We start from the raw sequence: 71,333 nt of genomic DNA, 5'->3' as shown, positions 1-71,333 counted from the left end.
AGTCTGAGCCAAGCCAATTAATGCGGGCCAGGGGCCAGCCAACTTTTCCTACAAAGGGCCGGAGAGTAAATACTCTAGATTTTACAGGCCCAAAGCAAAATGAACAAATGTCCTAGCTGACAGCCTAGGCAGTCTTGGTTTGCATTCTGCATTTAAAATGTGAAAACTATTCTTAGCTCTCAAACCACGCAAAACCAGGTGGTAGCTGGATTCTGTCCGTGGGCCAGTTTGCCAAGTGTCAACTTAACCAGGCAGGTACTGAAGGGACATAGAAACCCGAGAGCCTGGTTGCAGCCAGACGGCTTACTAAAGCGCATACCCTGCCGACGTCTCCCTTCCCTCCAACCCTGCTTTCCCTCCACCTCAGGGCAGTGAAACCCCTCACTCCCAGACTGCTTCCTTCACCAGGCATCCTTGCAGAACGGTTAGCTACTCTAGCTGAGAAGAGGCAAGCAGAAGATGCCTTGAGTAGAGACGTAATGCCTACAGCTGCCTTAGCTACATACAGCACAGCAGAAAGCCCAGAGGCCGGTCACCAAGCCACTGAGCCAGATTAGAAAGCCAGGCACGCGGCTCCCATCTTCTTCTCAAGTGAGAAAAACAAACTTCTGTTTGTTTTAGCCGTGGTTGCGCTAGTACCCACCAACACAGTTCCACCACCAGTGCCCACTGCCCTGAGAATAGAATCCAAGCTTCCTGACATGCCCACGAGACTCCGAACCCGGGCTCCACCTGATTCTGCACCTTATGACCTCCCTCCCTCCCTCTTCCTGTGTCACCTGTCACACCTCCTCAGCCCTCACCTGTGGCTTGATGTCAACAGGCTCCTGCTCCGGGCTTCATCTGCTCAGATGTCTCTTGACTTCCAGTCCATGTGGAGCCAACTGTGGCCCATCCGCCCCTCTCATTTTCCTGCCAGCGAGGAACACTCCCAGAACCTCTAGACTTGTTTATTCTTGGATCTGGCCACTGCCTGTCTCCCTGACCTTGGGCTGTTGTCTAGACCCCAGAGCAGAAACCCTGCTGCTCGATGCTCTCTCCCTGGTCCAAAGAAGAGTAGCCAGGGCAGAACACAGGCTCCTTGTGGATCAGTGAGTGAGCTTAAAATAATTGTCTCCTCCTTCACGCGGTTGATTCTGTTCTCTGTGACATAGCCCAGGTCAGAGTATTGAAATCATTCTAACACCAGTGAGCAAAGAGAAGCGTCAGAGGCCACGGGGCAGAATCCAGTCCCAGCCCCCCGCCCAGAGACCCGCTGCCTAACCAAACAAGTTGGCCTTTTTCTTGGTGCGGTGCCCCCTTTTCAACATGGGATTTGTAGTATTTCCTCATACAATTATCGGGGAGCACAAAAGAACCTGTAGACAGCACTCGAATGTCTGGCACTTGGTAAAACGTGGTTATTATCATTACTAATTCCTACTCTTTATTCATTGACATCGGATGAGCACTGCAATATCATGTTACTTAAATATACTCAGCAATAGTTCATTCTAGAGTCAACACTGGCTCTCCTAACCCCAGATCCAGTATGTCAACCAAAACCCCCCACTGTCCCCAGCACAGTCCTTCCTGTCCCTCCCACACCCAGTGCTCACTGAATGAGGGCAGATAAGAGATACCATGGAGAAGATGAGTTGTCCTCCACAGTGACTATGCGAGCCTTGCTGTGTGCTTGGAAGCCAGGAACCCATTTCATTCCAACGGTACGTGACTTCCCCGGCAACAAGCATGTCTAGACAGTGAGCTGCTGGCAGACCCTGAGGAGCCTGATGGTTGGCCTTCTAACCCCCATCCCACCCACCCCACTCCATAGCCTGAGTTGCTCCGAGGAACATTTCCCTTGAGGCTGAGCCACCTTGTCCCTCCAGCTCCCAGAATTAATCCATATGTATAGCGGAAAGCTGAAATCTCCTAGAGTTGGCTGGTATCTGTGTAGGCATCCATGTTGACACTGGGGCGGGTGACAGGGAGGTGGCTCTGAGTTCCCAGCCCATGATGGGCACAGCTGAGGCAGCTCGGGGCTCAGGCATCCTCCTTGAGTGGAGTCCCACTTGACTTTGCTTGCTGCGTGGCTTCAGCTGGGTCATCCTCCAATCCATCCCACTATGTCTTCCTCCCGGGCACTCACAGTCCTCACTCACCAGCCTCACTAAGCTTTCTGAAGTTTTCAGCATGGGAAGCTATTTCCCCTCCGCCATCTCTATCGCTCTCATGGCCTAGAGATCCCAGCTGCTCTGGACAGAGCAACCATCCCAGGCTGTTCCCTTCCCCCCGGCACCCCACTCTTCATCCTGAGGTGGTGAATTGGAACTTTGCTTGCCCATGCTGGCTGGCTGTGGAACCTCAGGCAATCCTCAGAAGCCCTGTACGCCATACTAGATGCACAGACTCTCCAGAGACAAGAAGAGAGAGCAGAGGCCTTACTTCAAATGGTTGATGGCCAGCACTCCCTGAAAGGCAGCATGTGCCAGAACTGTACATCCGGCACTGTTCGTCATAGCCTACCAGTGGTGTCCAATTCACAGCTCACGGTGACCCGTGAAAATGGTCTATTATTATCTCCATTTTGCAGAAGGGCCAGCAAACGAGACAGGAAGGTCAAACAATGTGTCCAATGTTCACACCATTAAGAAGTGTAAGAACCAGTTTTGGATCCGGGCAGTGTGAGCCTCGTGACTTACTATCCTCCCCCGGCTTCATCAACACCCATGGCATAAGCACAGCATGATCCAGCTAACTGCTCCCCACCCTGATAAGGGCTGAGACCTGCAGGGAGAGCTCCTGGGCACTGGCCCAGGTCCTAGGACTTCCTGGTCCCAGCTCTTTGATCAGATCTGCCAGGTAGAGTATCTGCCACCCCAAAGGTCAGGTGGGCCCCACTGATGAGGTCCTGCCAATGGACATGGGAGCCACTAATGAGGGCATCATGACAGATGAAGACCAGGATTGCCAGCTTCCCCCTCCATCCCTCGTACCAAGGGCACAGTGAAGGACCTTGGGGAGGAGCAGGGGGGCTGTGTTAGGACCAGGTGTTCTGAGTTCCTGCCTCCCACCATTTCTTGGAAAACTGTCTTAGCCTCTTTCTTCCTTCTATCCTTTCTCTTTCTGACCACTGGGAGGTCCATTAATGTCCTGTTCTTTGCCTACACAATGATTTCTTCCCCCTCTGGCTCCAGGGAGGACTCATGTAGACATCCGCATTCCCATCCGCTGCCCTACGCTCACCCGTAGGCGACCCAGGCTCCGCAGAATCAAGAGTAGCACAGAATGCCACTGGTGGAAGACTTGAGAATCGTCTTGCCCATAGCTTCTCAGCAGGGAGAAGTACTGTCACCTAAGGGCAGCTAGACAAGAGTGATGTTGTGGCCCCTGGGGTGAGCACAATGCCTACAGATGTGACTATATTTAATGGGCAGAGCCAGGGGTGGCAAGTATCCTACATGGCATAGAACAGTACAGTACTGCACAGTAAAGAAAGCGCCGCTCCAAATGCTAATGGCACCCCTCCACCAATGTCTATAGATAAGCAGCTGAAGTCCAACGAGGAAAGGGATTTCAATCGATTCATTGCCAATGTCCCTTTTCCCTAGAAAAAGAACCCTACAAACTTCCCAGAGATGCCATTCTCAGCTTCCCTGGCAGATCCCGTATAAACATGTGTAAGAGCTGGCCCATGGGGTTAAAGCGGGTGTGTTGTACAGGACTGCTAAAATGTCTCCTTGTGTGGGAGGAGTGACCTTTCCCTTCCTGTCTAAAACACGGGTGCCGCATGGGCAGCATCTGGGATGGGGGAGGGCGTGCACCAAGGATGGGAAAAGCAAGGTGCCGGGACCCTGATAGTCACTACCTAGCCCTGGACTCCTGCTTAGGGGACAGGGAGGGAGGGAGGGAGGGAGACCTCCGCAGCTCCTGTCCCTTGGGGACCTTTCTAATATTCACAACTTCATTGGTAGAGCCATGTGACTGCTTTGGATTGATAGTCATCAAACATTTGTGAGTCTAAATATGTCAGGCCGTGTGATGGGGACTTTTCACAGGCACATTTTAGGAGATAATCATAGGAGAGCACATTCTTCATACCACGTTGTATGTAAACTATTTAAAGATGCAAGGAAGGAACTTCCTCACCCAGGGCGAGGGACACACTAAGACCATACCTCCCACTCCTGGGCTTGTGACAGGAGAGCAGTTAGGAACAACAGAGTGACTATGTAGTGGCAAAGCCTAGGTCAGCTGTAGCAGGAATCTTAAAAGTTCTTCTTAATAAAATCAAACCTGAGGCCAGATATTGGGGTGAATGCTGGAAGATCAGAGAAGCAGAACAAGCCACAGCCACCTCACCTCACCAGTTCCTCAGCTGATCCTGTTTCCTCAGACTGGAAGCTTCTGTGTCCTCATCCCAATGGCTCTCAGCTGAACTGCTGCTTGAAAGCCTAGAAGCTTAACCAGCCAAATGCTTCTAGTTTCTGTTCCTCATGCCTTATATACCTTTCTGCTTTCTGCCATCACTTTATGATATTAAAGGCTCACTTCATGGGATTAAAGGCGTGATGAGTCACCATGCCTGACTGTTTCCAATGTGGTCTTGAACTCACAGAGATCCAGAGGGATTCTGCCTCTGGAATGCTAGGATTAAAGGCATATGCTACCACTGCCTATCCTCTATGTTTAATATTGTAGCTGTCCTGTTCTCTGACCCCAGGTAAGTTTATTAGGTTGCACAATATTTTGGGGAACACAATACCACCACAGTCAGCTTTGTCCTTAGCCAGCATGGACCCATCTGATAAAAAGCAAGCCCTACGCCTTGCGCATGCTATCCATATCAGCAGAGCCAGTGGATCTCTGTGAGTCGAGCCACCTGACTACCAATGAGTCCAGAAAGGCGCAAAGACAAAGAAACTCTGAAAAAAAAAAAAAAAAAAAAAAAAAAAAAAAAGCAAGCCTCCTGCAGCCAATGAGGCTAGGAGGAGAATTTCCTCGTAGTATGGCCACAGTTGCTCATTCTGCCCATAAACACAGACAAGTTAATGCAGGCCAGTTCTCCACTGAGGACAATGAACTACAAGGGAGCAAAAATTAGGCAAACATCGTCTTGAACATGCCAAGCAACTGGGACATTCCTAGACCTATGCAAAGAGCACCAGCTGGAGCGTCATTTTTATTCACCTCAAGGACATTTGCTGATTTTGGAAACAGATATTGGAGCAGGGCTGTGCTGGGTCTTTTCAGGGCTGGAGGGAGAACAGTGAAGCCCCAGAGTTTGTGAAGTAAAGATGCTGCAAATCCAAACCCTGCATGGAGCTGAGACTGCATCTGTGAGTCCAGGACAGAGTGAGCAGGGAGAATGCCGCCCCTAAACCAGCCAGCCGGAGCACAAACCTGCCCTCTGGATTCTTACTCTGAAATATCCAGCCCTGAAACTGAATCACAGCTGAAGAAAATAAAAATATTCTCTGAATGCCCTGAACCCTAGGTATAAGGTATTATTCTGAACTCTGGATAAGAAACAATATATAGGGGCTGGAGAGATGGCTCAGTGGTTAAGAGCACTAGCTGCTCTCCCAGAGGACCTGAGTTCAATTCCCAGCACCTACATGACAGCTCATAACTGTCTATAATTCCAGTTCCAGGGGATATGACACCTTCACATCAATACACATGAAATAAGATTAAATAAATTACTTTTTTAAAAAAAGAAACAATACATAGGACTGAGGATGTAGCTCAGCTGGTAGAATACTTGCCTAGCATGCACACAACAAAGCCCTGGGTTCAATTCCCAACTACATAAGGTGTGTATACCTGTAAATCCCAGCACTCCAGAGGCAGAGGCAGGAAGACCAGAAGGTCAAGGTTATACTCAATTACATAACAAATTGAGGCCAGCCTGGGCTACACGAGACCCTGTCTATGACATAAAATAAAATGCAACAGACAACATAAGCAGACTCAAAGGTAAACAAAACACTGGCGTTCTCAGGTTTAAATTGTACAAGCAACGGCGATTACTGCATTCAAATCACTGTGAGTCCAAGCCTGAAAGAGTTAACAGGACTGGAGACTATCGCGTGTACGGCTTGCTCCCCTGGATCCCACAGTGCCAGGAAAAGACCAGCGCCTGAAGATGCCTCCGACCTCCACACAAGCGCTGTGGTACTCACATGTGAACATAATAATAATAATAATAATAATAATAATAATAATAATAATATAGTGCAATAATAATAAATCGCTTTTTTATTTACTCATTTTTTGAATACAGGTTCTCAATGTGCAGCCCTGGCTCACCTGGAACTTGCTCTATAGACCAGACTTGCTGAGAACTCACAGAGACCCACCTGCCTCTGCCTCCCAAGTTTTGGGATTAAAGTCGTGCACCAATATGCCCAGCCCATAAATAGCCATTTAAAAGGTTACTTGACTGTATGGTTCCAGCAAAATCAACTTCTGAAAAAGGCAAATTCATGGAGAAGACCAGCATTGCCAGGGCTAGGGGCAGATAGTGAACACGAGTGGAACAGGAATTTAAAGACGGTGAGCCTTCTGTATGTTGTCGTGGTGTGGGGCACGTCCTCATGTTTGTCCAAACCCATAGAATGTACAACACTAAGTGACCCTGCATGGACTATGGACTTGGATGCTGATGAGACACCAGCTCAGGTCCTCAGTTGTAACAGATGCACTGCTCTGTCTTGGGACACAGAATGACATGAGGGGGGTGGCATACGGAAGCCTCTGTATTTCCTGTTCAGTTCTAATATGACAAAAAGTACTCTTATTTAAATGATTTGTTTTTAAACCTCTCTCTCTCTCTCTCTCTCTCTCTCTGTGTGTGTGTGTGTGTGTGTGTGTGTGTGTGTGTGTGTGTGTGTGTGTTGCCCACATGGGCCAGAAGGAGGCACCAAATTCCTGGGAGCTAGAGGTGCTGGGAACTAAACTCAGTTCCTCTGCAAGAACTGTATGCACTCTTAATCACTGAGCCATCTCTCCAAAATACATTAAGAAAATCAATTAAAAACTTAATTTTAAAGATGTGAGAAATGTTAGTACACATGAGAAGTACTAACAAGGTCTTGAGAGATGAGCTGCAATGTTCCTTGACCCACTGAGGGAAGATATTGGCAGGAATGGGCCCAGAGCAGCGAAGTGGACCATCATGTACAAACCAACGGGAGAATCCTGGCAGGGCTGGTTTGTTTATATATATGTGTGTGTGTGTTTACCTACATACATGTTCTGTCCCACATGTGCACCTAGTACCCATGGTGTCTAGAAGACAGCATCAGATTCCTTGGGACAAAGTTACAGGCAGTTGTGAGGCAGGCAGTAGGTGGGTGTTGGGAGCTGGACTCAGGTTCTCTGAAAGAGCAGTCAGTGCTTTTAAATGCTGAGCCGTCTCCACCCCCAATTTTCTTTCTTTTTTTGTTGTTTGTTTGTTTGTTTGTTTGTTTTTCGAGATAGGGTTTCTCTCTGTAGCTTTGGTTCCTGTCCTAGATCTCACTCTGTAGACCAGGCTGGCCTCGAACTCACAGAGATCCACCTGGCTCTGCCTCCCGAGTACTGGGATTAAAGGTGTTCTCCACCACCACCCAGCCTACTGGTGAATTTTAAAACATCAGGAAACAACCCAGAAATCCGTCTGGGTTTTCTTGTCGCCACTGAATTACATCACTGTTGAAATGTGCCTGAAGAGCCCTTGGCTGCTCACTCCCTAGACAAGTGCAGCATTTGCGGCTGGGCTTTCACACTAGCGTCCAATTCACACCTTCCCACGGCTCGGCCTTTAATGAGCTCCACAGTCTTCGTGACAGTTAATTCCAAGGCTCCTGGCGTTTCTGGGACAGCCTTTGGCATATAGGGTCTTAGTTACATGTGGCATTTTAAAACAAAAAGATGACTTTGGGAATCTGTGTTTATAGGAAAGTTGAATGTTCCTAGTTGCCCTTATACTAAAATCTTGCTTCAGAGTGGTTATTGTTAGCAATTTATGATCCAGTACCAGTACTTCTCTGAGTGAACTAGAGTGTGTTCAGAACTGGCTTCAGGTGCAGTGTGTGTCCCTAAACTACAGCAAACACAATTCACAATCCAGTGTCAACACACTGTAACTTAACGCTGAAGTTCACAGGGACTCTGCCCTGTAATTTTGTACTGAGTTTTGACAAATACATGGTTTCATGTGTCCACCTTAACAGCAAATGGACAGGTGGACGGATGGACGAATGGACAAATGGACAGATGGACGAATGGATGGATGGATGGATGAATGGATGGATGGATGGATGGATGGATGGATGGATGGATGGATGGATGGATGGACGGATGGATGGTAAAAAGAAAAAATTACCCCACTCCAGCCAGTGTCTGGGCTGTTGGGGTTCCAGAACAGGAGTATCCCAGCTGGGTGCCCTCACCTGGAACCTCCCAGTTCCCAGACACAGCATCTGCTCCCTCTGCTGGCAAAACTGGGGAAGTGCTTGCCCATGCAAGTAACTAACCGTCCTCGGGGAAGGCAGAAGCAGAAGGCTACGGGGAGCTCCTGCAGCTCTTCCTGAGCCCAGAACAGACAAAGTGAGCAGCGCTGAGAGGACAGAAGTCTGGCCTGACCCTGCCCCAGTCAGGCGTCTCTGTCCTGAGACTTTTGGTCCTGGCCAGGGAGTCTTAGTTGAGCAAGGCCTAGATGGGAGACCCCAGATTGAAAAGGGGGCACTGCTTTTACCAAGAAAACACAGTCCTCCAGGGACAGGCAGTCCAACCCTGGCACTGACTAGCCCTGTCCCAATAATAAGAGGTAGCATGCATACCGCCCATGCATACTGTCCTCACCTTACCTTGCAGCCGTCCTGCAGGTAGATGCAGAAAAAGAGGCAGAAAGTTATTGATGGCATCAGAGCAGGCATAGCTCCTTCAAGCCATTTGCCCTTGCCCTGTGCCTCATCTATTATTTCTAATTCCACAACCAAGGGAGACCACGCTTTCTCAGCTAGTCCTGTGTCTTTCAGAGCCAGGATGCCTCAGATGTGGCTCAGCTGGGGTGGGGAGTGGCCTAGAGCAAAAAAGGCAAGCCCTGAGGAACAGACCCTCCCTCAGCCATCCCTGCTGAGTGGCCTGGGGCAGATCGCTCAGCCTCTCTGAACCAAGTCTCGCTGGCAAAAGAAAAGTAGCCCCTGACTCAGCTGTGAGATTAAAGACAAGGTATGCCAGTTCTAGCACAGGGCACCCAGGCACAGAAGGCACCCTGCACTGGAGAGGAGCTGGGCCTAGTGATGGGTCTCTGCCGCTGCTTGGCAACCCCGGAGCAAGCAGAGAAAAGGACCACATTCATCCACACTCATTCCCCCCCCCCCCCCCCCCCGGGCTCTGGAGGATATGAGCTGTTCACATGCCCTCTCATCAATGGCCTCAAAACTGAGCTTGAAATCGGAGGGTCCAGCCTCAAGCAAGCCTTGGGATGACTGCAGTCCAGGTGTACAAGTTGATCTTGACCTCATGAGAGATCTTGAGTCAGAACCACCCCACTAAGCTGCTCCTGAACTCCTGGCCACCACAACTGATGAGGCCATTAGACTAAGTTTTAAAAACAATAGCGACTAATACACTTTAGATTCAGCATCCTCTGGTTGGCAGTTGTTGTTGGGGGGGGCTAGCTGCCCCATTTCCACAGTCCTGGCCCCACAGATTACACACTGAAGGGTGCCCAGGTCCTCTGGACCTTGCCAAGAAGGAAGAAATAATGATAAAAGTGTTTTAAACTACTGTTTCTTGAGCACCCGCCACCTGTGGCCAGCTGCCTGCCAGGCCTGGAGCTGAGGGCTCTGCATTGGTCTTCCTAGTATAACCCGCCAGACCATAGTCTGCCACCCACCATCTTCATGTCATCGTAGACGGGGACACTAAAGGGTCACAGGCTGGGTGACCTACTCAAAGTCTACATGGAAAAGTAGCAGAGGTGGGGCCTTACCAAACTCCATTATCCCAGAGCCTATCCAGGCTGCCACACGACCCCAAAGGGCACAATGACCCACTATTTATTCTCTATTCTGTCACACGGTCACACAGCCTGTGTGGCCACCAACCACCCCCTTCCCATGACAGTAAAATAAACCCCACCCAACCCATTGACCCTTAGCCAAGGCAGGCCCTCCTCTGACACACGCCCTTTGTCCCTATCCCTGCGACAAGTGAGCCCACTGCTCACCACCCAATGCTTAGAGCATCTCAGACTCCAAGGACCGTTCATGCTGTCCCTGCCCCTCCTCCATTTTCTTCACAGGTGGAAACAGAGGCCCAGAGAGGTGCTGTGGTGTATCTAAAGACACAGAGTAGGGACAGCCAGATCTCTGGACTCTCAGCTAACCTGCCTTTCCCAACACGTCACCATCCCAATGCCCATGATGGACTCCACCCCCACCTCCACACACTGGATACTGGAATTCGAGGCCAAACTCCCCAGCAACCTCCACTGGCCCAGCCCTGGGAGCCAATCCAGGAGGGGGCTTATCTGCACCTGTAATGTGCCAGGCTGCCTTGATTAATGGGCTGTGATTATCTTATCTCCCAGGAGAGCAGTTCAGGAGTAGGGGTGGTGGCGGCAGGTGAACACAATCAACCAGACCCGCCTGAGCGCTCCATGGGGGTGGGGGTGGAGCAGAAGCGGAAGGTTAGGGTCCCAAAGGGCTCTGTCCCCCAGTGTCCTCTTGCACTCCCACGTCTACTGGCTGGGCACCCAGGACTGTGTCTGGCACTTAACAAGGGCTCCATCATTGTTACCCATCATCCTTGCTGCCGCTGTTCCTTCTTGGAGAAACCACTTGTGGCTAGCCAAGAGAGTGACCAGGAGCCAGCCTGTTCCCTGCAGCCTCTGGCCTCACCTGCAGACAGAGTTCGGAACCTGGAAGCAGTCTTGTCGAGCTGACTTGCTTTCTGTGTTACTTTACTTAGTAACCTGAGGGCTGGGCTTGAGGGTCTGTCTAGCTGAGGCTGTAGGAAATCCCTTCACACAGGACAACTCCTGTCCTTGGGAGTGTGGGCTCTGGGGTGGCAAAGGGAGACCAGACACCCAACTCTTACCAAGGGCCTGATGTTGAAGCGAGCTCTACTCACTGGGCCCACCCCCAAATCCAGTGTTGGCGTTGGAGAGAGAGGCCGGAGTCACAGACTCACTATGGCTGGGTCCAAGGAAACATGGCTGAACATTCTGCTTTGCCCAGAACATTCTGAGGTCACTCGTGGCCCAGCTGGGTGGGTACTAGGACTGAAGTATCCTGTTTGGACAGTAAGTTATGTGGTCTCTACTCCGAAGGAATAAAGTTTTACCCATCCCCCAGGGCCAGCGAGACTGCCTGACCTTGAGCAAGCGCACATCATGTCTGAGGTCAGACTGTGAACTCCGTCAGGACTATGTAGGTCTCCGTCTCAGAACCCCACGACTGGGCTGGTTGAAGGACCCCCATATTCTCTTCCCTAGAAACCTGTGGTCACTCCGCAGGGGAAGGGAGGATGAAGACGGAGGAAGATGGTGATGATTAACGAAGAAGTGGAGGGCTACAAGGAAAACATGGGCTTTCAGATGAATAAACTGAACACAGAAAGAATCAAGTGACTTAACGAGGAGAAAGAAAAGTGGGTGAATGCCTCAAAGGGGAGAAGAGGTGAGGAGAAAGACACTAAGGTGTTAAAGGGAAGGGAGGAAGAATAGATGAATAAAGGGAGGGATAAAAGATGAGTGTCAGAGTCTTGCTGGCTGTCCTCCCAACCCTCTGACAGGGCATGGCACACGGGAGCCCAGACAGATTTTATTCCCATAAGGACACCCCGAGTGACTCTTTGGGGCCCCGGGAAGCCAGCCTCCCTCCCCCACTCCAGAGCCATTCCCAGGAGCACACTCCCATTCGCTGTCTCTCACCCCTTCCCACCACCCTTCCCCAGAGGGCAAAGGTCAGCACCGCTGAGGGGTTCGCTCCGCTATCAGCCCCATTTCTCCTGGCCCTGTTTATTCTGAGTCAGCAATTAACAGAGCCTCCTTCCCGGATCAATTAATAGTGGGGGCCTCCGAGGGCACAGGCAGGTTACTCACTGATAAACACTGGGAAGGAGATAGAGACTGCTCCCTAGCCCATGGGCCACCCCTGCTATCACTCCGAGAAGCCCGGGTCCCGTCAGAGTACAGAAAGGTTGACAGGACGTGGAGCTGGGAAACCCTGCCTCGAGCTGGGGGGAGGGAACTGAGTCCCTAATCGGCTTCCTTCCCTTGCGGGGTGCACAGCTCTGACGAAGATCACTGGCCCCAGCAAGAACTCGGGTTCATAGGCTGGCCGTGTACCGGCTAAATAAGCTAATGAGTTACTTCAGCACTCTGAGACTCCTGTCTCCTTCCTACGCTGTAAAACAGGGATGAAAAGGAAGCTCTATGCTGAGTGTGTCGGTACACACCTACAGCCCCAGCTGTGACGCTGAGTGTGTCGGTACGCACCTACAGTCCCAGCTCCTAGAAGGAGGAGGGCTGTGGGTTTGAGTCCAGCCTGGGCTACATAGAAAAACACTGTCTGAAAAAGAAATACATATATAATTTTAAAAAATCATGTAGTACCAATAAATACACATAAATAAATGTATTTATTTATTTATTTTTTGGTTTTTCGAGACAGGGTTTCTCTGTGTAGCTTTGGCTTTCCTGAACTCACTTTAGCCAGCTGCTCGAATCATAGAGATCGCTGCTCTGCTCCGATGCTGGATTAAAGTGCACCACCACCGCTAAATTTATTTTAAATGGCTCTGCCAGTATTAAATAGTTACATCATACACGACCCAGTGCTGGGCCTCAGTAAGACTTCCACACATGACAGACGAGCCTGTCATCAGGTAACACTTTGGACTTCTTTGGAGAGACCCCAGGCACCATTTTCAGTCTTCTCATTTCTGAGGTCCTTCTACTGTCCCACGAGTCCCCTAAGGGAACAGCCAGCACATGGAAGCTCTGGTCCCTCGCGTGTCTCAAAGTATATCAGCATTTCTGTTGTGCGTACGGTGATCACCAGCCATCGTTTAAAAAAGAACAGGGGACTAACACCTGCTATAACATAGACGAAATTTGCAGCATCAAGTTAAGAGGAAGAAACCCACCAGGCAAGTCACATCGACAGACATTCGTAGGAAGCGCTCAGAACAGGCAAAGCCATAGATATGGAAGTGTCGTATGGCTGCCAGAGCTGGGTGTGGAGAGGATGGGAAGCGCCTGCTTTAGGGAGCACGGTTTCTTTCAGAGATGACAAATGGTGTGCACCTAAATCGAAGTGATGGTTGGTGGCTGTATAAGCCTGTGAGTGTCCTAAACGCCACTGGGATGCTCGTTTTAAGATGGTTAGGGAGCTAGAGAGATGCCTTTGGGGTTGAAAACATTGGTCGCTCTTCCAGAGGACCTGGATTCAATCCCCAGCACCCACATGGTGACTCACAACTGTAATTCCAGTCCCAGGGGAGCCAACAACACACATGGTGTATAGATGTATATGTAAGCAGAACATCCATTCACATAAAATAAAAATAAAGGTTAAAAAACAGTTTTTAAAAGACGGTTATTTGGTATTCTATGATTCTCATCTCCCTAAAGCATAATTACATTAAAACTCAGTTCCTCAGTAGCCCCAGACCCACGTGGCTGGTGGCCACTGACTTGGAGTGGCAGGAGGGAATATTTTCACCACTGCAGAGATCCCACTCACAATCTCTGCCAAACTTGACCTCCAACTAATCAATTATAGTGATCGATCTCCTCAGACATGCTCTCACCCAAGCCGCTCACCAGGATGGTTTTACATTTGCCTGGAAGGGCTGAGAGACAGACTGGGAGAGGAGATGCAGAGCCCCGACTCCCACCCACCCCACACCCCCCTCACCCACCCCACCCCACCCCCCCACACACACACCCTGCAGTGGCACCGGAAGTGGCTGGTCTTACTCTGGGTCTTAGGTCACGGAAGCCCACGTCCCTTCTGCCTTCCTCAGAAACTTGCTGCCAAACTCTTGGTGACCACTGGCTCCCCTGCCCAACTGACCTCCTAGTCTGCTATCAACCAGCCCTTTAGGAAAGGGTGTGAAAGTGTGCGGTCTAGAAGTACACAGTGCTGGGTTCCTGTACGCCGGAACTGTGAGGAAAAGAACTCATTGCCAAGTCATTTGGAATCCAAACAAAAATTCCAGGAAGTCAAAGGCTGGCTGATGAGTTAAGGGGAAAGAATGCACCTATCCCTGACCCCCAACTGCCTCATCCCTGAGCCTGGTCAGAAGGCACCGACCTCTTGTCTCCTGCAGACCCTGGTCTGATTTCACAAGCCCTCCTTGGTTGGCCGCAGAGGGACCAGTCCAGCCCTTGTAGTTTTCCTGACTTTGGCCCCACTGGATTCATGGGGCAGTGGGAAAAGGACAGAATGTCAGAGCAAAAAGAATCAGGGCTTTGTTCTGGGCCTCGCCATCTCATACTGCCGGGGTGAACCGGAGGAAGCTAACCTCCAGCCTCAGTGTCCTCAAATGCAAAATAGGGAGTGTTCCCATAAGCCTCCCTGGTGCCGTAAGGATGGAACAAGACAGCATCTGTAACTCCCAAACCCTTCATTAAGGTGAGTCATCCTCACCAGGACCCCAATAGCTGTCTCATGGGACTCTCTCCAAAGCAGAAACCCCTGTAATGTCCTCATTAGTGATAGACACTGTTCTCACAGTGCTGGCCAGGCTGGAGGGGGGGTGAGAAGAGGAGCCAGAGGTGTGTGGTAGAGGGCCATCCCTCTGCAGCCTCCCTACTGTGCGACCAGTTCACCTCCTCTTCCCATCTCAGCGAAGGAGGAAGGTGATAACGCCTCCCTACCGAGTGCCCAGTCGCTGAGATGATGGAACACTTCATGCAGGACACACACTGTCCCCTGACACGGTCATCCATCAGAGCACTGAGCTGGGGGCTGGGCGAATAAGAGGGTTGTGAAATCAACTAAACTGCCGAAGACAAGAGACAGGGGACCAGGGCAGAGGAGAAGAGGTCAGGCTGTGTGGAACTTCCACAAAAAATAGTCCTCCCTTTATCCCAAAGGGGCCCATAAGCAGGAGACTGGGGAGAGGCTGTGCCCAGCAGATGAGGTGGTACAGAGCAGAGGACCAGCACACAGTCTTTCCAAGACAGTCATGAGCTGTATGGCTCAGTAGTGGAACATATGCCTATCCGGGGCCCTGGGTTCGACCTCTAGTACCACACATGCATACAAACCACCTCCAAGACCAGTGTTTCTCACCCTGGTCCAAAGTCCACAGCATCCAACTACCTAGGAGTGACATGCACTGAGCTGGGACCTCTGCAGGTGGCCCAGGTATCAAAATGTGTGTTCTGATCAGTTTCTATCTACAGCAGCCACTTTGCTGTGTAGTCTGAGAATCTCTCCCTTCTTCGATGACGTGTGCCCGAATCAGCCATGTTGGAGGGCCAGAAAACCAGCAACAGTTCAGAGCTGCGGGAAGCTCATTCTCACACCTGAGCTGCCCACCGCCTCCCTTAGAATGAACAAACGCCTAAGCCAGGAGTAAGAACTAGGAGCCACTACGGAGCAGACACAGGCCAGTCCCAGCAGCTCTGTCCATCAGAATCAACACTGACGCATCAGAACAGAGATCTAACCAATCAGAGCATCCAGAACTATCAAGTATGCAAGTATCCAGCTGCAAAAGAGCCCCAGGCATCCTCCGGGGCAGGGTCCAGGGTTGGGAGGGACGTTGGGGCTCAGTGCCAGCCCCCATTACCCTGCCCCTCTCTTCTCTGCTGAGCTCTGCCATGTCACCTCTGTCAGTTGGTGAGAAGCACTGGGCTCTGGATACATCTCAGCAGGAGCTCTGTCCGCGTGTGAGAGAGGAAACCTCTGGTCACACAGGTTGTGCAGGATGGTGCCCACTAAGCTCAAGGGGTAGCCCGGCCATCCTGATGACCACACCCCCTCACCTCACCCAGGTGGGAGCACAGCCAGCCCAACCATCTCTTGGCAAGTGGAGCCCTTGGGATCCACCAGCACAGAACAGCAGGATGGAGAGCTACAGAAGCCAGCTAGGCCAGGCCAGACAACCCTAAACAGTACCAGGTTCCCAAGACGTGGGCAGTTAGGAACTGGGAATTCCTTTTCGGGGAGCCTTCTGTGGGGACCCACACCCTGAACTGCCAGGCCCAGCCACCCGCTCTGGGGCCTGAACTCTCAGCAACCAGCAAAAAAGTCATTCTAGGCCAGCAAAGGGGACAGGACCCAAGGGCAACTGTCCAGCCATTCCCAGGCTCAGACCCCATCTCCCTCCTCCCAAGGACAATTGCTCCATTGGCTGGGCCGGCAAGAGGAGGCTCAGTTCTCCACATTCTCTTCCTTGCTGTGGCCATGCCCAGCTCCTGCCTGCCTGCACCCTCTCCTTAATGAGGCCATTGTCTCTGCAGGGTTCCCCCAACAGCTGGTCCCAACCCCAAACACTAATGCCCTGGGTTTGCCCTCCACAGTCCTGCCCCTAGGTCCCTCCCAGGGATGCTGACTTCCTCTCCTGCACCCAGAGCACAAAGTGCCCCCCCAGGGCCTCTGACCTGCTGTCCCCTGAAAAGCCAGTCACTTCCCCCTCCTGCCTCAAGGGCTGCCAGCTGATTTCTATGAGCCTGGGAAGGAGCTGTAGCCCTGAGAGCATGTCATTTAGCTCCAATCACAGAAATCGCTGTTTTATTTACAGGCAAATGAGCCGTTCTGTGTCTGTGTTGATTTGGGGAGTCGTGGAGAATGGCTGATAGCTTTCTGCACTGCCTCCACAGCCGCTGGTGGTCAGGGCAGAATCAAGGATTACTCTCAGCTGCCACAGTCTATAAATGTGGGGCCCCCAGCAACCCACATCACCATGTCTGGAGCTAGAAAAGGGGACCCTGCACTGTACTCTTGTGACTGCACAGAGGTTTTTGCACCTAACACCAGAGCAGTCGTCTACAAACCTGCAGAGAAATTCTCCCCATTCATTTTGCTGATAGGAAAACCAAAGCACAGGGAATTGGGTCTCGTCCGAATTCCCACAGCCTGAAAGCAGTAGAAACAAAGCCTGGGAGGAGAGGGGTCTTTGACTCCACCCACACTTTCTCCCCTTCCCACGGAGGGGGCTCTGAGCATCTTCCTCCAACCAGGAAGTCATCCTCCATAGTGATCGCAAGTTCATGGATTTGCTCAGTGGCCTCCTGCCTTCTAGACGGATCACTGCTGAGATCAGGGAGCCAACCCACCTCAGCCATAGCGACTCGGGTCTCCTTGAAGGGTCTGCTCCCCTCAGACCCCCTTCTGCAAGGCAGCTTGACTCAGTGCCCAACAAGATAGCACGTCCCCCAGCAACTGCTCACATGCAGCCAGGAATCCACAAACCACAAAAGGAAGTCCTGGGTTCGAGTCCTGGTACTCTTTCTAGCTGTGTGACTCTATGTTACTTACCTTCTCTGAGCTTGTTTCCTCATATAAATGGGGACAATGTCTCTCTCACGGTGCTATTGAGATAATTAGATGAGACAATATACAGGGATAGTATAGAGCACAATGCCAGTACCTTGTTGTCTCTAAACTGCATTCCAGAGAGGAAGCAGTGGGCTGCAGGGATGACTCAGTGGTTAAGCGCCCATACTGCTCTGGTAGAGGACCCAAGTTTGATTCCCAGAACCACATCAGGTGGCTCACAACTGCCTGTAACTCCAGCTCCGGGGGATCTAATGACTCCTCTAACCTCCTCAGGCACCAGGCAGGAGGAGGGTGCACATAACACACACACACACACACACACACACACACACACACACACACACACAATCACAAAGCCTTGTGCTCCCAACCACACAGCTTTAAAGTATATAAAGCAGAAAGGATTCAAGTACAAAGGCAGGAAGAACCCGGGCAGTGGTGGCACACGGCTTTAATCCCAGTACTCAGGGGGCAAAGGCAGGTGGATCTCCCTTTGCCACCCCAGAGCCCACACTCCCAAGGACAGGAGTTGTCCTGTGTGAAGGAATTTCCTACAGCCTCAGCTAGACAGACCCTCAAGCCCAGCCCTTAGTAAAGTAACACAGAAAGCAAGTCAGCTCGACAAGACTACTTCCAGGTTCCGAACTCTGTCTGCAGGTGAGGCCAGAGGCTGCAGGGAACAGGCGGGCTCCTGGTCACTCTCCTGGCCAGTCTGGCATCTATGAGTCTATTATCAGTCAGTAAATTAATCAATTTAGAATCCCAAAAAGTGACTTACAGTGTTTGAAATTTAAGATAAGAAACAATTAAATTCATTAATTCTGTCAATAAATCATTGTATGGGCTGGAGAGATGGCTCAGAGGTTAACAACACTGACTGCTCTTCCAGAGGTTCTGAGTTCAGTTCACAGCAACCACACGGGGGCTCACAACCATCTGTAATGAGATCTGGTGCCCTCTTCTGGTGGGCAGGCATACATGCAGGCAAACACTGTATACATAATAAATAAACAAATCTTTACAAAATAAATTTTAAAAATCATTGTATGTTAACATAAACAAACTTCATGAAGATAATTACGCTTTTTTTCTTTTTCTTTTTTTTTTCAAGACAGGGTTTCTCTGTGTAGCTTTGTGCCTTTCCTGGAACTCACTTGGTAGCCCAGGCTGGCCTCGAACTCACAAAGATCTGCCTGCTCTGCCTCCCAAGTGCTGGGATTAAAGGCAGTGCGCCACCCCACCGTCGTAATTATGCTTTTTCAAGTGAGAGAAAAAACGCACAATGCCCTGAGAAGAGTGTCATTATTTTACAGTTTGTAAACCCCCTTAATGTATAGGCTAATAGAGGCCAGCTGGACTCTCCTGGCTGCTTCTGCAGCCAATTTGTTGCCACATGTGTCTTGGCTGAACTATGTGATGAAAATTTGGCCTTATGCAGAAATGTAGTTGGAAAAGGAAGAGTGTTTTAATGGCCTTTGCAGATAATTATGGACATCTTCTTTGATAGCACCCCAAAATGACATATGATCTATATGTTCATTATAATAATATGTAATCTGAAGCCTGTTAATAAACTTTTTTCCATTGCCCTAAAATCCATTGATTTATCTTGTACTTTAAATTGACTTTTAAATTATGTACGATTTTGATTTTATATACCCTCTGAAAAGGCTTGCGATTTTGAGATCCATTGAAATAAACAATAAAAATGTAAAAAACTATATGAGTTTATAAAAAACAATTAGAAGCATCTTGGATGCAAGAGATATCCATACAGAATTTTGCTCTTTTGAACAAGTGGTCCCTCTACTAGCTGAGGTAGCATGAACCTAGACAGACTATATACATCCCAGGACAGACAGATGCCAAGTGTGCCAGGTGCCCGATCCAGCTGCCTAGGCCCTGGGTTCACCTCAGCAAGGAGCAGCACCACATCAGAAAGCAGCCTCGATTGCCCAGCCACAGAGCCAGGGGAAGGGCTAGCCACAGAAAGAGACTGCCTTGAGCAGCCCCACGCACTCTGGCTCCATCCCTTGTAAAGGGCTTCCCCCTTGCCCTCATCCTGCATCCATGTCAGGGAGCCTCAGGCCTCCCCACATCAGAGCTGGCAGGTAAAGAAGGCGCATGATCCTCTTCAAGGAGGCTTCCAGCCCAGTTCCACTGCCCTTTGGAACCTGCCAGGCCCAGACATGCTTGCTTTGTGGCCATGTGTTGGCCTTATATAACCAGCCACAGGAACAATGCCCAGCTCTGTCCAGGTCACCCACAGCAATGCCAAGAACAGCCCAGCCAAACCAGGAGGCCCAGGAGCCAACACCTTACACACCACCTGGGAGGCCCAGGGCCCTTGTAAGTGTCCACAGCCACACCTACCCTACAGTGTACAAGATGGTCACAAGATGGCCAGGCCCAGAGATGAGGCAGGGGGTGGATCACAGAGAGCAACGCCACTCTCAGAGTTCAAATCGGAGCCCTGTCCAAGGCATCTCAGGGGGTGTTCAGAACAACCCAAAGACTCATCTCTGTGAACATCTGACATTCCCAGTTGCTCTTCACATGCGGGGGTTGCATGAGGCCATCCATTTATCTTCCTTGCCCATCACAATAACTTCAATGGAAGTCCCCTTTATAAAGGAGGAGACTGAAGGTCAGATCACTATTATTTGCCTGAGGCCACACAGGTGGTAGTTGCTGAGGAGGGACAGAATTCAAACTTGGCTTTCTGAGGCAGTCAGTGTCCTTCACAGTACTATTCTATATGGCTCGGCTCTGTGGTGACCAGTCCTTCACCCTCCAAATGGTCATCTATAGGGCCTCTTGCACGCAAAGGGGAAGGGGAGGGAAAGCTCTGCCTGGACTCAACTCTGTCATCCAGGACACCAGAGGCATCGTGCCCCACCCGGGGCTCTCTGCCTGATCCGTTCTCGCTTCCTCTGCTCTGCCTGGTGTATTGTTCTCACAGCTACGTCAACGTCAACTGCATTCAGGACCACGCCTTTTGCACCTCACCGATATGTGGCACATAGCGGGTGCTCTGTATGTTTGGGGTGGGTACTAAGGCGTGGTCCCCACCTCTCTCCACTACCACTGCGTGGGTAGATCGGTCAGAAGCTAGAAGCCCTGGAAATGTTGAGGAGCAGAGAGAAAAGGTAAGGATCACTGGGGAGAAGCACCCCTTACAGTAGAACCAGCCCCCACCCCCACCCCCACCCCCACCCCCCCCGCCACTCCACTCCACCCCACCTCACTACCCGGACCAAGGAGTCTCCTCCCCAAAGGGGAAGCCAGAGGTCCAGTGAGACTCACAGTCTCCTCCCACAAGCCACTGCTCCAGTTCTTCTCACAGGAAAGTCAAGGAAGACAGAGCCCAGACTGACAAAAGACACCAAGCGCTGGGGTTCTGGATGTCACCTTTCTGATGTCTGCTTGGATGACAACAACATTTCTCCCTCCACCCATAGTGTTTCCTGCCCCAGACGGGAATCTTATCTTAACCAAGAATAGTGAAGTTCTGCTCTTTGGAGCCCAGGGCTTGGATTCAAATCCTGCCTTCTTTAGCACATGAGCTGAGCAACCCCGGGACAATTATCTCCACTTCTCTGAACTCTCAGAATCCAGGCCTTTTAATTGTTTCTGTGCTCTGACTCTGGAACCAGACTATCCAGATCCAACGGCCAGCTCTAACTAATCCTTACCTAACCTCAGCCTCCGAGTCTTTATCTGTCAAGTGGTTGTAATGATGGTACCTAGCCTCTCTACAGCATCACTGTGAGAATTAAATGAGGTAGTTTGTGTAATGTGCCTAGAACAGTCTCCAAGCACAGTTAGCACCCACTGGATGCGAACTTTCATTAGAAAGAGGCATCGAGAAGGTTCTGCAGTGTGGCACAGTATCCATGGCACTTGGCAGAAGCTCATTAAATAGAAGCTTAAATTCCCTCCAAACCACCCCCTTGACCGCCATCTATGACCCCCAGCAGGCTGCAAGGTGCCTGGCTCTGGGCAGAAGCTCAGTGGATACTTGAAGACCTCCAGGTGAAGCTCTGCCCGCCTGGCCAGGAGGGCATGTATGGTCAAGAGACCCCAGTATCGGAGAAGAGCAAATGAAGGTGTTGGGGAAGAGAAACCAGAGCGGAGCAGGGAAAGGCCGAGGAGGAGAGATAAGCAGGTGAAGTGAGTGAGAAAAGGAACAGGAGAGACTGTGGCGGAGAGAGATAAGAAGGATGGAGAAAAGGCCAAGGGTGAGGAAAATACCGAGCCCCAGGAAGAGACACAAGGAGAGGCCTGGGCTGCCGCAGGGGAGTAGTTGACTGGCCAGGGTCGCACAGTGGGGCGGAGCGGGAACCGGACGGGAAGCGGGCGGGAGGGACTCCGGGGTTCCTCCCAGGTCCGCCAACCCGGGGCGGGCGTGGGGTGGGGGGGACCAACGACTGCAGATTGGCTAGGGCACAGGGAGGCCTGGGCTGGAGCCCTGAGGTGGGAGGCGCCTGGATCACTCCGGCAGCGGAGCAGAGCCGAGGCTGCCACCTACTTGGCCGACCCTAGCAGCTAGGACAGTTGCAGGGAGCATCCCGGCCCGGGCGCACACGGGGCAGCCGGGCCCCGAGCACCGAGCCGTCGGGGCGGGCGGCGACATCCAGTCATGCGGGTGGCGCGGGGTGCGCGGACGGCCGCGCTGGCGCTGCTGCTCGGGGCGCTGCATGCGGCTCCGGCGCGCGGCCAGGAGTACGACTACTATGGCTGGCAGGCCGAGCCTCTACACGGCCGTTCCTACTCCAAACCACCGCAATGCCTCGACATCCCCGCCGATCTGCCGCTCTGCCACACGGTGGGCTACAAGCGCATGCGGCTACCCAACCTGCTGGAGCACGAGAGCCTAGCCGAGGTAAAGCAGCAGGCGAGCAGCTGGCTGCCGCTGCTGGCCAAGCGCTGCCACTCGGACACCCAAGTCTTCCTCTGCTCGCTCTTCGCGCCCGTCTGCCTAGACCGGCCCATCTACCCATGCCGCTCGCTGTGCGAGGCGGTGCGCGCCGGCTGCGCACCGCTCATGGAGGCCTACGGCTTCCCCTGGCCCGAGATGCTGCACTGCCACAAGTTCCCCCTGGACAACGACCTCTGCATCGCGGTGCAGTTCGGGCACCTGCCTGCCACCGCACCTCCAGGTAGCGCCACCAGGGTCCCGCGCGCCCCGATGGCCTCTCCCTAAACCCTTATCTGCACGCTCGGATAGGTGCCAAGTCCCTTACACACACAGTGCGCGCGCGCGCGCACCACACACGCGCGTCCAGCGCCCAATAACTGTCTCCGTTCTCCTTCCCACCTTTATGAACTTGGGGCTCTGGTTATCCCCGCTGGTTCTCTCCCCAATCTGACCTGTGCCTCGAGCAGCTCACAGCACTCTGGCTTTCCCAAGCTGCTGAATCCCTGGGTGCCTGGGGGCATCCCCATAAAATTTTTACTTGCCTTCATCAACTCAGCAATGCTTGGGGTCGCTAGACAGTGTCTTTGACCTGAACTGCAGGCACCCAGACAAGCCCTACTCCTCCCTGACGACGTGGGAAATTTGGGGAAAGGCGAGTGGTTAAGGGAAGAACTAAGGGCCCTTCATTTCTATGCCCGGAACCCTAACTTCTCCAGTTCCTAGAGTGGATATCTTTTGGGTACTTAACTTCTCTGAGCCTTCTTGCCCAGCAGTAAAATCCCAGCTTCTTGAGCTCCCGGGTCCTGCTTCCCACTGGCACCTTGGCACCGTTATTGCCGTCATGTCTGATGTCTGCTTGATCTCAGCTTCTCTTTCACTGTGCCGGTCCTCAAAACTGTCCCAAGGTTGGAGGCCGCACTCCCTCCTCCTTTCTCCAAGAATGCAGGTCCCCTTCAGGCTGGCCTGGGCCCCTAACACCCCACTCAGGGTGACACCCAGCAGGTTGCCTGTGCAGTTAGCATGGGAGAGCAAGAGCTCCCATGAGCCCCCATGGCTGGAACAGGCAAAGCTCCAGTCCCTTTTTGCTCCCTTCCCAACTCCCCAAAAGCAGCTGGGCCCCTCCTTGTACCACCCCACCCCCTCTCTCCAAGCTAATCTTGAACTTAGTCCTAGGAGGCTCTTGCCTTCTCCTTCTCCCTCTCCATGGAGTGCTGGGAGGGGGAAATCCCCATCCTGGAGGCTGAAAGCTGCAGGCAAGCAGGAATAGAGCCAGCTAAGCAAGAAATCCACAGTCCCCAGAAGTCCCTACTGGTTCCTTTTATAGTTTCTTTGGAGCCCAAGCATGAACAGCCTGAGAAAATCAAGAATCTTAGGCTCAGAACCCCGCCTTGCTACACCACGACACCCCACTTCCCAGTGAGGCTTGCTCACCTGGAGTCAGGCACACAAGAGAATCCAAACAAAGGCCAGAAAGGGGGGGAGATGGATGGATGGACAATAGGCGGGTTGTAGAAAGGTCTATGTGTGACCAACAGATGACATTCAGATGTTTCACATAAAAATGAGTCGTTTGGGTTTCTTTGAGAAATTGTAAGTTAACGCTGGCTTTTCTCTGCTGGCTACCCACCTGCCCACCCCTGCAAACATATCTGCCCTGGCCGTGGATAGAGTAGGAGCCGCAATCACGCGCCCTAAGTTTTGCTGCCTTTGGTACCCACATTAGGCCTGGGCTCCTTTACTGGACGTGGAAAAGGCAGCGCTCGCTTCACAAGCAGAGAGAGTATTAGGTGGGCTAAAATTCAGAATGCAACGTGTGTGATGGCTGCAGCCGTCATGGGGAAACAATGCCACACACACACACACACACAACACACACACACACACACCATATTGTCCCTACACTATAGGCTCTCTTGAACTGTCACAGCCACTCAGTTAGTGCCACCATCCCATTTTCTGGTTAGGCATCACAGAGCAGCTTTTGTGAAGAGGGAGGTTACTGGAGGAGCCTGGACGGTCTTGGCGGTTTGGGATTCCAGCCACTCCGCTTTCTTTCTCTCTGCAGTGAGCAGGATCTGTGCCCAGTGTGAGATGGAGCACAGCGCTGATGGCCTCATGGAACAGATGTGCTCTAGCGACTTTGGTGAGTATGGGCTCACAGGATCACAGCCCCGCCTCTGCCCCCAGCAGCCTGGCTCAGAACCAGCCCTACCTGAGGAAGGCTACAACAGCTGTGTCTTGGCACTGGCTGTGGAGAGGCCTCTGTGGCTGGGCTCTTTTTTTAGGGGGTGCAAGCTTAGCCAGAGATGGATGGAGCCTCACAGGACACAGGACTCCAGGATAGAAGTAGAGTCCCCTGTCCCCTGGAATCCCGGCTGAGTACCCAGTGTTCCTCTGGCCAGGGTGGGTTGTGACCGGCTTTCCCCACAGCTTCATCTTGGACTCTTCCCATTCTGGGACAGCTGTACTGAGCCAGTTAGGACCAAGCTTACTGTGGGCCACCGAGTTCTGCATGTGATCTTTGCAAAGTTGGTTCTGTTTTGTGTCCTAGCCTCCTCATCTATAAAAACAGGGGAAAGAGCAATGATGAAATCCTTACTTCAGAGGAATCTTTATGTTGGTAGCCTCTTTGGAAAGAAAATGCTATTATAATTGCAGAGGGCAGAGCAGGGGAGGAAAAAAAGAAGAGGTTTTAGGGCAGTTCCCTTTCTGAGTGGGCAAAGTTATTCTCCGGCTTCTTGAAAGATGGAGGCTGGCTATAGAAGAAGGGTGAAGCTGGCCAGAGGGCCCTCAGCCCAGGATTCCTGTCCCTGGCTGTATTGGGTCCCTATGGCCACTTGTGAGTGATCTAGACGATGACTCAAGCCACAGGCCCGGACTTTACCTCCCTACCCTAAACATTCACTCACACTCCTACACATACCACAACATACTTCCAGCCAGGATGGATATCAGCAAATGCTACATAGGAGGACTCCTCCTCCTCCCAGAACTGGCTATTAAATATCACCAATCCCCACCACTCTACCCACTCATCACACACACACACACACACACACACGCACATGCACACACACACACCTAGAAGACCCATCAGAACCACCCACAAAGGGATAGCAGAAACCAGTATCCCTGCATCACAAAGACATCCTGCAGTTGGGCAGTGGCCACCCCACCCCATTGCCGAAGAACCTACCACCCTGCGTTGGTGTTATGGAGTGCTCTGGATCTAAACCTGGATGACCTTAACGGGATTTGGGCTCCAGAACTCAGGAAGGACACACCCTTCTCATACCCTTACCACCCTACTGTACTTCAAAGCTGAAAGCCTGCCTACCATGCCCATAGGAGCTTCATAAACATTGATGTAACCTCATGAGTCCGGCCATCCAAGCCCCACACCTCAGCAGGCTTCCCAAGAGTGTTCTGGTATCAACTTAGGGCTCCTGCTGTCCTGACAAATGTGACACTTTTCAGACCATCCCTTACCCATCCTCCCACAGTGGTCAAGATGCGCATTAAGGAGATCAAGATAGACAATGGGGACCGGAAGTTGATTGGAGCCCAGAAGAAGAAGAAGCTGCTCAAGGCAGGCCCTTAAAGCGCAAGGGCACCAAGAAGCTGGTCCTACACATGAAGAATGGCGCAGGCTGTCCCTGCCCACAGCTGGACAGCCTGACAGGCAGCTTCCTGGTCATGGGTCGCAAAGTGGAGGGGCAGCTGCTGCTCACGGCCGTCTACCGCTGGGACAAAAAGAATAAGGAAATGAAGTTCGCGGTCAAGTTCATGTTCTCCTACCCCTGTTCTCTCTACTACCCTTTTTTCTATGGGGCAGCTGAACCCCACTGAAGGGCCCTCCTCCTTGCCCAGCCAGCCAGCCGTGCCTTGCCCTCTGTCCCTGCCCACCTGGCCTCACCCCCACTCCCAGGCTGACCCAGCCCCGGGCAGAGGTGGCTCCATGCAGCTACTAACTTGCACGGGCTCCCAAGGCTAGGCCTAGGGCTACCCTCCTTGACTGAATGAAGGGTCCTGGAATCCTGGGGTCTCCCGGGGCTCCCTCTCTCGGAGAGGGACTTCCTCTTCTGGGGGAAGCCCCAGTGTCTGAGAAAGCAGGCAAAGGAGAAAAATGTGAGGAAGGATGCAGGGCCTCCCACAGCCTGGGGAGGGAGTTTCCAGAAGGAAGCGTGGGTCTCTTTTAAGAGGGATTTCAGTGCTTAGAGGACGATTTCTTCCCCGCTGCCTCTTTATGTCATCATAGGCCTCCAAAGAACCAGAGTCAAGGCCTCCATGTCCTCCAGCCACACCCACTTCTCTGGAGCCCTGCTGGACGGAGTACCGGCTCAGCAGCTTCGGCAGACATTGTCACACAGGCTTGCGTCCTGGCTCCAGCCTCAGCCCTCCATACCCTTGTGTCCCAAACCCGACAATAAATTATTGCTACTGCTGTGAGGCCACTGGTTTTAGACAACAGCTTTGGTTCTTAATGTTTTTTAAAGTTTTTAATTAAATAAAGGAAAATAATTGTTGCTTTGGACCAGGTAATTTCTTTATCCAGTGGCACTGAGGAGCTGGGGGCTAGGGAGGTTTAGATGACACTGAGCAAGGACCGAGAGCCTAAGCCAAGGCTTGGTCACTCACCTCCCTGGAAAAGCCTAAGAAAGGCAATGTTCCACAAGAATACAAGGTGAGAGTCACCCTCACCTCCCAACCACTAAGTAAGGGACAGAGACGACCGCCCTTCTGTCCCTGAGGAGGAACAGAGGTGTCAAGTTTCCCAACCTGAGCCGGTAGTCAGGAGACCCCACGCATGCACTGTCCCCTGGAACTTGAGCAGTTCCGGGTCAGAAGGGTCTAAGAAGGCCAGGCCACAGGGATCAATGTCACTTTTCCCCTGGGGTTCCCAGATACTCCTGGGCACTTGTGCTGACATACAGGTGCCAGATACTTTAGACCCCAATACCCTAAGCATGCCCCGGGGGCCAGCAGCAGCTGTGTTACCCAGAAGCTAGTTAGAAACACAGAACCTCAGAGCGCTAGGAATACCTGCCCCTCAAAGAGAAAGTGGTTGCCTGAGAATTTGGACACTTGGGCCCCACCCAAACTTGCTGTAATGGAAACTGCTTTTTTTTTTTTTTTTTTTTTTTTTTAAAGAGTACTGGGGATCAAACCCAAGAATCTAACACATAAACCTTAGCCCATCTACTGAGCTTTTAACAAATTCTGGGCCTCACTCACTCCCATGCATGAAAACAGGACCTCTGCCAAGCACCAAAACCTCACGGTTTTGCCACCTAGTGGCATGCAGGGTCTGGGAGCCATCACCAGGACGAAGAAACCTGAGCAGGGAGAGAGAAGGCTAGGGCCCACGGCCACTTTAAGGTACAGGTGCAGGAATGGAGAAGTCTTGGAGGTGAGAGGCCACTGCCATGCAAATGGCCAGCATGTGGAAAGAGCTCACTGTGGGGACCAGGTGGGGTCCCTCGGCAGATGTGAAAAGATCAGGCAGATGTCCCCAGAGCAGGGGGGCAGGCACCCTGAGAGCCTTTCCTGGCCAGCAGACATAGTCAAGGCCTGCCGTTCCTCTTAATACAGGAGCTGCCCGGGTAAGGAAAACTCTGGCTTCCAGCTCTGGAAGTGTTCTCCCTTGGAAAGATGTCACATGGGCAAAACAGAAGTGGTAGCATGGCCAGAAAGGCCACTGGCAGAGACTAGGTGGGCCAGTTGAACTGCCCTCCATGGGGGCATCACTAACAGGTGGCCTGACCACATGTCCATAAATCATCTCTGGGCAGTCAGGTGGCCTCTGCCCAGGCAGCAGAGGCCTAATTGTTCCTCCTCCGTCAGAGGAGGATGTTGCCACCCACCCTGCCCAAACCCTGCCCAGCATGCCCAGCTCCTCAATCTGCTCTCTGTCTCCTGGCCTCCTGCTCTAACCAAATATTTACAGGCACTTCTCTGGTCCACCAGGCAGAGATTATTTTTCCACCAAGCACACAGGATTCAGGCCACCTCGGGCTAAAGCACAATGCTGAGCTCTGTCAGGTGCTGGCGGCCCAGAGTGGTGGTAGGAGAGGGCTGCCTGAGCCCATTCCATGCAGTCCAGGAAGGCTCTCTCCACCACTCCAAAAAGGGACCTGGCCCTGGGCCCCACCTGCTCTGTTCTCTGCCCACTTAGAATCTCTTCTGGAATAGAAAGACCAGGGGAGGTTCTGCAAGGCCCAGGCCAGTTTTCTTCACCCAGTCCTGCTGGCTGCAATGACTTCCTTCACAGTCACCAGGAGCCCACACCTGGACTCAGGGAACCAGTGAAGGCAAGCCTCTGTTCACATGAACAGAACTGAATCCCTCTGGCACATGGGACCACTCTACACAAAAGTTGTAGAGGTAGGCAGGTATGCGTTGGGGATGTCCGAGGCTCCAGATGTCCGCAGTTCTTACAACACAGTTCTCTTCCCAACTCCCAGCCCCTTCCAGACAGCAAGGCATAAAGCTAAGTGAGAAGCCTCCACCCTTCCTGAGCAGAAAAGTAGTGGGCAAGCGGGCCCACCTGGTAGACTTTCATTCCAGCTCCAGGACAGGATAAGTCACATGACCACCCTCCTACTTGCAAGAGAGCAAAGGAAGTCAAGTTTTCACCTGAATACACAAAATTCTCACACAAAACAGGAGCGACTTGGAGCAGGGGACCACACACTCATGGTGAGGAGGGAAAAGGCAGTCCAGTTCTGGCCTCCAGTCCTATGCATCAGTGACCAGGTGACACTGAGTATACTATACTACCTGATCCCCAGGGTGACAGAGTGTTGTCAAGTACATGACAAGTGCCTGGACATAATGCCCAGATGTAAATAGTTATTAGTGGTTATTAGTACTTTTATTAATCCAACAATGCCTGCACACAGTAGGTGCTCAGTAAAATTCCTAATTGATTCTTTATTCAATAGAGATACATGACTGACAAGATGGCAGGGAGAAGCAGGGGTGTCTTATCTAAAAGCCAGAATTACAGAAACTGCATTTGTAGGTTTGTTTGCTTCAGAAATATATCCCTAGGTGGCACATAAGCCAATATTGGGAAAAGACATCCATGACTGCCAAGGTCATGCTGAGCAGCAGGTACTACTCAAAGTATTTTTGAATTTTTAAGTGTTTTTTTAATTTTTAAAGATTTACTTTATGTGGTACTTTATCTACACACACACATCTGCACACCACAAGAGGGCATCAGATCTCATTATAGATGGTTATGAGCCACCATGTGGTTGCTGGGAATTGAACTCAGGACCTCTGGAAGAGCAGCCAGTGTTCTTAACCACTGAGCCATCTCTCCAGTCCACACTTTTGCATTCTAATTTAAACCCTCCAGCAGCCATTTTGAGATCAAATCTCACAGTGTAGCCCTCACTGGCCTAGAACTCCACTATGTAGAACAACCTGGCCACAAACTCAGAGAGATTCACCTGCCTCTGCCCCCAGTGCTGTGATTAAAGGCGTGTGCCACCACTGTCCAGCAAGAGGTAGCTCATTTTGGTACCAGTGACTACAGCTCAGAGAAGTTGAGGTCCTTGTTTGCGTCTGCACAACATACCTGGTGGAGTTAGGTTGGACCTCAAACTCTTAACCACTGCCCAGGACTTTATTTTATTGTTCAGAAACAGGTTTCTCTGTGTAGCCCTGGCTGGTCCGGAACTTGCTCTGTAGACCAGGCTGGCCTTGAACTCACAGAGATCCGCCTGCCTCTGCCTCCTGAGTGCTGGGATTAAAGGTGTACACCACCATCTGGCTTACCCAGGACTTCTTAAACACTTCCCACCCACAACCTTTCACCCAAGAAATGTTTACTTGCTTCCAAGCATAGTTATGTGAAATGGGTATATAAATCAAACATTTACTGATAATAAGCCATAAATCTATTTCAAAATAATCCTTTGGCATACACACACCACTTCTTAAGGGATGAAAGCAAATTTGCACACTAATGGAACAATGTACTTGCATTTACATAAGGAATTAAATTGTGGCTGTTTGATACTTTAGGATGAATAACACTTTTTTTTAGATAATCAGTTTTGAATTTATAATCACCAACACTGAGAATGCTGTTCTGCATACACACACACACACACACACACACACACACACACAACACACACACACACACACAGTACAAAATGGCAGAAGTATGTTTAGAGACATTTCATAAACTATTTGAAATTCTATCCTGACCCCTGATCCAAATGAAATCATTAAACAATTTTTTATGAAACTAAGGTCAGTAACTTTCTTTTCTTTTTTAAATTTTGTTACTTGTGTATGTACATGTGTGGAGGCCGGGGAATTGGTTCTCTCCTTTAACCTTGTTGAGGCAGGGTCTTGAGTTTAGGTCAGGCTGCTGTGTGTGTGTGTGTGTGCTCCAGGGCAATTCTCCTGTTCCTCCTACTTCACTACAGGAGTGCTGAGATCACAAAGGCACCACACCTGACTTTTGAACATAGGTTCCAGGGATCAAATTCAGGTATCCAGCCTGTGCGGCTAAGGCTTTACCTAGTGAGCCCTCTCACCAGGCCACCAACGTTCATTTCTTAAAATCAAATATTCCAACCTAATGCAATCCAAAGACATACTAATTTGATGATATTTACATGCTGATGGATGAAATATTAAGTCCTTGTTTTCTGTAAACCATTATGTTCCTGTAAGAGCAGGAATGGAACATTCAGTAAAAACTTCGCCATGCACACACGCAATGGTCTCTCATCTGAGCTGGGGTGTCTCAAGCAGCATTCTCAGGCTGTGTGGCATCCGGGGATGCACAGACCACAGGGTGTGTGTTGTGTAGTACAGTGCAGAGGACAGTGCTCTAGAGATGCCTCCCACCTTGAGTTACACGTTTGATTTTCAGTGAATTTTTGGTTATTCAGTGTTCCAAAACCTTTTACTGTTACCAAAATTTTCACAACCCCACATCCAGTTACAGGGCACCACATGGAGTCAGAGCCTACAGTTTAAAAGTCTGAGGACTAAGCCAGATGGTGGCGGCAGACACCTTTAATGCCAGCACTCAGGAGGCAGAGGCAGGAGGATCTCTGTGAGTTCGAGGCCAGCCAGGGCTACACAGAGAAAGCCTGTCTCAAACCTCCCCCATGCACACAAAAAGAGGACCATTTACTATCTTCTACAGAGGGGTCTGAGGTGGGTTCAACAATGGTGAAGACTCTGGAAGTTGCTCTGATGACACTTGCAAGGGCCTGGACAGAGGCCGAGGAGCCATCAAGTCCACACATTCCTCCCCTCACCCCGACCATAATCCAGCCTCAGGTCTCCACAAAGCAAGCTCACATCCCACAGCTGTGCAGCCAGCTGTAATCCTGGCTAAAGTTCACTCCTTGGGAAATCTGGTGTGGGGGTGTTTGTTGCTGGAATGTGTGTGGCCAGAGCCCAGGGTCCCAGCCAGACAGCAGGCTCTGCTGGAGCCCCGAGAAGGCTCACAGCCAAAGGAACCCGGAATCCCCAGCCACCAACAGTGCCAGAGAATGGAATGTGCTGTTGGGGTGTTGCTGGCAGGACCTGGGGTCACGGGGAGCTGGGGAAGGTAGGGGCTCTCGCCACAAGGCCAGCTCTGTTCTGCTAGGGACTGAAGGCGGTGGTGCCCAGTGGGCAGATCCTTCTTGTTGCTCAGTGGCTAGCTCCTTAGAGTGGGGACCAGAATGTGAGGAAGCTGCCCAGAGTGTGACCTTTACCCAAAGCTTCTTAGGCCACGGCTGCTACGAACACCTGCAGCACAGTTCCCATTCCATTTTGGGTGGGTCACTTAACCTCCCTGTGCCTCTATTTACCCATTTAAAATACCCACCAATTAGATGGACCTGTGGTGTTGTGGACATTAAAATGAGCTACTGGCTCAGCATTCAGCCTGGCAAAGTGATCCGTGAACAGGGCCAGCTGTGGACAGACAGACAGACACAGACCTCTGAAAAAGGAACGAAAACAGAGCTTCATTTGGCTCATACAGAAGACCCCCCACCCCAAACCATCGCCTGTTCCAGGTATGCCAAGACTCTCCAAAGGCATCAGCACTCCAGACCACAAAAACCTCAGCAGACTAAGCCCAAGCCGGCTGGAGCCAGGCCTCCAGACCTGCCCTGCCAGGTGCCAGGACTGGACCCTGGCTATCTGTCCCTTCCTCCTGGATGCCCAAGATCAAACTGGCATGTGTCTAATTCCACAAAGGGTAGCTGTCTGTCATGCCACTTTGAATTCTCTGTACCATGAGCTCCATGGTGACAATGTCCCCAGTCCTGGAGAAACCTGGTGGCTCTGCTCTCAATAGAACCTGCATTTAAAGACAGCCTCCCCCACCCATTCTCACAGGGGCCTCCAGGAAACAAAAAGGGCAAAACCCCTTTCCTTACATCTTCGACTACACCCTATAGCAGCCTTCCTGAGCAATGACAGTCTCCTTTCAACAGGATGGCATCACCTGTTTCAGACTATCCCAGGACTCTCCCTGACACTCTCCTCTAAAAAATGATTTTATATTATTCTCTGGCTTAAAGGGGGAAGAAAAAAAAGATGACTGCTGTAAGGACACAGGACAGAGGTGCATGTTTTGTCCCAAGGCTGTAGGATGACACAGAGGAGGTCCATGATAGGTGGGGCTGACCTGGAGCCGGCTTACACAGCTGTGCTGGGCACTGCCGTCTTACTGTGAGAAGAGCAGTGCCCCTTGGGCTTGTCACTGGCACTAACCAATGTGTGCAGTGCCCGGCACCCAGTCCAACCCGCCTCGCTGGGATCACAGGGGCCACCTGCACCTCACCTCTCCAAGCAACCTCTCCAAGCAACCTCTCCCGCCAGCTCTCAGCCTCCCTCCCGTGGGGCCGGGCCTTTCTGGCTTTGCAGGGGAAGGAGAGGGGGTAGCTACGATTTCTCCATTCTAAAGCCTGCATTGTTTAGTATTTAAATTCTGGCCCTCACTCTGGTCACAAGACAAAGCCCGCCCCTCCTGTTCACAGGGCACAGCTCTCCACTGGGTCTGGCTCCCTCGCAGACCGGGCAGCAGCACACGGGCACTGCCACAGAGTGTGCAAAGACCCGCCCCACATCCCACCCTTGGCAAAGTGAAAAATCTGAACAGCACTAGGAAACCTGGGTCTCCCCACGCCCATGGCGAGTGTTGGCACAAGGACAGGACAAAAGCGTAAGCTTGGGCCTTTTATTGACAATTCTCCACACAGTTCCTTTACAGTGCTCTCCAGAATACATAAGCACAGAGGTAATGCTCTCTCCCCAGGACAAAGGGTACACCTCACCTGCTTGGTCCGCACTGCCAAACCCTCACTGCTCTGCATATGGCCAATCAGCAAAGAGGGCTTCAGACGGGAGTCACTCATCCCACACCCAGATGCAAGGTCCTGCAGAAGCCCTCATCTTCACCCCAGCCCTGAGCTGCATGCTCCCAGGAACCATGAAATAAATAAATAAATACTTTGAAAAGACAGGGCAGCTCCAGGGAAAGGGGGCCTGAGCCAGCTCATGGCTTAAGAAGAGGCACAGGGCTCCCTTGGCAGATCAGAGGGAACATAAAACTAATCATGTGACCTTATCCCACAGTGGACACTGTTCTCCAGGAACAGCCCTGGACTCTAAGAGGCAGCCCATCAAGTCCTACCCTTTCACGGACCTCAAAGGCCAAGGGCTTTCAGAATCTCTGCTCCAATCCCCTGGCCTCATGTTCTACAGGGTGAGGGTTAAGGAGAGGTGGCAGTGTGAGAGAAGAGAGGTGGGGTGCCCTAGACCCAGGGCAGGAGCAGGAGTGATGTGAGGGTCCCGCAGCCATCCCAGCAGGGCTGAGGACACCAGAGAGTCATGGGAGATAAGATCCTGTAGACAGAGCTTCCCCATGCTACCATCCACTCGACACTGAGAGACTGGATCAGTACCCTCATGTGCACTCTCCTCTGGGCACCTGGGAACTCCAATCATGTCTAGAAAACAACAGCTCCCGAGGCTTCTCAAAGGGCAGAGTCAGGCCATGGTGTCTAAGTCATCCTGCAGGCTCTCTGGGGCTTAGCCGGCCAGCACTCAACAGGGAAGAACCTCTTTCCCCACCTCAGGTCTCTTAGAGCCTAAGGCCTAGTCAGTCTGGCCTTGACCATCAGAGCTCAGACGAGAGCAGGCTGTGCTCAATTCCGCCCTCTGGTGGACATTCTCTGGCCAGTCCAAAACCAACAGGGCACAGGGTGGTTCAGGGCAAACAGCTCCAGGGACTCTCCCTGTGGGCCTTAGCGGATCACCAGCCCAGCTGGAGGCAGCAGGGGAAGGGCAGGAAGGACCTAACTGTCAGCTACATTTGCCCGGCAAACGCCTCAGAGGACCAGGGTTGGGAGAGGAGGGTCTACTGCTGGCCCCAGGACAAAGGGAGTCTGGCCTCTCTCTTCTCTTCTCACTTGCTCAAGGTCTGATTACAGGAGGCACACACAAACACCGTCTCTCTCTGGGCTTCAGGAGCTGGAAAGGAAGAAGAACGCGGTGAGACGGTTCTTTGTACCCTTTAGGCTCAAGGCGCCAATACTGAACTGACTGGGCCCCAGTCCGTAGACAGACCACCCACGGCCAGCCCACACCTCCCTGATCCAGCACATTCCCTGCCCTCCGTCACGCCGGAGCACTGGGGCTCTGATGCCGACGGCAGGCCTCTCCCAGGTGTTCTGTGCATTGGAAATTCTTCTGGCATCAACAAAACACCTTTTTAAAGCCTTTTTTTTAAAAAAATAAAATACCAGAGGAAATTTTCCCTAAACGTTTTAACGGTGGTTAAAAATCTCTGGGTGGTAAGATTACAGGATCACTTTTCTCTTCCTTTCTTCTTTATAATAATATCCAAATTTTACAGTTAACAAGCATGTGCTACTTGTAAGATCAGAAGGGAAAAAGCTTGCCCAACATCACAACACAGCACAGGGCAGGAAGTGAAATATAACCCCAGTTTTCAAGAACACCAAAGCACATTCATGCCACCTACACGCCAGCGACAGAGAGGCCCACACCCAACCACCCTGCCTGGGACACATGGGAGGATTTTCTTCCTTTTGCTCATCCACAAGTGTTATTCACAACAAGCATGTACAGCTTTTAGGAGAGGAATAGAAATAATTTTGATTTTGTTAAAAATGTTACCGAGGTAATGAAAGTAAGAGTCAACCAGGCGGTCTCCTCCGTGGGGAACGCCCCCACCCCCTCCCCAGGGCGGCCGCCCTGACCCACTGCCTGCCTCACCTGTGGCCCCCATGGAGGACTTGGGCACCTTGAAGGAGCAGCACCGAGAGCAGAAACTGTTCCCGCAGTTGCTGCAGCTCCGCTGTCAACAAGAACGCCAAGGTCAGACGGAGCCCACCCTCGGGCACCCACCCGACAGCCCAGTACCTCCTCCCTCCAATCGTCCCATCGTCCTGTAAGATGGAGAGGGTGGGAACGAGGCCGGACAGCCGCAGGGGCTGGTAAGGGTGTGGGCCTGAAGCAGGGGGGATGCACTGGCCCTGTGACCCGAGACCCAGACTCCACTGATGGCTCTCCCGAGTCCCACATAAGCAGTCACAGCACACTGCCCCAGCACACAGCACCGACTTACCCTCTTCTTCAGCACCGAGAAGGTGGCAGCGCAGCCCGCACAGTTCCCTGAGAAACAAAGGCAGCAGCTCAGCTGTGACCCAGCCCGGGCCACTCACCCCGAACTGCTCCTGACGCTTCTAACTGGGGCACTTAGGACCCCGCCTGGTACAGCCCAGCATCTCAGCTGGGTACAGAGAGGAAGGTCTGGATTCAGAACAAGAAAAGGTGCCCACCCCTAGGAGCAGCTGCCACCAGGCTACCCACAGCTCCGATTCTTGCCCCCTCCCAACACTGAGTGGTCTCGCACCCCGACTCACAAGCTTGGCAGATTACCAAGGAGCACCCAGAGACTCTCCTCCCTGGAATCAGGGACCTGACTCAGGTGTCCTCAGTGAAGCCCACCATATGTGACCCTTTCATAATGCTTCCTTACAAATAAACACAGCTGAGGGACAGATAGGCCTCTAGGAAATGCACACTCCTGCTTTCTGTCATCAGAAGGTTCCAAGAGGAGTGTGAAACCAGGCCCCTTCCACATGACACGGAGGGAGGACAGAATTCCTGGCAAGCAGGACCACCACCTTCCTGAGTCACCAAGGTGACGAGACGGAGGGGCTTCAGACAGCGGCACAATGCCAACAGCAGCTCAGGTGGTGACTGGAGTCAAGGGGTGGATGTCAGGAGAGATGGCAGATGGAGAAAACAGGTTCTGGGGCTATTATGATCCGGAAGGGCAGCAATCAGCAGCAGAGGGCACAGCTGTGACTCGTGGGTAACATGTCTGACCCTAACAGTAAAGCTCCTTTCTAGTCCAGCCAGGATTACCCATGGCTCTTGCTAAAAAGAGACTCCCTGGGGTCAAGGAAGGAAGACTGTGGAGCAGGGGGGGGGGGGGCGGGGGACGGACACGACACGGGACACACACAGGACCATGGCAGAGACGTCTGAGGCAAACATCCCTTTGCTGCTCCTGGGCCCAGAGGATCTGCCTGCCCCACCACATCCACCTGAGAAATGACAGTATGTCTATGGAAGGCCCCTGAGCCTAGAGTGTGTCTGTCAAGGCCAGGAGTCAACACAGATAAAAGGGATCCTCAGTGCTTAGGGATAGTGACACACGAAAGAAACCAGCAGGTCCAGGACAGACACCTAACCTGAAAAGACAACCACACCACGAGTCAGGGGCAGGAAGGCAGGCCCCAGAGGTCCCTCAAACTCCTGAAGATAAATCCAGGGATTTCTCCTCCCTCGATCTCACTAAACACTGGAACACTCAAGTCAAAGGCACAGTGACTCTCAGTCACCGGTTACTCTAGGCTCTCACGAGGACTTTATCCATATCAGAGCCTGGTCCCCAAGCCGTGCTCAAAGTCAGACCCACCCTTCAAACTCTGTCCTTGATCTACCCACAACCCCCCAAAATACAGATTATCCAAACTACAACTTTGGCAGCAAGTGACCTCAGCAAACTACCATACCCAGAAGAAGGTACCCTTTACTGCAGATAGCCAGGTCACAACGACCGAGACAGGCTCTCAGGGACACACAGGCCCAGCCAGCACCTCCCACACAAACAGCACCGTTACTTAGAGCCAGCCTGGCCTTGTGCTAACTCTTGGCATGCACTGGCATGCCATCCACAGCAACCCAACAAGAACTTTCTCTTACAGAAGGGAAAACAGAGGCATAATTTGCCCAAGGACACTGGCTGAGCTAGTATTTGCTGTCAAGTTCTGCTGCCTAGGGATCACAGCTCTCTGTAGCCTGGGCCAAGGGTACCTTCTCTTCCTGTCAGCTAATATTCGACAATGAGAGGTGGGCATGAAGAGACCCACATTCATGCCACACTCACACGTCCTGAGACATTTGCACATTCCCCAAGGTGCCATGGACATCTTTACAAGTGCCCACAATTCTTGGACTCTGCTCCTGTGGCCCAGGTGTCCCACCCGCCCTAGCCACACCCCCCTCCAATCCACTTCTTTGGCCATACCAAAGTTGTTGGTGGGATAGCGCTTGCGGAGCCGTTCTGTAAGCCGTGACACCTTGCTGCGCAACACCTCATTCCTACTGAGGAACCCATTGTCCTGCAGGGCCAGCTCATCCTCTGCTGGGCACGGGGTGCCCTCATCATCCTCCTGTGGGAACAGCTTATTCCAGTCCCGCTCATCACTTACAACAGCCCAGGTCCTGCATGCAGAGGCACCTGGGCATGGTGGCCATGAAGTGTGGCCCAGTTAACCAGCCCTGCCCCTTGCACCCCGCTTCTACTTACCAGCACCACCAGGTGGGTCTCCTGCCTCCCAGGGTGCGGGGAAGAAGAAGAAGAAGAAGAGAAAACAGAGAGCTAGCAGGAAGGGAAGAGCAGGAGAGGCAGGGGAAACTGCTGTGCCATCCCGAGCCCTGAGTACTTCCCGCAGGGTGAACGCAATAGGGGGCTCTCTGGAAGCAGCCCAGACCCATGGAAGCTTAGAGAAAGCTTGGCGCAACTCTATTGCCGCTGGTCATATACAGTTCAAGAGAACAGAGTGGGAAAGGAAATATCCCTCACAACAGTCTTCTGGGCTGTGTTTCACTTAAGTTCCACACATTCTACAGAACTAAGGGTGAACTGGGTCTGGATCTAAAAATGTGTTCCTTACTTGGGTCATGAACAAAAACGCTTGGAAAGCCCTGCCATAGCTATCTCCATCTTCCACAGATCAAGCCTACAGCCATCACCAACTTGAGGAAATCTCTCGCAGTCACAGCTGAAAGGGACTGGGCGGGTCTGAGGGGCAAGCCAGCAGTATAGCGGGGCCCAGTTAAAATCACAAGCCTCTTGCTCTTCCAACCTCTCAGAGGACACTTTCCAGAGTCATGTCTCTCCCTCCACCATGAGGGTTCTGGGGACCAAACTCAGACCATCAGACTTGGCAACAAGCACCTCTCCCAGATGAGCAATCTTGTGACTTGTCCGACAGGAGACAATGGCCCCTCAGCTCTACTGACTGCTGCAGACTCTGAGATGCTAGGAAAGTAACAAGCCTACAGTTCTAACTGAAATCCACCGTTTCAAACACTGGCTCAAAGAACTATTTTAAAAGTTTACAAGCCAAAGAAAACATGTCTTCACACTACCAATCTAAATCACTGTCTAAATCAAGGCTGCTGAACTTCCCCTGAACCAGCACTTGGCCAGGCAACTACTTTCTCCACCCTCCCAAAGGGACATCTATGGAACTCAGTCTACAGACAGGCAGAGGCACAGGGCAGGCGCCTCCTCCAAACACACACACCCCGCCCCCCCACGCCCCCCCCACGCCCCCCAACACCATGACCTCAAGGCCAGGTGACAAACCACCACCCCACAACAGTGGTTTACATAGGCTAGCAGAGCCAGCCCTGCCCTGGGCTCTCGAGACAGATGAGGAGAGGAGGAAGGGACCAGTGGCACTCTTTCAATCAGTGAATTTCCAGCTCAGATCAAGTTCTGGCTTCCCATGTGGATGATAGGGGAAAAAAATAAAAAACAAAAAGTACAGCTCTCAGCCCACCCAACTTGATCTGGCCTGGTCAGTAGAGGGGACCGGGAGAAGGCCACCCACCTCAATTGCATCTTTGAACTCTTCATCTGGCTCAGCTTCCTCAGCCTCTTCCACACTGCCTGGCGTGAGGTCCTAGGAAGAAAAACTCTATGGCAAAAGGGTTGGCAACCCTGGTCCCTAGGGTAGAGAGCCACCTGCTGAGAGCCAGTGGCTAGGCTCCAAAACCCCTGGTCCCCGCCCCAGCAAACTGCACAGCTGCAGGAAAGAGGCAATCACAAGAAGAGCACCCTCTAACCCCACAGGCATGACCACAGAACAAGACTCGCTGGACCTGCAGTAACTCACCGTCAGAGCCTACCCAAGACTCAGCGGTTTACTAGCTGAGAGCCTTGGCAGCCACTCTGTGCCTCGGCCTTCTCTTGTGCCACTGGAAATTATCTCATCCCCATCCCCAAGACACACCCCACGGGGCACTAAACACAGCACTGGGCACGGACCAAGTGCTCACACCCCACAGACACTAAACACAGCACCGGGCACAGACCAAGTGCTCACACCCCACGGGGTACTTAGTGCAGCACCGGGCACAGACCAAGTGCTCAGAAAGGCCCAGGCGGCCATTTCATTGCACTTTTTATTACTAAGCATCCCAGAGACTAGGCAGGAAAGCTCCCCAGCCCCAGCCCAGAAGCTATGCCTTATAAACAAGAGGGAGGAAAAAAAGACAAAAAGGGGAGGAGGACCCACTTGCCAGCGGCAGGACACTCACCTCTGTGGGTGTAGGGTCAGGTGTGCTGTCCAGCAGAGAACTCCTTCCCCCGGCCTCCTGCAGTGCTGAACTCTCACAGGCACACTCTTCCTGCCTGGGGTTCATCCGCCGCTGCAGACAAGCCCTGTACTCAGACACCACTGCAGAGGGAATGGAGAACAGGGTCAGAGGTGACGCAAGACACGGTAAATGGGCGGTGGTGGTGCATACCACACCTTTAACCTCAGCACTCGGGAGGCAGAAGCAGGTAGATCTCTGTGCATTCAAGGCCAGTCTGGTCTACATAAAAAGATTCCAGTGAGCCAGGACTACAACGTGAGACCCTGTCTGAAAAAAAGGAAAAACTCCAGAAAGAACTCTGGAGGGAACTTCCCAGAGACCCAGTAAGTGGCACTCCAGGAGTGTTCTCTATCAGCACTCACCCCTCTGCTCCAGAGTCACTCCAGCAAGTGACCATGAAACTAAGGACAGAAAGCAAGGAGAGCAATCACCAAGCACAGGGCCACTCCAGACTGCCCAGCATCCCGAAGCCAGACAGCAGACTCGGGGTCACAAGGAGATGTGGCAGCCACTCCAGGTGGCCACACGTGCAAGAGTAGGTAGCAATTTAGGGGAAAGACCCCTCTTTTATCTTCTACAAGCCACCATATCCGTAAGCAGTGATGAATCTGCCTTAAAAACGGAAAGGGAAGCCAGGCGGCGGTGGCGCACACCTTTAATCCCAGCACTCAGGAGGCGGAGCCAGGTGGATCTCTGTGAGTTCGAGGCCAGCCTGGTCTACAGAGCGAGATCCAGGACAGGCACCAAAACTACACAGAGAAAACCCCCCCAAAAAAGAGAGGGAACCCTCTAATGGCAGCCACCTTAGAGCACGGTCAGACACCCAACCCCAGCACACTCCCAGAGAACCCCGGTGCAAAGCTGGCCCCTGTGGCAAGCACAGCAAACATACAGAAGCAGGAAGCCTACACAGGTGCTCAGGGTGGGCCTCGGCCCAGCTGTCAGGCTCTCTGGGGCTTACCTCGGAAGAATTCCACGTTTCCCAGAAAGAGCGTGCTGTTTAAAAGGGCAAGGACCCAGCAGAGAGGCAGCAGGTAGAGCATGCAGACCATGCCCAGGAGAGCGCCATAGAACCTGGATGAACACAAAGTCCAAGATCAGGAGGAAGTGACGGGAGCACCAGGTGAGAAACAGCTCTGGGCACAAACTGGCAAGACCTGCCATCAAGCCAGTGTGCAACTGCTGAGGAAGTACTCAGAAGTGCCAAGTTGTTGGTGTCTAGCAAGTGACACCAGTGAAACCACACTGTGTCTCAAGCAGGGAGTCCATGGCGCTGGCTCAGCTGCCATTGCTGGAAGGGTCTAGGCCTGAAGTCTAGACACAGACTGGAGCATGAGACAAACTCTGCCACTGTCTCTGTGACAAGTCCCTTGGTTCTCAAGCATTACTTCATTCACCTATAAAGTACAGGTTAAACAGCATCTACTCCACGGGATCACTAGAAAAAGACAGACAACAAACAGGAACCTCTGAGCATGGGCCTGGCACACAGTGAAGACGAGACAGACATTATAGCCATTATTGATATAGGAAAGCCTCAAAAATATGCATTCCATGTATGCAGCAATTTCATCTTTTAAGTTCACTAAAAAATTTTTCAAAAAATTAAAACTAAGTCCATCAAAATGTTCACTGTAGGGCTAGTAATGAAAAGTAGAACTTATCTAAATATATAACAGAACACTTCCATAAATTACAATCATTCACAGTCCACATTACAAAATAATTCCAAAGACTTTGTTGTAACCACTTATGATGTAATTAATGAAGAGAGAGATCTCATACACACAGGCTAGAGAGGTGGCTCATTGGCCTAGGGCACTTTGGGCTCTTATAGAGGACCATGTTTGATTACCAGCACCCTCAGGGTATGCACACATGCACACATGCAGGCAAAACATTCATATTATATATATAATATATAAAATATATTATATATAATATACATATTACATATATAATTAAATAAACAAATCCAAAAAGCAACATGAAGCTGATAGGCACATGAGCAGCTCCAGAAGGCAGCTGAACATGAGCTCAGCTGTTACAGCAGGGTGGTAGATTACACAGTGAGTTACTTGCCTATTATTCGAGTACTGTTACGGTGTATCTTTTAAAATGGCACCTACACAGAAGCAATCATTTAGGGGCAAAAGCATATGTGCAGACCCACACCCTAGGGCCATGGTGTGCTCCTCTCCTGAGGTGGGTGGGGCAGAAGCCTTTTCAAGGTAGCTGGCTTCACTTGGCGGGGGTGGGGGTGGGGTGGTGTTCAAGCCACAGATTCCTACAGGGCGGCGGGTGGAAAGGAAGGGCCCACTCACTGTGAGGACACCATGGGGTTCTCCCAGTGTAGCACACGGTAGGCTGACTCACAGGTACAGCACAGGCGAGTCAGGAAGGCTTCCAGTTGAATCAAGCTGTGGACACAGGAGCTTCTGTGAGTGGACAAGCCCTGCCCCTCCCAAGCCCACCTACCCATCCAGGAGGATAGAAGCGATGAGGATGCAGAGGCTGGGCTTCACAGGCACAGCTAGCCAGCAGTGGCCACCGTCTGTAAATACTTGTGCTGGGAGATGGTCTGGCAAAGTGTTCCAGTCCATGTCAACCTCCTTTGGGAGGCCCTTGTTGAGGTGAAACAGTTAAGGTCCCTGCTATTTTTTTTTATTATTTTATTTATGGCAATTGGGAGGAACCACTTTGTAGACTCAGTACCCTCCTTCTCCATAGGGCTCATTAGAGACACGGCTGCTTCTAGAGCTGGAACAGGGAAAATTAGACAAATGTGAATATTCTGCTGTGCCACCCAGTAAGGCAGCACTGAAAAATGATGGGGCTATAATGAAAGAAGACAAAAACCAGCTCAAGGGGTCCCACTGGCCAAACCAAGGGCACTCCAAGATGGAAGGAAGAACTGTAATAGATTAGACCCTGCTGAGTGAAATAACCTGTGCATTCATACTGACAATAAATGAGAAGCACACTTCCCCGCCGCAGAATGCCAGAAAATAAATGCAAATGGAATGTTGAGCAGAGAACCACTTCTCAACCACCACGGAACAAACTCATGAAGGTAGGACCCACCAGTGGCTTTTATAGCAGGTGAGTGGAAGCTGATGAGAACAAGATAGTTCAGTCTCAATGTATCTCTCCACAGATTACTAACAACCAAGGCTAAACAATAATTTACATAGAGAAGCCTTAAACAAGTGACCCAGTTAGTATTTCCTGACATCGTGTGGCTCTCACATAGACTATGACACTCCACTTGTCAGCCCTGCTCAAACATGTACCCTGAATCTAACAAGGAATGGTGTAACACAAACTGTTTTATACACATACACACACATACACACAACAACACAGTGAGCTTGTGCTCCATCAAGTACGTTAAGGTCACGTGGAACCGCTCACCCCACGTTAACAGAACACAGAAATTAAGTGTGAGGACTGAGGTGCTTAGTAGCCAAGGTCTTGGATCTAGTCTTAGCAGTACAGGAAAGAAAAAACCTTCAATGTAATGTATGATTCTAAATTGGACCCTGGACCAGGGGAAAGCAATATTAAAAAAACTTCATCAATACAAATGGCAAAATGTGATTATGAACTATGCAGCAAAGAAAGGTACTAATATATCAATATAAATATCCTAATTCCAACTGTTCTACTGGGAATACATAAGACAATGTCCTTGATCTCAGAAAAAAAAATGCTGAAATGTTTGGAGTGAACAGAGGACTGTTTATAATTTTCAAATGGTTAAAGGGAAAATAAAAAAATAGAAAGCTAAAGCCAGTGTGACAATATTAGTAATTGCTCTGTATGAATGGTATATGGAACTGTTTCATTCTTCTGTGCCGCTTGTCAAATATTAAAATATTGTTTCAGTGTCAAGCATACTGGTGCACACCTTTAATCCCAGCACTTGGGAGGCAGGGGCATGAAGATCTCTATGAGTTTCAAGTCAGCCTGGTCTACATTTTGAGTTTCAGGCTAGCCAAGGCTATATCATGAGATCATCTCAGAAAAAAAAAAAAAAAGAAAGAAAGAAAAAGAAATGTGCTGTGGGATGGTCTATTTGTCAAATTGCTCTGATGGTCAATAAATAAAACACTGATTGGCCAGTGGCTAGTCAGGAAGTATAGGTGGGACTAACAGAGAGGAGAAAAGAAAGAACAGGAAGGCGGAGAGAGACACTGCCAGCCGCCGCCATAACAAGCAGCATGTGAAGATGCCGGTAAGCCACGAGCTACATGGCAAGGTATAGATTTATAGAAATGGGTTAATTTAAGATATAAGAACAGTTAGCAAGAAGCCTGCCACGGCCATACAGTTTGTAAGCAATATAGGTCTCTGTGTTTACTTGGTTGGGTCTGAGTGGCTGTGGGACTGGCGAGTGAGAGAGATTTGTCCTAACTGTGGGCAAGGCAGGAAAACTCTAGCTATAGAAATGCATAAAAATAAATTACTTCACATTAAAAAGTGTCGTTTGTTTATTTTCCCATATACCTGGACCTCACTCCTGATGACTCTACTTCTGGGCATGTTAGTTCTGTTATAACCCCTGCTGTATGTCAAAAGCCTACTTGGAGCCTGAATCAAGGAAAAGCTCAGGAAAAGCCAGCTGTCACTGAATTCGACAAGGTTAACATTCCTCAACAGTCTTAAAGCTGCTTCCTCAAAGCACCCGCCATGGCATGTTGAGAATGGTAATGATGACTAACACTGAACACTCAAGCAATCTTCACAACCATCCTCTGCGAAAGCCCAACATCACATCCGGCAGATGAGGGACCAGAGGCACAGAGAAGCAAGAGAGTTGTGGGATGTTGCACAGAGGTGAAGAGGCAGGACCCAAGCCCAGCTGTTGTGGGATATTTATAGCATTCTGATGTTCCCAAAACTGCCAATAAAATTTGCTTTAAATCAGAGGATGGATCTAACTACTAGCTGACCAAAATTAACCACAGAGGTTTTGGAGGACTGTGAACAGACACAGGAAATAGTAGGGCGAGGCTTAGAGAAGGTCTCAGTCCTGTTGTATTAAGGATGGGGGGGGAGGGGTGTCATTTACTGGTTGCTTCTCTGATCATTCAGGTTCTTACTCCAATATCTGACTCCTGAGTTTTTACTGATAAAGGATAATTAGATAAACACTTCACCCAGCAGGGGCTTGTACAAGCGGCACCTAAGCCAGCCCCTTAGAGGTCCCTCTGGGGGAAAGAACGAACACAGTTGTGATGGGAGCTGAATCTGGAGTCTCAGTCACTAGCTCTAAGTGGAGGATAATAATAGTGTCTCCGTTCAGACCCGGTAAAGAGATTAAGTAAATGAAGTCTGTGGCAGCCGGGCAGCAGGCTCACTCCCCAACACTCCTGGCCTCCTTTCAATACTTACAAGCTCTTCACCTCAGCCACAGCCTCCGGTCGGGAAAGGCGAACTCTCTGTAGGTCCTCCTGCCTTATGCTGTGGTATTTCCTCCGCATCAGCTCCGAATCTGGCAGCTGTGGCCGGCAAACCTCCTGAAGGTAGCCCAGCAGGGCAGGCACCGAAATCATCAAGGCACCCATGGAGTACCAGGCCCCTAGGGGATCAGGAACACTGCAGGTGACACAGTAAACGAGCCTGCGCACCGTCCATGTGCTCGCCTCCCACCTCCTCCAGGCCCGGCCTGAGAAGCCAGCCTGACCACACTGCAGGTGACACAGTAAACGAGCCTGCCCTGCGCACCGTCCATGTGCTCGCCTCCCACCTCCTCCAGGCCCTGCCTGAGAAGCCAGCCTGACCACACTGCAGGTAGGACTCCAGATCCCCCACACTACGGCCTGCTCAACCCAGTTTTGTTTTCCCTCACAGATCCCATCACCACACCATGTACTATGGACACGATGTCTCTTCAGCAAAAGTAGGTTCGAAACTGTGAGCCCCAGGCAGGTATGTGGTCATGGATGAACTCCAACCTTGTATAAATTTAAAAAAAAATGCCTCGTGGGTTGAAGAGATGGCTTGGTGGTTGAAAATATGGGCTGCTCTGCCAGAGGACCTGGGCTTGACTTCCAGTACCCACACTGTGGCTCACAAGCATCTGTAACTCCAGTTATAGGTGATCCAACACCTTCTTCTGGCCTCCACAGACACTGCACACACCTAGTACACAGACATACATGCAGGCAAAACACCCACACACTAGGATAAAATAAAAAATGCCACAGCACACAATAGATGGCTCACATCTGCAGTCTGGATGCTGCAGGATGAAAATTTGGCCCTCTCTACCTACTACTAAGGCAGATGGGAAGCCTTTCCTTTGATTTTTAGGATCGAGTAGTAGTCCTGAGGATTGAGGGATAGAGACAAAGTTCAAAGCAGGAATTTCTCCCTTGTAATACAATATCACAATAGCAAACAAAGACAGCAGTGGCCATCACAAATGCTAATTACACACTTGTCACTGAAACTGACGGAATTTAGAACTGTGCTTAGACACACATACACTAACATCCTAGGAGATTGAATTAAAGAAAAACCCAACTAAGGAAAAGAAAGATGGGTATGATGGTGGTTACATTTGTAACCCCAGAATCCAAGAGGCTGAGGCAGGAGAATAAGTAGTTCCAGGCAAACCTGGACTATATGGTGAATTTAAGGCAAGCCAAAGCTACATAGAGAGCTCCTGCCTCAAAAAAGAAAAAGAAAGAAAAAAAAAGCAGTCCAAAATTAGATGATCCTGTGTGAACTGAGACAACTTTCAACCCACTGACTCCACACATCCATAGGAAATACTGAGAACCATGTGTGACGTAAGAACTCACAAAGGACCAGCTCCTCTAAACACTGCCCTGGACCCTTCCCACACTTCCTGACAGTTCCAACCCTGAAAGGACTGGGCCACAGCATGCACAACAGATGTCCTCGGAGGCACTGCCACCCAGGGCTTCTGCAGTCACATGTCTTCCTCATGGCGCGCGCCTCTCCCCAGCACTAGTGGCCATCCAGCCATCAAGGCTCATTTGCTATGAGGGAAAAAGTCTCTCCTCAGATTCCTCCTGATAACCTTACCCCAGGTCATGTTGGCAAATGACCCCTAATCAGATAGGAAAGTAAATGGGAAAAGGGGGGTCATGAGGCAGCGGCCAGGAAGGAAGCAATACAGAAGCAGCAGCAGCTACAGTCTGTGTGAGGCCCTGGGCTGAGCGGCACACACAGCGTTCTTCACAGCGATCTTGAGGAAAGACTGCTGCTATCTTCTGTTCAGAGATGAGGGAAATGGAGTCAACAGACAGGCTCTATCATGTGCCCAAAGTCACAGAGAGGTTGAATCCTAAGGATCGCTCCGGAGCTTGGGTTCCAACACCAAGGAGACATCAAACTGGCAAAGAGGTGGTCCCTCCCACATTGCTCCAACTCAGGGTTCTCCCCCACATTCATTCACAAAAACCCACTGGCCTCCAGAAGTAGTTCTTACCCTCGTTCAAAGTGAGGAACAAGATGTTGAGGCCCAGGCAGGTCATCAAGGAACACAAAGGCATCTGCCACCTACAACAGAGAGAGTTCTGATCAAAAGACAGCCATTCCTCCAGCCTGAAAGAGGCCTGGCAGCACAGCCAGCCAGCCAGATCTGGACACGAGCAGAGGAGGCGCACGAGGGCCATGGAGAAACACGCATGGGCCATCTGTAGGTCCGGAGGCTAGTGGAGGAACCAAGAGGTCACACACTGACCCTGGGGTGACAAACTGGAAGACCCACAGAACCTCCTTCCAGGGGCAAGAGTACCTCTACCATCCGTTGAGAAACTTGGTTCCCATTGCTTCACCATGCTTTATAAGGCTCTGTCCTTCACAAGGGACACTGACAAGGTTCTTCTTTTAGCAACTTCCTTTATCTTATGTCACAATTTCCTAAGACTATTATCAGCTCACTCTCCGGGCCACTTGCTGGACCACGGAAAATAACAGATATGGGGAAAATCAAAACCCTTTCAGCTCACCAGTCCATTTGTCCAAAATTCATCAACAGGGCACCTTTAATCCCAGCACTCAGGAGGCAGAGGCCAGCAAATCCCTGCAAGCTCAAGGCCAGCTGGTCTACATAATGAGTTCCAGTTCTATAGTGAGACTTTGTCTTAAATCGAGAAAAAAACAATACGGACATCTTTTGCCCACATGTTACTTTATCTCTTTGATTCAAAAGGAGAAAAAGATTACCTACTTTACCATACTAAAACTGAAGGGTTGGGGTTTAGCTCAGTGGTAGAGCACTTGCCCAGCAAGCACAGCGCCCTGAGCTCAGACCTCAGGAAAAAAAGAAGAAGAAAAAAAAAAAAAGAACATGCATTGCAGTTGGCGCCCAGGGAACACAACCTGTGTGAACTGAGAAGAGATATAGCCCCTTCCACACACCACCACCAAATGACAATACAGAAGTCCCCAAAGAGGAGAGAGAAGTGTCTCAAATCTCATAGGACAAGACAGTGCTGCTGTGGAATAATCCTCTTGTACACTGTAAAAATTTGTCACTCGAATTGGTTTAATAAAATGCTGATTGGCCAGTAGCCAGGCAGGAAGTATAGGCAGGGAGACCAAACTAAGGATGATGGGAAGGAGAAGGGCTGAGTCAAGTCGCCAGCCAGACACAGAGGGAGCAGGAAATGAGCATGCCATGCTAATAAAGATACTGCCACATGGCAGAACATAAATAAGGAATATGAGTTAAGTTAAAATATAAGAGTTAGTTAGAAATAAGCCTGAGCAATTAGCGGATCATTTATAATTCATGTAAGCCTCTGTGTGCTTATTTGGGACAGACAATGTCAGTTTACACAGTGCTGCTGGCTTAGCTGTGGAAAAAGACATTTAGAACCCAATGTGGGGGAGCACAAGTATAATTCCAGTACTGGGGAGGTAGAGGCAGGAGGATCAGGCATTCAAGATCAGCCTCAGCCACAGTTAGTTGGAGTCAGTATGGGCTACATAAGACTCTATCTCAAAAACAAATAAAATAAGTTAAAATAAAAAAAAGCAAACTAAGACACCCATGTCCTAAGGTCAATATACACAAGGTACACAATATACACATCAGAGGAGAAACAAGTATCAGAAAAAGAATGGATCCGCTGCTGGCAAACAGTGCTTTGTCCTCATCTGGTCATCTGCGCCCCTCTGTTTTGCCCATTTCAGCAAAGCACAAGTTACACACACCCTGTCCTACTTTCCTCTGCTGGTGGTGTAGTGCCTCTTGGCACACCAACTTGTTAGGTTTGGCGGTCTGAGGATCTGGGGAGATCAGCTTGGAGCTGGATGGAGGGGCACCTCCCCAGCTGTAGTCTCTACATGCTGGCAGAAGGACCGCTGGGCTATGAAAGTGGCTGTCGCATTCGTTTATGCTGTTGATAGTGCTTTTTTTAGTAAAGAGGATTGGACTGACAAGAGACCCAATCTTGGAGTTTGGCTACTGTGTCCAAAGCTACAGTAAAATTTTATGATAAGTTGCTCTGCTCTGTGGGTCTCCCAGAATCAAACTGTCAGCAGATCAAAGAGAGTGGCTCTGGAAGGCCAGTGTGACGCGCTGACTCTTCAGACAGGGCTGAGTTTCCAACTATCTTTTCATTTTACTTTTACCATAATGGCAGCCACCAGTGGTTCTGAGACATGTTTAAGACGTCATGTATTTGACGTCATGAAAAGCAAAGAATGGTATTCCTTTCCTCATAATCTATGGGAAACTAAGAGCCCCAGGCTGCAGAGTGGTTTTTAATTATGTTAGGTATGACATTATTTTGATGATGAAATCAAATGCTTTTATTAAAAGACATAAACTAGCTGGGCGGTGGTGACACACACCTTTAATCCCAGCACTTGGGAGGCAGAGGCAGAGGCAGGTGGATCTCTGTGAGTTCGAGGCCATCATAATCTACAGAGCTAGTTTCAGGACAGCCAGGGGCTACACAGAGAAACTGTCTCAAAAAAAAAAAAAAAAGAACAGACAAACTGGAGTATTCAGAAGTGCAGTGCAAAGCCATTTATTTGCAATTTAGGATATCTTTTTGTTTTGTTTTGGGGTTTTTTGGTATGTTTTTTTGAGACAAGGTGTCCTGTAGCCCAAGCTGATCCCAAACTTGCTATGGAGCTAAGAATGATTATTGTGGAATATTCCTTTACACTGTGTGAAGATGTGTCACTGTGATTGGTTTAATAAAAAAGCTAAATGGCCAATAGCTAGGCAGGATGTATAGGCAGGACTTCCAGGCAGAGAGAGAAAGACAGAGAGGAAACCAGAGGTACAAGATGGAAGAGAAGTTATAAAAAAAAAAAAAAAAGACAAAATGTAGATTAATATAAATGGGTTAGTTTAAGTTATAAGAGCTAATGGAACAAGCCTAAGCTATAGGCCAAGCTTTCATAATTAATAATAAGTCTCTGTGTCGGTTTGTGTGTGTGTGTGTGTGTGTGTGTGTGTGTGTGTGTGTGTGTAAAAGAGAGAGAGAGAGCGAGCGCAAGAGAGAGAGAGAGCTGGCAACCCAAAGAAAACTCTGTCTACAGATGATTTTGAGCTTCTGATCCTCCTGTCTCTACCTCCTAAATGCTGGGATTATAGGCATATGTCCAAATAAAAATACTTTTAACACAAATAAACCCAGAGATGTTAACTGGTTAAGATCCAAGCTCAGTTCCTAGCGCCCACATAGCAGCTCACAACCATGTATAACTTAAATCCCAGGGGCCCTGACAGCATCTCCTGGCCTCTGAGGGAAGCAAGCAAACACATGGTGTATATAAATATATATAGACAATACATCATACACATAAATCTAAAAAGTAAATACATCACTTAAGGAAAAAAGAGAGGCTAGGCATGGCAATACATGCTTTTAATCCCAGCACTCCAGAGATAGTGGCAGACAGGCCTCTGTGAGTTCCAGGCAAGCCAGGAATATACAATGAATCAGTTGGTGCTAGCCTGGTGGCAAACACCTGTAGTCCCATTACTTGTGAGTATGAAACAGAAAGATGTGAGTCTGAGAGCAGCCTAAACTACATGAGTTTCAGACCACTATCTCAGACAACAAAAGGAAAGCTAGAAAAAAATTGAGTGGATGAAAAATGAAGCAAATCAGGAAAAAAATTGAGAACCATTATCCTACATAACAAATGAATATGGTGTCCAGTTTTTTCAAAGGTATTTGTATCTGAGGTTTGTTTAAAATTGTAACTTGCTGGTGAGATGGCTTAGCCGCTTGCTGCCAAGCCTGAGTCTGCTCCCTAGAATCCACTGTGGAAGGAGAACCAGCTCCCAAAGGCTGTCCTCTAATCTGCATACAAATGCCACACACAAACAAAAATAACAAAATAAAATCAACATTTTAATATTAATTATGTTAATATTGGGAGAGGGGGGGCGGGAAACTCTAAGCCTGCTCAAGCTTTAGTAGGCCAATGTCCAAGGCTTTCTAGCGGTCCCTGAGAGGAGCTTATCCAGTCACAAAGAATCCTGATGAAGATCAGACAGCTCCCAGTTCCTGCCTTTCCTGCATAGGACTGGAACACAGGTAGACCTGAATAAATCCAGAGCTCAAACGTCTCCAGAACTAGTCATCACTAGAGCAGAAAAGTCAGCCCAATTACTGCCCAACTGGCCAGAGAGGCAGGAGAGACCACAGGAAAAGCAACCCCTAAAGTCTGTACCTTAGCAAGTACCGAACACCATCACCTGCGTCCTTCAGGGGTTCCAGGTAGATCTCCAGCCTCTTGTAGGACAGAACCAGGTTGAAAAGATCAAACGCTGTGGACTTGGTGGGGGCAGGTGGACTCTCAGAGAGAACCTCAGGCATCACGCCGGGGCTCCCCTCTGGCCCACTCAGGTCCCGAGCTGCTGTCTGCATCCTGTAATCATAATTCCCCACACTTACAATGCACTTCAGTCTTCAACGCATTTCCCCTTGCATTATTTCATGTGGTACTTCTAATTAAACCTCCAAGGTAAGAGGGACTACCCATTTCACACAGAAGGAAACTTTGTTCCTGCTGAAGATCAGCGGGGTGAAGTGGACCACTTGGATATAAAGCCTGTTCTTCATGAACCCCTTCAACGCTCTTCCCCCCCACCAAACCTTTGAAGAACATATAACCCATAATAACCAGGTTGTTGAAGGAAGACAGTTGGTAATCCCAAGTGAAAAGATGTCCCGTGATATCTTTCTCCCATCTTTATCTGGTAATCCTATTTATCCTTCAGGTGTCCGCTTAAAGAGTGCCTCTTGGTCTGAGAAGTCTTTGTCAACACCCTCAGTGTAGTCCGGAAGACCCTTGGCAGGGCTCCCAGAGGTTCATGAACTCTTCCTAGCAAAACACTTAACGCGCTCTTAACCCTGGCTCCTCCATTCATCACCTGGAAAGGGGCCGACCGGACACCAAACTCCCTATTGGACAACTAGGAAAAAAGGAACCCGGGGCAGGGGCAAGACAGGCGCTTAGGAAGGAGATTAGCAGGTCAGCGCCTACAGAGGCCTCGACCACCATCACCCCCGAAGCCGCGCAAGGCAGGCCACGCCCAAGGTCGCTGGGCCAGCAGGTGGCGGCCCCCACCGGGTGGGAGCGCCAGACTCAGTAAACACATAGGAGCGGGGGTGTGATGGCCGCCACCTACCCGGACGCTGGCCCAGGGAGAGATGGGCAGGGACGGCCAGCGGGACGGAAGGGCCACCGAGCCCCGGAGCGCTCCCTCAGGACCGCCCCACCCCACGCCGCGCCACCTCCCACCGACGTTCCGAAGTCACAGGTCCCAGAGAGTCGCCAGCCCCCTCCACCGCCGTCGCTTCCGGGACGCGCGACTCGCTCTGCGGTGGCGCGCCCGTGACGTCATCGCGCCGGCCCGCCTTGGGGCGGAGCTCTGCGCTTAGCTCCTCCCACCCAGGCGCAGGTGAGCGGGCTCGTCCATACTGCGCCTGGGCGCGGCGTTTCTCTTCCCTGCTAATTTCTGGTCAACTCAACTCCTGCCACGCAAGAGACGACTCACTTAAAGCTCCGGAACCCTAGGACCTAATGCCTGTGGACCGGCCGAGCTCCGGAACATTACCACAAGGACAATTAGAGAGACTTGCGTGGTGAAGCACGTCTGTTAGGATTCTGAGGCAGGAGTGTTTCTAGTTCAAAGCCAGCCTTGGCTACGGGAATCTCCTGGCTCAAAAAACAAGGGAGAAGAGAAGGATAAAAAAGAAAGAAAACTTGAGTAGAAGCTCCGTGAGCCTAGGAAAGGCAGAAAACACATCTTCTATGTCAGTTGCCTAGTAGAGACAGAATGGCAGTGGGTAGCTGCTGTCTTCAAGGTCCTGTGTAGGCCTTTCCTACCTCAGTCCTCTTTGCATCTTGTGACCCAGTTGGTGTCCCTTAAAACACACATCCCATGAGTTTGCATTAACCAGCAGCCAGGCAGTACACTAAGCTTTTTGTGCACATTCTTATCTGATCCTCCTTCAATAACCCTTTTGGGTTATCATTTCACAGATGAGGAATTTGAGTCATGGTAAGTAACTTCTTTAATGTCACAGCACATAAACCTCTTGGAACTGGGATCTGAGCCAGATATATCACTGGATCCCAGTAACCCCAGCCATAACACCACCCACAGGAGTCTGCATCTACTGGCCTCATTGCCCCTGCGGCTCCCTTTCAAGCTCATCAATCTCAGCCAGCTGAACCCTCTCCTGTTACCTACAAAGGCTCTGGACTCGCGCCAACTCCTCGAATTGCCGCCACACCCGCCTGCCCTGCTTCTTCTTTCCATCCAAGTCCCAACAAGTCATCTTAGCAGGAGTCAGATGTCCGCAGCCTCCCTGGCAGCCTGCTAGCGATAACCACCCTCTCTGAACAGCCTCAAGTTTTATTGCCAACTCCCCCAGCATCTTTTTCAGAAAGACAGGCATGCCTATTGGTGAAATCATTAAGGCCACTCCGTGTAGCTAAAAGGGAGGTTTATTTTGTGGGGTAGCTCACAAGTGAAGAGATAGGTAACAGGGTCTGGGAAAGGTGTTCTCTGGAGAACTCTGCTCGGTCTACCTCCAGTGTCCAGGGTCCAGGAACCAAGAGAGCCGGTGCACCTGGATCTCGGGTCTTCAGGGTCCTATCTTGGCGCCACCTTGTAGGCGTGACAGTTACCGAAGCCTCAAAGGGGTTGGAAATTCCAGATCAAAGCTGGAATGGCTACCCACTACACATGCTTGCTCCTCTAGCCAGGACTCAGCTGTACTGGGAATCCCAACTCTTCTCACTTCCTTAAGGCCTGTCACTGTTCCACAGGCTCCGAAATCCCTCCCTAACACCCCTAATCCTAGATTCAAGATCCACAGGAAATCTTCTTTACCCCTTTTTCTTTGCTCATCTGACTTGCTGCACTCTACTGTACACCGCTCACCAACTGTCACCCTGTCTTCCTGGGTCACCTGTGGTGTTCTGGCTGTTAAACCCAAGGGACACTTCCAGTCTTCCTTGCAGGAGCGCTTGGCAACAGTGGACACTTCACTGCTCTTTCTTTGTCCATCACAGTGCCCAGGATAACACCAGCGTCCAGGATACGACCCTGTCTTGACCTCCTCCAATGTCAATGTCTCCAGGAGCTAGAGCACTGGCGTGTAGTAGGTATGGTGAGAAACAGAGAAGGGATTGCAAGATGCTCACAGGATCTCTTCTGTTTCAGAATATGTGTACAGCGTATGATGAGGTGTTGCTGTGATTGGTGTAATAAAAAGTGGACCAGCCAATAGCTAGATGGGAGAGGATAGGCGGGATTTCTGGGGAGACTGAGGAGGAGGAGGAGGAGGAGAAGGAGGAAGAAGAAGAATAAGAGTGTGTGGAGAGTCACCAGCCAGCCGTGGAGGAAGTAGGGTGGGCAGTACGGAGATGAGGTAACACCACGTGGCAGAATGTAAGTTAATATAAATGGGTTGATTTAAATTATAAGCTCTAGTTGGGGACAAGCCTAGTATTTGCAGGCTGGCGGTCTCAATGACAAAGTACACTCTTACAACTATGTAAGTTTACAGTTCCCTCAAAATGAAGTGCTTAAGAATGGAGGAATTTTGTGAAGTTCTGCTTTGCAGGCCCAACCTGAGTAAGGTGGGAGGATTCCACATTGCAGGAGTTGCTTAGTTGCTTTTTTCAACTATAAAGCAGGGATAATTAGGAGCAATTTCACGGGGTGGAAATAAAACAGGCTAAAATATAAAAATTCCCAGCATGTTTAAAGTGTGGACTGGCAAGATGCCTTGGTGAGTGAGACACTTGCTGTACAAACCCAAGGACAGAGTTCAGTGCCCCAGTCCCATGGTGGAGGAAGAGAGCCAACTTCCCAAGATTGTCCTCTGACCTCCACCCATGAGCTATGACACATAATACACACCTGCACACACATACACACAAACAAAACCACATACACACACAAACACTATGCGCACATTCATAATAATGGTTTTGAAATGTTAGTTGGGGACAGGCACTAAGAGGTGGCTCATCAGTTAATGCACTTGCTGCTCTTGCCAAGGACCTGGGGTTGGTTCCCAGCATTTATATAGCGGCTCACAACCTTCTATAATTCCAGTTCCAGGGGATCTCACGCCCTCTTCTGACTTCCACAGGCATTGCACACATGTGGCCCACATACATACAGACAGACAAAACACTCAAACACATAAAATAAAAATAAATAAATCATTTTAAATGTTAGCAGGGTCTAGAGAGGTAGCTTAGCAGTGAAGAGCACTTACTAAGAAGTTATGAGGACCAGTGTTCAGACTTCAGTACCCACATAGTAAGCTGAAGGTCTCAAACATGCCTCCATCTACGGGTCAACAAAGATCTGGTGCCCTCTTCTAGCCTACACACACACATTACAGTCATTACCGTGTTCACTTTTACCTTAAGTTCTATCTACACCACCCCCAGCCCAGAATCAGACAAGAATCCTTGGAGCCGGGTGGTGCCTTTAATCCCAGCACTCGGGGTGGGGGGCAGAGTCAGGCAGATCTCTGTGAGTTCGAAGCCAGACTGGTCTCCAAAGTGAGTTCCAGGAAAGGCTCCAAAGCTACACAGAGAAACTCTGTCTTGAAAAACCAAAAATAATAATAATAATAATAATAATAGTAATAATAATAAAATAAAGAATCCTTGGAAATCCAGGATTAGAGGATGTAGCTCAGGTGATAGAGTACTATCCTGTCCCTGGGTAGAGTACTATCTGCCCTCCCCCTCCAGGTATGGTGGTACATGCCTATAATCTCAGCACTTGGGGGATGGAGGCAAGAGAATCAGGAGATGGGGGTCATCCTCAGTTATACAACAAGTGCAATGCCAGACTGGGATACATGAGACCTTGTCTAGAAGAGGAAGAGGAAGAAGAGGAGGAGGAGGAGGATCACTATTATCTTTGGAAGTCCAGAAGTCTAGAATGCCAGCAGATCCAAATTCCACACACAGTGTCAGCTATCTGCTGGACTCTAACAGATGGCTCTGTTCCCGGGGCCTCCTTAGTCTCTCACACGCCACCTCTGGAGGCCCCAATTCTCCCTCTCCCAACCCAGCCCATCTCTGATCCCAGAGAGGCCACGGCCACTCCCGCCCCCACCTCTTCCCTCCTGCACACGCACCTTTGACCGTTCTTCTGCTCAGACTTGAGAACTTTTCAGTGGCATGAGTAACCTCCCTGAGGCCCCAGCACATTCGGCTCTTCAGGAACGTCCCCCGGTGTATCACACCTCCCACTGCTCTATGTCCTCGTCCATACAGCTCCTATTGGGCCAGCTCCTACTCTTTCCACAACTTGGCTCGCATCTCACTTCACCCCTTCAGGAAGTCTTCCTTCACACACCCCATCAGCGGGTCAGGTCCCATGGGCATGTCCATCCTAGCACTAGGCACAGGCAAAGTCACTGCCTGTTTGCTTGATGGATCTTCTGCCTAGACAGAGGCCACTGAGGAAACTGGATGGAGAAACTTCTGTTCGTCTAGCTTCTAGCACAAATGTTCCCCAAGTGATTCGAGCCCGTCATTGTCTCCCCCTGGTCTACCCAGTCCTGGATGTTCACATTTCTTCTAATCTAAGACCCAGCAGAATACCTCTTCCCTTACATGAGTGGATTTGAAACTGTCGAGAATAAGCAAGTCTCACATTCTACTCTCCATGGCTTTTAGTTTCACAGGAGACACTAACCTGACTCAGCCATAATACAAAGCAATGACTCCTCCAGTATTAAAGTATTGAGCATAGAGACGGGGTAGATTTACCTGCCTCTGTGCCCAGCCAGGCATGGGAAAGCAGACCTGTAATCCTAAACACCAGCTCTGGGTCAGCCTGGGCTAAATAGCAAAATCTTGTTTCAAAGAGAAAAAAAAAAAAAGCCTATCCTTTCTTAGAGAAAAGTTGCTTAACTACCTGGAATTCTACCATCAGTAACTCACTCCAAAGATAGATCTCATTTTCTTTGCAACTTTTCCTCCTGGGTCTGATCTGAGGCTGGCTGTGGCTGGTTGCAATGTTGATTATTTATTTGTTTGTTTATTTATTTATCTATTTTCTCTAGCTGCGATCAGATCTAGCTAGATCAGCTCTAGCTACGATTCCCAAACTCCTAGACATTATTTGGCACAGCTATTAGAGGGTACAAAAAGGCACTATAGACTGGCTGGGACAACAGGCATGGCCAAGAGCGATGAGCAAAGTCTTGCTCTGATCCTAAGACATTGACCTGCTTGGGGTGGGGTGGGGGCTGATTTTATTTCATTTCAGTACTGGTAATGGAACCCTGGGCCTGGCACGTGCTAGGCAAGTGCTATACCATTTATATACACCCCCAGGCCCAACATTTTAATAATTTAATTCTACTTATCTGCCCCCTCTGGAGCATCATGAACCCTTCGACTCAATCCTTCCAGATACAAACAAGGGGCTAAGAGGGAACAGAAAATGATCAAAGAGGACACCTAATACCTCAACTTCACGTTTTCAGAGGATAGTCTTCAGATTGCTACGAAAATATGTTTATGGCCCACGTTGCTACGAAAATGTGTTTATGGCCCACGTAACTGAGTCAGTCATAAAACTCACTATGACCTTTGGAGGACTGCCGGCTGAGTACAAGCTGGAAAGGGGGATGGCTAAGCGTGGCTTCTGCCACCAGGGGGCTCCCTTGCCCCACTCTTTCTGAGAACGTGGCAGTCAGAAGCATCTCTGCACTTCAAGTTCCTGGCCAGATCTCCCACACCAGCCTCCATGTTTCTCTCGTCACCTTTGGAATATGCCTTATCTTTTTCCTGCTTCTCAATAAAATTGTTCAAATTATTTCAAAACTTAATAACTGAGGACTGGCAGAGTGCTTGCCTGACATGCACCAAGCTCTGGGGTCAATCCCCAGCACCATGGAAACTGGGGGAGGTGCTGCACACCTGTGATCCCAGTGACAGAGAGGCTGAGGTGGAGGTAGTGGCAGAAGGATCAGAAGTTCAAGGTCAGCTGCAGAGTGACTGTGAGGCCAGCCTGTGATACATAAGGCCACACCCCTTCAAAAAGAAACGTTAATTCCTTAACTAGCAATCAACATGCACTGTCTCACTCTCCTAGGGCTCTGGTGTTTGGAGGGGTTTGAGTGGGCAGTCTGTGGGTTTTCTTGACACTGCAGCTGGATGTTAGCTTCACCCGCGTCTGAGGCTGGATGGAGCACCGGCCCTCGTGAGCACTGGCTGCTAACTTGGTGCTGATGAAGTAAGATTGGCCGCTGAAAACAGCAGAGGTCTTCCTGGAGGGTGTGCTGCTGGCCACCTCCCGTTTGCCTTTCACGTCCCTGGTCAATAGCTCGGCCCTTGGTGACATCTTCTCTCATGTAATCCCTCACCTCCTTTTCTATGCTTGCTTGGAACTCTGTTCTACCTCTAGTAGACACCCATCAACCAGCATTTCCCCCATGGTACCCTGGACTTCTGAGAGCCCAGACATTTAATATCGGGCCATCTCTAGCTTGTACCAAGTATAGAGACTTGACATGCTAGGTTGTCAGTGGCCGCTTTAAAAGTGAATGTCTACCTGAACTTGGTGGTCCACACCTGCAATCTGAGAACTGGTGAAAATAATAAGTGTCCGTAAGGCAGTAGAGAAATTGGTACCCTTGTGCATTGTCACTATGGATGTAATTGGGACAGCCAGTGTGGAAAATGGCATAGTAATTTCTGAAAGATTTCAAAATAGAACTGTCATGTAATCTAACAATTCCAATTGTGGTTATATACTATACCTAAAAAGAATAGAACATAGGGTCTAAAAAGGTATTTGTATGCCCCTGTCCATGGCATCATTTTTCACACTAGCATTAAGTGGAAGAACCCAGGTGCCTATCAATAGATGAACGGATACACAAAACCAGAAATCACAGACTGGGATAGTGTTCAGGTTTAAATGAAACCCTGTGTCAAGGAGGTTGGGGAGGGAGTTGGAGCAGGGGGTTGACAGAAGATATAAAGATACAACATGGGTGAACCTGGGCAGCTGTCAGAAAAACTGTTCTGATTCCATTCATGTGAGGTTCCTGGAATGGCCGAATTCACAGGAACAGGAAGTAGAATGGAGTGAGGGGAAATGAGCTGTTAGTGAGAATGTCCAGCCTGCGAGCTGGGAAGAGTGCCACAGACGGACAGTGGGGATGACTGCATGACGTTGTGGACAGACTTCTTATAGAACTAGGCCCAAGCATCGGCTGAGAAGGTAAACTTTATGTCGCCTGTTCTGGCACAACCTTTTAATATTTTTAAGGTAGAGTCTTTAGCCAAGGCTGGCCTTCAACTTGCTCTGTAGCTGAGGATGATCCTCCTGCCTCACTTCCCAGGTGCAATGTGCTAAGACTACAAGTATGTGCCACCATGTCTACTTTGTGTGGTACCCGGGATCTAGTCCAGTACCTTGAACATGCGAGGCAAGCACTCTACCCAATGACTTACATTCTGAGCCCTAACTTAAAAAATGGTTTAAATGGATACATAATGGGTAAACAAAATATACCCTGTCCATTCACAGGAATAGTATTTATTATAAAAATAAGTGAACTACCAATAATACCTACATCATAAACAAACCTCAGAACAAAACTCTTAAACATAGTGGTGTGGTTGATCTTGATGTAAACTTGAAGGAATTGAGAATCACTATGAAAAGCATTGTCTGGGTGTGTCTATGAAGAAGTTTCCAGAAAGGTGTAATGAGAAGAGAATTATCTTGACAGTGAATGATGCCATCACGTGGGCTGGCGTCCCAGACTGAGTAAGAGGCAGTCAGTGAGCTGAGCGCCAACATTCATCTCTCTGCTTCCTACAGGATGTGGATGCCACCTCACTCTCCTGCCATCATGGCGTCACCAGCTGCCACGCCTCCTCCCCTGTGATGAACCACACCCGCAGTGTGTACAATGAAGTAAACCCTTGGCCCTTTAAGTTGTTTCTTGTCAGGGATTTGGTCACAACAATAAGAGAATAAATTACACACTAAGTGGGGGGAAACAGTCTTACAGGAAATAATGCAAGCTCACATTTCCCTGAAAACACCCAGAAGACCTGAAGCCATAGAGACAAAGTCGATGGTGGTGACTAGGGACTGGAGGGAAGATGGATTGGAGTTCTTGACAGGATACCGTTTCTTTTGGGGGTGAAATTGTTCTGGAACTAGGCAGCAGCAATCGCTGCATAGCTCTATGAATATGCAAAAACTCATGAATTGTACATCTTGAAGTGAAAATTGTTCTGTGAAATTCTATGTTATACGAATTGTGTGTCCACTCTTCTGTTGTTGTTGTTGGGTTGTTTGTTTGTTTGTTTGTTTGTTTGTTTTTTGAGACAAGATTTTTCTGTGTAACAGCCCTGATTCCCTCTAAAGACCAGGCTGGCCTCAAACTCACAGAGATCCACCTGCCTCTGCCTCCCAGTGCTAGGATTAAAGGCGTGCGCCACCACTGCCTGGCCATCCACTCTTTTTTTAATGAATGGAAAAATAAAAGGAATATTAGGCATGTGTCTTTCCCTTTGATATTTTCATTTTTGTCTCCTGTATTGAAACTTACTGTTTGACTGGTGTGTCTGTGGAGCAGCAGCCTGCCGCTGTTGTCCTTGGACAGTGCTCCATAAATACATCTCTTTGTTTTTTTTTTTTTTTTTTTTTTTTTTTTTTTTTTTTTTTTTTTTTTTTTTTTTTTTTTTTTTCCATTATTAATACATCTCTGCGTTCTTGTACCTGGGAAAGAAGTACTCGTGAGTAACGAGCTTTCCAGCTGGGAGACAGTGAGCTGTTGGACAAACAGCAGAGAGATGAATGTCTGCAGTCACATTCTTCCTCGGCAGCTCTTGGCAGCCACGAGAACCGTCATTCATCAAACACTGGCACACAGAAATCTCACCGTGGAGAGCAATGAAAGCTTCACTAATAAACCTCATGGCTCTCATGAAAGAGGCAGTTAACCATCCCCCCAAAACCTGGCAGGAGTCAACCCCTCACGTACACTCTCTTCCAGGGAACCACAGGGTTGTTGGGCAGAGGTCACCCATCCTGGGACTGGGTTCTTATGGTTCTCAACCCCTTTGCATAGGCTAGGATGTGTAACTTCCAAGGAAATGAGTGGGAAGGTTGAGTGTTGCTTGTAAACCAAGACATTTAAAGGTCAGAAACTTACCGCTACCTCCTTCAGGGAGTGGCCAGCTCAATGCAGAGGACAGTATCTCAACAAAGTGGATGAAACCTACCTCCAGGAATCATTTCATAGTGGACCATCTCCCACTTCTAGAGACAACCCACAGTGGACAATTATGTGAGAAGAATCTCAATCAACATTGTAGCATGGAGTGGGTTCATGAACCTACCCCTAACTGAGAAACTGCACAGTTGGTGGACTCACAGTAAGGGGGAGTAACGCTTTTTTGTTTTAGTTTAGATTTATTTATTTTATTTTATGTGTGTGTGTGTGTGTGTGTGTGTGTGTGTGTGTGTGTGTCCCACATGTGTGCCTGGTGCCCACAGAGGTCTGAAGAGGGCATCAGATCCCCTGGACTTGGAGTTGCAAATAGTTGTAAGCCACCACGTGGGTGCTGGGACTTGAACCCAGGTCCTCTGCAAGAGCAACAAGAGCTCTAAACTGCTGAGCCATGGCTCTAGCCCAGAGAGTTCGTTTTTTAGGAGTATGACTCATTGTGGGTTGACTATGAGCCAATGGATAGCCCTACACCCAGAAATGTATGGAGTACAAATTGGAGTTTTTAAATGAAGAATCAAAGAAGACAGGAAGTTGGGGTAGATCTGCGAGGAGCTGGGAATTAAATCAAAATACATTGCATGAAATTCTCAAAAAACAAATAAAAATAATTATTTTTAAAAAATAAATGAGGGCCAAGTGGTGGTGTCACACGCCTTTATTCCCAGACTCGGGAGGCAGAGGCAGGTGGATCTCTGTGAGTTCAAAGTCAGCCTGGTCTACAGAGTGAGTTTCAGGACAGCCAGAGCTACACAGAGAAACCCTATCTTGAAATCGCCACCACCCGCCTCCACCCCAGAAAAAATGAGGAAGAAATAAATAAAGAAGGGCTGGAGAGACGGCTCAGTGATTAGGAGCCTATGGTTGCTCTTGCAAAGGACACAGGTTCAATCCCTAATACTCACATGGCAGCTCACAAGCACCTGCATCGCCAGTTCAAGGGCATCTGATGCCCTCTTCTGGCCTTGCAAGCACCAGGAACAAACATGGTTATGGTGATATTTTATTTGTACTGAAATGTGATTTTATTTGTATGTTAATAAATAAAGTTGCCCAGGGGTCAGAGATATTAGAGCCATAGCAAAAGCTAGGTGGTGGTGGTGCACGCCTTTAATCCCAGCACTTGGTAGGCAGAGCTAGGTAAGTCTCTGTGTGTTCAGGGATACAGCCAGCATTGGAGACACACGCCTTTAATCTCAATACCAACCATAGAAGACCTGGAGGTCTGTACAGACAGGAAGTGACGAGGCAGTCATGTGGATGGGTTTACAACCAATGAAAAGGCAGAACAGAAAGTCTATATAAAGACAAACAGACAGGAAGTAGGTCTCTTTTGGAGAGGTTTCTTGGCTGAAGAGGCTAGCTGCAGCAGACGGGTAAGGCTCTTAGCTCTAAACTCTTGGCTTTCTTCTTTGCATTGGTTCTGTGTTTCTTATCTAATAAGACAGTTGGTTACATCTACACATGGTATACAGACATGCATGTAGGCAAAAGAGAACTACACATAAAATAAAAATAAATAAACTATCAAAACAGGTAAGCATATATTAATGTAAATAAGGTTTATTTTTTGTCAGACTCAACAACAGGACAACACCCATTAATTTCCCCAAGGATTCATAGTATATCTTTTGTGCGAATATAGAGGTAAATACCTCAGGATTTTTATTCTGAGACAAGTTCTTACTATCTATAGCCCAGGCTGGTCTCTAATTCTTAAATTCTCAATCTCTTGATTCTCTGCCTCAACCTCCTGAGCTTCCAAGCTTACAAGCATGCCTGCATGCCTGCCTTAATATCCTGTATGTCTTTGGGGGGTGGAAGGAGTCACATTCTGATTCAGGATAGTAAAGCGCTTGCCTAGTATACACAAAGCCCTGAGTCCAGTCTCTAGTACAGGTGTGGTGGTGTATGCCTTTAATATCAGTGCTTAAGAAGGGGAAGCAGAAGCTAGGCATTGTGGTGTATGCCTTTAATGCCAGCACTCGGGAGGCAGAGGCAGGCAGATCCCTGTGAGTATGAGGCCAGCCTGATCTATGTAGGGAATTCCAGGACAGCCAGTGCTACATAACAGAGACCCTGTCTCAAAAAAGCAAAACAAAGAGGTATCCTTCATAATTATTTACTGTGTGTGTTTGTGTATGATTTCAGAGAGTTTGAGACCAACCTAAGCTACATAAAAAAAATCTTGTTTAAAATAAAAAGGTAGCAGGTCTGGAAAGATGGTTCAGAGGTTGGGAGTGAGTACTGTTCTTACAGAAGACTAGGTTCATTTCCCAGCACCCACATCAGGTGGCTCAAACCACCTGCAGCTCTGTTGGTGGACTGGATGAGAATGACATCCATAGACTTATATGTTAGAATACTTGTCTCCAGTTTGTGGAACTGTTTGGCAAGGATTAGGAGGTGTGGCCTTGGAGGAGAGTTGTGGCAGGGACAGGGAAGGGAACACTTGAGGTTTCAAAAGATTCCTGATGAAGTCAAGTATGGTAGTGCATGCCTTTAATCCCAGCACTCAGGAGTCAGGATGGAACAGAGGCAGAGCTCTGTGATTTCAAGGTCAGCCTGTTCTACATAGTGAGTTCTAGGCCAGCCAGAGCTACGTAGTGAGACCCTGTCTCAACCCCTTCCAAACAAACAAAAAAAACTTAAAAACAAAAACACCAACCAACCAACAAGACCCTCCCCCCAAAATACAAACTATTCCAGCATATAGAATAAGACAAAAAAAAATTCCTTAATTTGTCCTGAGTCTAGACTTACCCTGCTTGATACAAATGTCAAGCAAAACCACAACCCACCTCATCTCATTTAGACCATAGCTGATTTAGAAATCAAAATCTACCACATGACTGAACCATTTCACTGAAGAGAAACTGAAGTCTGAGGGAAGACTTGTACAGTTATGTTTCCATAGTGACTGTATTTATACTAACCAAGCCCTGGAAATAATGCAAATGTCCACCAACAGGTAAATAGATAAATACATTACAAATACCTATGCAATGGAATATGCTCAGTGACAAAAAAAAAAAATGAAGGAGTTAGTTGGCCATGGTGGCATGTATCTGTAATCCTAGCACTCAGGATGCAGAGGCAGGAGGATCACTGCAAGTTCCAGACCAGCTTGGTCTATGCAGTGAAATCCAAGCCAGCTAGAAGAGCATGGCAAGAGCCTGATTCAAAAAATAAGGGGGCCAGAGCTGAAGGGATGCTGTGGTCATGGGTTGCAAACAGCAAGGCAGGTTGGAGCTCAGCAATTTGGGTCAGAAAAATAAGTCCTTCTGGTAGGACTTGCTTTCATCCTAGCTGGCATGCACCTGATTTATTTGAAAAAAAAAATCAAAGAATCAGATTCATGTGTTTCCAAATGTAGCCCCCTCTTCAGTCATGTGATCCTAAAATTTTTATCTACTTATGGTTTGCAGGAAAAAACAGGTAGGTTTACTTGGTAAACATGGCAATTATGACTTAACATGGCTGCAGTATGTCAAGCTGATCTCTGTGCACCCTAAGATAAGATCTGTAAGGTGGTTCATTCATTTGAAAAAGATGAAATCCAGAGGCTAGTGAGATGGCTCATCGGGTAAGATCACTGGCTGCTCTTCCAGAGGACCCAGGTTCAATTCTCAGCACACACACAGTGGCTCACAACTGTCTGTCACTCCAATTCCAGGGAATCTGACACCCTCTTCAGTCCTCTGTGGTCACCAGGCTCACAAAAGTCGCGCACAGACATACAGGCAGGCAAAACACCCGTATACATATAAAATTACATTGGTAAGTCAAACCCAGCAAGAATTTTACTAGTTCCCAGGAACCCAGAGAAGAGACAGCAACGAGCAGGTAAGTCTAACCACGATTATCAGAGAAGCAGACAATCTTGTGCAAAGCAAAGATATGCATGATCAAGGTGGCTGAAAACAGCTCCTTTTGCCAAGATAAGTCCTGGGATGAGTACAATCACATGAACAAATGCACGAGAGGAATCTGTGGGCCTTTCACTACTGACAGCTGAGATTAGAGGCCTCTTTACCTCTCCAGAAGTAAGTTCTCCATGAGAACAAGTCCTCTTTGCTGTGTACTGTTGGGACTTCAAGGGAACAAGGAAGAGAAGACAAAGGACCCGAGACTACAAGAAAGCACAGAAGACACCCAGGAGAGCAACACCTATCTACCAATGGGAAGACTGTCATCGCTCAAGTCAGGGAGAGGCACACGCTGCCTTGGGCAGAAGAGAATTCCCACTCCTCATCACTGTGAACTATGGGGCATGGTGTGGGCTCTGCATGTTATCTACAAGGTCTTAGGGAATCTTACAGAGGACAGCCATGCCGCCTCAGCAGAGCTGCGCACATGCACATTTAATTGCCAGGCCCTCTGTTCTACAGACAATATCTAATGATGCTCTTCCCACATCCAGTGGGCAGGAGGCAGCATTATCCCCACTGGCTGGATGATGATCCGTAGAGGCTTTGGAAACTGCCTCAGACCAAGCCAACTAATAAGAGATTGGTTGGGCTACTGATTTTTTGAGTTGATCTTGTATCCTGCCATTTTACTGAAGGAGTTTATCAGCTGTAGGAGTTCCCTGGTAGAGTTTTTGGGGTCACTTATGTATACTATCATATCATCTGCAAATAATGAAAGTTTGACTTCTTCCTTGCCAATTTGTATCCCTTTGATCTCCTTTTGTTGTCTTATTGCTCTAGCTAGAATTTCTAGTACTATCTTGAATAAATATGGGGAGAGTGGACAGCCTTGTCTTGTTCCTGTGCTCATTGCATGAGTTGGCTGTTTGAAACCTGGAGCTTATGCAGGGACATTTGGCTCAGTCTGGGAGGAAGGGACTGGACCTCCCTGGACTGAGTCTACCAGGTTGATCGCAGTCCTCGGGGAGGACTTGTCCTGGAGGAGGTGGGAATGGAGGGTAGGCTGGGGGTAAGGGGAGGGGGTGGGAGGGGGGAGAATAGGGGAACCCATGGCTGATATGTAGAACTGAATGGTATTGTAAAATAAAAAATATATATAAAAAGAGAGATTGGTTGAACTGACTGACGGAGAGTCAGTTATGTGAACTGCTCAGGAGCCACGGAAGGAGTAGGCAGGAGCATGTGAGAGGCTGTGATCCAGTTACACTGAAGTACGGGACCTGAAGGATGCTCTGGGCTCAGGGTAGTCTGTGTACATCTAGCCTACAGAAACTGGCTCCCGGCAGTAGGAGAGCGGGCTCAGCACAGTGAGCTGCTTAAACACGAAGGGAACACTCCAACGTCCTTCTCAACCAGGAAGAGAAAAGTTGATGTAATCCAGATTTGTAATAACCAGCTTTCTTTACGGTCCTTCCTTCCTATCATGGCTGGAGACAGAAATAAACTCAGATGGACTTGATTTGGATGAAGTTTTTCTGTAACAGAACAGGCTAGAAATTACAGAGGGAAATAAAAATGAACTCATAAAGGAGCTATGCGTACCAGGGAGTACTAGCCTTTCCTTAGCTGGCTTTGCTAGGAAATGTAAGCAAAGCCCTGCCAGCCCCACCTGCCTCCCCTTTCCCTGCTCTCCAGAACAGCCTGCCCTCTCCTCAGCCTGTCCTAGTGCCGGGGAGAGCCCTTCAATGCCACGTCCTCCTCCCTTTTCCTGTCGCCATTCTTTTCTCTTGCAACACAAGCTCTGTAACAGATCAGGCCAAAACTTTTCTGGTTTAAATTCACTTTATTTCATTGTATGCGTGTTTTGGTTGAATGTGTGTATGTGTACCACATGCATGCCTGGTGCCTGAGGAGGTCAGAAGAGGGCATCAGATCCCCTAGAACTGGAGTTACAGATGACTGTGAGCCACCATGAGGGTGCAGGGAACTGAACAATAAGTGTTCTTAACCACTGAGCCATCTCTCCAGCCCCTAGAAAGATAATTTCAAAGAAAAAAAACAAAAGACAGAATCTCCACCCTACAAATCCTTCAAAGGGCTTATGGAAAAACAAAGGACTTTTCCAAGCTTGGGAATCAACCTCTCCCAGCACGGGAATCCTCTGCCATCCCATAAAAGCTCCCAACACGAATTCCCATTTTGAAAAGGGGAAATGCTTTTCTATGAAGCAGAGTAGCACTACCCGTTTACCCAAGCCCAAACTTGAATAAAATGACCTATTCCACTGGTTTTGTCCCATTTTATTTTGATAGGAGGATCTTCATGCCAAGTGGCATGTGGACGGTTGGGGAAACGCTTACCTACTTGGAGACTGGAGAGATGGCTCAGTGGTTAAGAGCCTGTACCGCTCTAGCAGACGACCAGAGTTTGGTTCCCAGCACCCACAGCTGCAGCTCACAACCACCTATATGTAACTACAGCCTCAGGGGATGCAATGCTTCCTCCGGCCCTGGCACTCAAATGCACATACAGATACATAATTAAAAGTAAATATTTTTTTAAATTAAAATAAGGGCTGTCTTAGTTAGGGTTACCATTTCTGTGATGAAACACTGTAATCAAATAACTTGGGGTGGGTGGTAGGGTTTATTCAGTTTACACTTCCCCAGCCCTGTTCATCACTGAAGGATGTTTGGACTGGAACTCCAGGAACCCAGGGCAGGAACCTGGAGACAGGAGCTGATGCAGAGGTCCCAGAGGAGTGCTGCTTACTGGCTTGCTCCTCGTGGCTTGCTCAGCCCACTTTCCTGTAGAACACAGGACCGTCAGCCCAGGGGTGACATTACCCACAATGGGCAAGGCAATCCCACATTAATCACTAATTAAGAGAATACCCTACAGGTTTGACTACAGCCCAATCTTACAGAGGCATTTTCTCAGACGAGGCTCCCTCCTCTGATGACTCTAGCACCGGGGTTGAACATGTAGCTTAGTTGGCAGAGTGCATGCACACTCTAGCACTCACAAAACACTGGGTTCAGCCTCCAGCAACACACACGCTGGGCATGTTTGTGGGTGCCTGCGGTCCCAGGACTTGGAAAGTGGAGGCAAGTTTAAGGTCATTCTCTGCTACATATGCCTATTTGAGGACAGTGTAGGCTGCAATAAATAAATAAAGGGCCACCAAGTTGGCTCAGCAGGGAAAGCTGCTTGCCTCGAAAGTCCGACAACCCGAGTTCAATCCCAGGAACCTACATAAAGATGGAAGGAGAACCAATTCTACAAAGTTGTCTTCTGACCTCACACTCAAACCATGACATGTGCACCCACATACACACTGGGGGGGAAAAAGGAAAGAACATGACTGCTCCTTGTTTGGTGGAGGAGAAAGTTTATTGTAGATAAAAGGGAGAACCAGAGGCAAAGACTTCTGGGAGAGTCCAAAGTGAACATGGAGAGACTGAGCTGGGTCATGTGAAGAGAGAGGAGGAGAAAGAGCAAGAAATAAGTCACCCCCAAGAGGGGTGGCCTGTGCTAAGAGACTGGTGTAGCCAAAATGACTGAGTTATAGAAGAGCCAGCAGAGCTGGGGGAGGGAAGCCCAGACCAATACCAACTGAGCTATATCCTTACCCCCTGTGTTGGCTAATTTTATGTCAAGCTAGGGCTATCCGAGGAGGGACCCTCAATTGAGAAAACGCCTCCATAAGACTGGGCTGTAGGCAAGCCTTTAGGACATTCTCTTAATTAGTGATTAATGTGGGATTGTTTTGCCCATTGTGGGTGATGTCACCCCTGGGCTGGTGGCCCTGAGTGCTAAAAGCTGAGTGTGGTGTCACACCTGTAATCCCAGCGATGAGGAGATGGAAACAGGAGGGACCCTAGGACTTTCTGGCCAGTTGACCTAGCCAATCAGTGGACTTCAGGCCCAGTGAGAGACTCAGCCTCAAAAAAAGTAAGGTGGGGGCTGGAGAGATGGCTCAGAGGTAAGAGCACTTGTTATTCTTGCACAGGTTCACACACACACACACACACACACACACACACACACACACACACACCTGTGTTTCCAACACCTGCATGGTAGTTCACATGCATGGACAATTCTAGTTCCAGGGTGAACAAGATACACAGTCATACATGGAACAGAACATTTATACACATAAAATAAAATAAAATAAAAACATCTAAAGAAAATAAGGTGGAAGTCATGTATGGTAGCACTCAGGAGGCAGAGGCAGGGGGATCACTGTGAGTCTGGGTCTACGTTGCCAGCTCTAGGCCAGCCAGGGCTATCTGGTGAGACATGTTTTGTTTTGCTTTTAAAGTGGAGAAGCAATTGAGGAAGATGAGGAAGACGTCTGAAGTCGACTCTGGCCTCCATGTGGTGTTTACCCACACATGGGTACACACAGACACACAAAGACATGGAAAGACATACAGGGGTAGGTGGGCTCTGCAGCAGGTGGCTCTTGTCTTTACTCTGGAAATCCCAAACCAAAACAAGAAGAGAAAGGAGGTGGGGATGGCCCACGCCGCTGAGTTTCACGCTGGAGGAGGGTCTTGAGGAAAACAGGCAGGCTTGAGGCACAGATGGCATCGATCCCAGCGGGGGCTGTTCCCAAGGAGGTAAACTCAGACAGTGGGATCCTGTTTCCCAGCAGCAGGAGGGACCCAAGAAGCTGCTCCCTTCTGCTCCAAGACTCAATATTCCAGGGCTTCTCTGTCAGCAGGGAACAGAAGGCCACTAACCCCAGGGGTCAGGGCCACAGGCCAGGCAGGGACAAGCCATGGCCTGGGCTGCAGGCGCCTCCAGCCTTGCTCATAATCATAATAAGGCATTAGACAAGTTGCTTCTGTGTCTTGGACTGATTCAACCTCGGTATGATGGGGCGGACTGGAACAGGACCCTGCTGGCTCTACAACAGCCCCCCCTCCCTCCCAGCCTGGCACGGGGTGGTGCCCATTAAGAGGAGCCAGTAGAGAGCAAACAGGAGGGGAGGAAACCTCTGCCGTTCCCTTCACACTCACAAAAACCAGTGTTTCTCTCTGGACCCTGCCCTCGGGCCCCTACTAACCACAGTGGAAACCTGTGAGTTCATTTCCCTTCCCTCCTAGCCGGCAAGGGTGGGCTGCTGGGGGAAACCCAGCTGAAGGTTACCACAGAGGACTAGGACGGAAGACACAAGATCAGACAAACCAAATTTTATTCCGAAAAGCATCCTGGGGTAACCATGACTACACTGCTGGGTAAGGCACATGGCCCCTCCCTCTAGCCACCCTCCCTTTACCAAAACCCACCCCTGCTTGGC

General features: G+C 49.7%; 2 protein-coding genes across 7 annotated transcripts; one reads left to right on the top strand and one right to left on the bottom strand.

Moving 5' to 3' along the window:
* Positions 1-21,974: 21,974 nt before the first annotated feature.
* Sfrp5 (secreted frizzled related protein 5) lies at positions 21,975-26,953 on the top strand. Its single transcript, XM_028888844.2, is given in 4 exon segments — positions 21,975-22,660; positions 24,485-24,562; positions 25,923-26,015; positions 26,018-26,953. Coding segments are annotated over 4 exon segments (942 nt in total). The 5' UTR covers positions 21,975-22,140; the 3' UTR covers positions 26,269-26,953.
* Positions 26,954-33,620: 6,667 nt separating this feature from the next.
* Positions 33,621-53,224, bottom strand: Zfyve27 (zinc finger FYVE-type containing 27). 6 transcript variants are annotated; one of them, XM_028888823.2, is made up of 13 exons: positions 53,030-53,223; positions 52,069-52,266; positions 47,852-47,922; positions 45,784-45,970; positions 42,711-42,806; positions 41,348-41,460; positions 40,327-40,466; positions 39,618-39,689; positions 38,306-38,326; positions 38,024-38,168; positions 36,050-36,096; positions 35,698-35,779; positions 33,621-34,929 (listed from the first exon to the last, which is right to left on the bottom strand). In XM_028888823.2, the coding sequence occupies exons 2-13, from the start codon at positions 52,263-52,265 to the stop codon at positions 34,865-34,867; spliced, it is 1,236 nt and encodes a 411-aa protein (XP_028744656.1). In that variant the 5' UTR covers position 52,266; positions 53,030-53,223; the 3' UTR covers positions 33,621-34,864. The 6 variants fall into 6 exon arrangements, with proteins under 6 accessions (XP_028744656.1, XP_037062857.1, XP_037062861.1 ...); XM_037206962.1 differs by having other exon boundaries at positions 53,136-53,160; XM_037206966.1 differs by lacking the exon at positions 35,698-35,779 and having other exon boundaries at positions 53,030-53,224.
* Between the last annotated feature and the right edge of the window lie 18,109 nt (positions 53,225-71,333).

Source organism: Peromyscus leucopus, chromosome 1 (genome assembly GCF_004664715.2).
Source record: "Peromyscus leucopus breed LL Stock chromosome 1, UCI_PerLeu_2.1, whole genome shotgun sequence".
In the NCBI taxonomy this organism is placed as follows: domain Eukaryota; kingdom Metazoa; phylum Chordata; class Mammalia; order Rodentia; family Cricetidae; genus Peromyscus; species Peromyscus leucopus.
This window is presented reverse-complemented; position numbering and strand designations above follow the sequence as displayed.

Coding starts and splice junctions, on each gene's coding strand:
- Zfyve27 (XM_028888823.2), bottom strand. CDS start 52,265: ATGCAGACAGCAGCTCGGGACCTGAGTGGGCCAGAGGGGAGCCCCGGC. Junction 47,923..52,068: donor GGTGTTCGGTACTTGCTAAG/GTACAGACTTTA, acceptor TCTCTGTTGTAG/GTGGCAGATGCCTTTGTGTT. Junction 40,467..41,347: donor AAACGTGGAATTCTTCCGAG/GTAAGCCCCAGA, acceptor TTCCCTCTGCAG/TGGTGTCTGAGTACAGGGCT.